General features: G+C 41.0%; 1 protein-coding gene across 1 annotated transcript; it reads right to left on the bottom strand.

Annotated features, from left to right (window-relative positions):
* Positions 1-12,650: 12,650 nt before the first annotated feature.
* On the bottom strand, positions 12,651-47,710 carry HABP4 (hyaluronan binding protein 4). The gene is made up of 8 exons (XM_052644977.1): positions 47,264-47,710; positions 42,652-42,814; positions 35,794-35,955; positions 35,513-35,581; positions 33,238-33,321; positions 18,645-18,816; positions 15,064-15,249; positions 12,651-12,825 (listed from the first exon to the last, which is right to left on the bottom strand). The coding sequence occupies exons 1-8, from the start codon at positions 47,625-47,627 to the stop codon at positions 12,769-12,771; spliced, it is 1,257 nt and encodes a 418-aa protein (XP_052500937.1). The 5' UTR covers positions 47,628-47,710; the 3' UTR covers positions 12,651-12,768.
* Positions 47,711-72,089: the final 24,379 nt, after the last annotated feature.

The following is a 72,089-nucleotide window of genomic DNA, read 5'->3' as shown; positions in this document are numbered from 1 at the left end:
CTGACAGGCTCACTGAAAGTAGTCATAGCAAACTAGTGATTTGTTAAGAAACATTCCTTGGAACACACAACTTGGGATAGTGCTTCAGATGGACTGTGTAGCACGTTGTTAAGGGGATATTGAGAATCTAGGAAGTTTCTGGGTCTGACTGATGGAAAGTTCTTCCTGCTATGAATAAAAGACTCTTCCTCCAGTCCCCAGCTGAAACTTCAGCACACCCAAGAATCTTCTCAGAATCTCATTTTTAATTTCTTGTATACGATCTTGGTATGGAATGTGAAATAGGGCATGTCAGATATGGAGAGATTTCTTTAACTTGAGAGCCTTAAACAGCTTTGAAAATACACCAAGAGAGTTTCCATTGGGATAAAAATTAGAAATGAGTATTTTTAGGTGCCCTTGAAGCTTTCTGGGGACTCAAATTGTCAACAGTCAGGGACAGTCCAAAAGAAGAATGTCTGCCAAACTGGGTACCTAGATGTGTGAGCAGACTTCCATTTTGTAATCCTAAAGAAAAACTAGAAATCCCTCTAACCTGCGAATGAAGAGGGGTGGATCCTGAGCAGTGCCTCAATAAATCAAGTAGCCTTACTTGTCAAAATGTAGCTGCATCTAAGTGGCACACTGCTCTTCTGGTCTCCAGAATTTTTCTGTTCTAAACTTGATTCTCTTAGCCTGTCCCCCACCCACTTGCTTCCCTACCCTCTTCCGCCTCTCACAGGGGTGATTTCTACCTCTTGGGCCCAGACAAAATCTAAAAGAGTTCCCAAGTGTTCTCATGAGGCGATGTGTCTGCCCTTGGGAGTGTGAGATGCTTCGGTGAGCTGTTCGGGCCATCAGGCATTCTGGGCTGCGTTATGCAAAGAGCTCTGGGAGCCTTTCCTTTGCTTGACAAATGAGCATTGCGCTCCTTTGATGTTTGTCAGAAAGTAGCATAGCTGCTTCTCTTCATACATTTTTTAAACTAGTAATTGCATTTTGGAAAGCAAAAAGCAACTTTAAAAGTCTGTTTTAATTCTGTAACAGTTTTCTCCCCTGGAAACTGTCCTGTGAGTCTAGCTGCTCTTCTCCCTTTTCGCTTAAATCTGAGTATTCTCCGTGTCCCTACAGGGAAATACTACAGATGTGTTTAATCGACTGGACAGTTCACCTATACTGTGTAGGAAATTACCTCCTTAATTGCCCAGTAGAATTAACTGTCAGCAGATATGTTCATCTGATTATATTACTGCAGTTTTATATCAATGATTTGCAGACTTTTATCTAACCTGCACTCATGTATAGATTATTAAAAGTTTTAAAATGTAACTGATTAATCAATATTTGATCAATCATTGTCTTGATTTTTTTAAGTAAAATGTATATTTCTAATCATATTTTATAAAGCTGAGAGAACTGGTTGAATGAATGTTTATTTTCCTGAAGGTATTTTTAAGATAAAGCTTCATAATGGCCTGTAAACTTTGCATATCTATGTAGTTTGATACATATTGTCACATTTGTGTATTGTAAACTGGTTTTTTATACAAAATGTTGAATAATGGAAGTTGTATAATTATAATCATATCATTAAAAGTATTAACCAAAGAGCCTTTTGAACTTTTTGCTCACTTATCATTCTGAATCATGGTAAGCTGTGGTTTAAGTGTAAAGTGGATATAACCCTCTGCAGTATTAGTTTGTTAGGATGTGGTCTGGGCGGCTTAACAGAAATTTACTTTGTTACAGTTCTAGAGGTTAGAAATCCCAGGGTCAGGGTGTTCGCTGGGTGGTTTCTCTTCCTCTCTTCTGATGCCTCTCTCTGAGCCCTGCAATCCCTGGTGCCCCGCTGCCTGTCCCCCATTTCTTATCATATGAATCAGGTTGGATTAGGGTCTGTCTTAATGGCCTCATTTTAACTTCATTACCTCTTTAAAGTCACTGTCCCCAGATATGGTTCCGTTCTGAGGTATTGGTGGAAGGACTTCAACTTAATAATTTGGGGGCATACTCTAATATCTTCCTCAGGATGGGACAGTAAGCAAGTGAGGGGGCTCCTGATACAAACTCACTCTACAGATGCCCACTAACCAGCTCAGCCATGTAAAGGTTTGACCATTCTGAAAACTTCTAAGGAAAAGACACATGTAAGTCAGACCCTTGGAGCCTCGTGGGTCACACACTGTAGCCCCTTCATTCTACCTGCCAAGGTCTGGATTAAAGTGCTGAGTAAAGGCAGGACCAGTGCTGGAGCACTTCATATCCCAGTGTATAACCAACGACGCCATCCACAGCTAATTACCTGCCTTCCCTCTTGGTCTCTTGCAGGGCAGAATCCTAAAAAACCTAATTGCCCACATCATCATGCAGAGGTTATGTGTAGGATGTAGGAACCTGTCCTGTTAAGGGGTGCTGTCCAGTTCCCCCAAGAACTTAGTTTTGATTTGTGCTAGGATATGAGTTTTCAAAGTACAAAGTCAAGGGACTGGTCTTCTCATCCAAACTCCTGCATACCACTGCCCTCAAAGAGCAGTTTGTAGGCTTTGCCATGTCTGCCTGCTCCTCCATGGTTTACCCTGAGTTGTGTGCCCTCCTGCTGACCCACTGGAGCTCAGGTGGCATTGGCCAAGCAGCTCGAGATATGTGAGCATGAAGGGGGCAGGCTTGGCAGTCAGGCTCTGAGGCTTGGCTCTGGATGAAACTAGAGGACGTGCCTGTTTCTCGTGGGAGCAGCCGTGTCTTCCAGGGCTGTGCAGTGTGAGCACCCAGCCTCTGAGACCCTAGCCCTGTAGATTCTTGCTTTCTTTCTCTGTTGTTGACCGCTGTCCAGTTTTCATTTACCACATGGACGATTCACTAAACAAACACCTCTACTTAAAAATAAAACGGGAATAAAAGAATTTTCACCTTAACAATTATAATGAGAATTGAGTTGGATAATGCATGGGACGTGCTTCAAATGGCATTTGGCACCTAGCTTTCAATAATTTAATTTTTACTGTTGGGAGTCAACTCTTCACATCAGGTGGCCAAAGTCTTGGAACTTCAGCTTCAGCATCAGTCCTTCCAATGAATATTCAGGATTGCTTTCCTTTAGGATTCAATAAATTCATTTTTATACACTTAAGATAATTTTCTCTTAATTGGGTAAAGACCAGTTTTTGATAGCAGATGATCATCTTTCAGTCTCTGCTATTTTTGGACCCTAGAGCATAATTCCATACAAGTATAATGGTGAATTTTTAAAGAGGCCAGACCATTTGACTTCTGAAGGGAGAAATTCACACACTGAGACTCTCTTGAGAGTGATCAAGGCAGAGTGCTGAAATGATTTCGTAGAGAAGGCCCCTTCATATTGAAATAGCAGGTTGGTATGGAAAGGGCAGTCAGCAATGTGCGTTCTGAAATGAGCTCTACCATTTATTCTGTGGATCCTTTATCTGCCTCCTGGCTCTCACTTTGTTCATCCATAAAACTGGACTAGTAAGTGCATGGTGTTTGGATTAAAAGAGACCAAAGTACGTGATTATGCCTTAGTATGGGGCCTGGTGCCAGTGTGGAGCATAATATCCACCATTGCTTTCTTTTCCTCCACTTTTGGGTCTTAAGTGCAGATGGGGGTACATTGAGAGGCAGTGTAGTGGGAGGAATTCTCCAAAAACTTCTCTGTAGAATGCCCTGACTTAAGTAACCATTCTCCCCACTGTTGGCATGTAGGTAGTTTCCAGCTTTTTACTGGTTTACCACTGCATGAATATTCTCATATATAAATTCTTCCTGGGTGGTGCTGCTTATTTCCTTAGGTTAAATTCTTTTAAAAGGCATTTCTAGGTCAGGGACATGCAAAATCTTAAAGCTTTTGATGTACATTGCAGCAAAAAGGAGCTTGGTTAATAATAGTTCGGAGCATGGATTCTGGACCCAGACGGGGTGTAAACCTTTGCTCTGCCGCTTATTAGCTGTGTGATTTGGGCCAGAATGACAATATCTAACACGGTTGTTTGAGAATTTAATATTTGTTCATTACTTAGAACAAGCACCTGGTACATACTAAGAGCCATATATGTTATGTTTAATTAAACAATTAAAATATATGGTTGTATGAGGATTTAACATTTGTTAATTACTTAGAACAAGCACCTGGTACATACTAAGAGCCATATATATTATGTTTACTTTAAAAATTAGAATATTGCCTTAGTGCTTTTCAGAAGAACTGTCACAGTCCTCTGTACTCCCTCTGCACCACATCGGCAGCTGCTGTTGTGACACTGCTGAGCTGGCGAACTAACTGGACAGCACTGACCCCATGGGTTCAGTCACCATCCCTCCCTGCTATGCATAGTCCAGTCTTTGAGCTGCCCCATTATTCAGATTTGGGGCATTTTGTCTTCTAAGTGGTTAGCATAATATACTCCTTTATCATATATAGTCTCACCATCTTCTTGCTTACTGGAGGAGCGTATGGGCTCCGAGAAACTCTTTCAGATTCCTCTCAACAGATGACCCCATCTCCCTCGATGGGGAACCTGGCCCCATCCACGTGGAACGGAAATCCCTCCACCCTGCCCCTGAAGCACATCTGGTCTCTGCCTTGTCTCAACTGTGTCTCATTTCTTTGCTAGCAAGTCTGCATGGCTTTGACATGCTTCTGGATGACGGGTGCTCTATCCACACTGAGATGCCCAGGTAAGGAGGCCTCCTGCAGGGTGGGACCCTGGCTATGGCCCCTCTGATTCTTATATCATCAGTTTAAATGAGAAGAGACTTTGGGTGGGAATAGGAAGAAAGGGGAAGGCAGTAGGGTTTGTGCATTTTTTCACTTTGAGAAAGACAGTGGTTCTCATGGTGGGTTTGCTTCTCCATGTAAAACAAAATGACTTTTCAGGCAGACAATTCTTCCTTGTGTAGAACTCCAGAGAATGCAGCCAGTCTGGCATTCCTTGCAAACCTCCCCCACCTGCTCCTCCTACTAAATGCCAGTAGTGTTCCCACCCATTGGGTAACCCAACCCACCCACCCACCCCCTGCCGCTCCCAATACGCATTTTCAGCCACTTTCAGGAGGCAGTGCCGCCCCCAGTTGCCAACTGCTGATTAGGTTCAAACACAGCTTCACTGGGCAATGTCACGGAAACAGCAGTGGACTGCGAAGTGAATATTGTGCTCTCACCTTGTTTTACTCTGGTCCAAGCCCCAGCTGGCAGAGGAAGGGCACGAAGGAAAGGTTTCATTAATATAGGAGGCAGCGGGGGCTAACCCTGAGAACAAGGCTTATCCTCATGAAAGTGGGGGACTCGGACTTCAGGCCAGCCTTCCTGCCTGGCCCTGGCTTATCAGTGTAGCAGCCACAGGGAGTTTGCCCATCCTGTGTTCTCCATCCCTAAGTCTAGGCAGACCAGTGATTGGCACATCCTCAAGTAGCAGTTGAGTATTCATTCAGCTTTGGCAGACAGGAGTGGGGACCGGAACATGATGACTAGCGGCCACCCTAGCTCACTCCTGCCTTTCAGAGTGTTTCTGTCCGGCCAACCCCATATTTGTCCACGTTTAAACAGCATGAAACTTGGGGTCTTTTCTCCAGCCAGCAAATTAAACCAGGCCCTGTAGTATCCAGTAACCCCCTAACACAGGTTCTGGTGTTGTAAATACAACTCCGTCTGTCTCCCCCCCTTTTCTAGTGATGGTTGGATGTCCCGGGCTCTGACCTTTCTAGACCGACTTTTAATCTGGCTCGGGATCCGCAGGGACTAGATCTCCAGAGGTCGCCCCTGGACAGCACAGCGCTTACCACCGGAAATTTTCTCAAGATGCAATTTAAACCTGTTTCCTCAGGCCCATGCCTCAGCCTCGTAGCATAGGAGTTTTTGCCTCATTCTTCCCGTGGGTATTGAGATCTCAGCCCAAAGTCAGAGCTGGGACTTCGTGTAGGCTACCTGGATGACTGGGTTGGGAGAAGGACCAAGCTGGCACCCCCTCTGTGGCAGTGGTGCAATTCCAAGTGGCTAGCATTCTTTAAGCTTTCTTACATTAGACACCTTGTGACTATCTGACGGGAGCAGATTCCTCTGTCTCCCTGAAACAAGATTTTGAAGACTTTGTAGACAAGCCCTCCCTGGCATCACTGGCTGAGCGTCCAGGGGTGCCGGTCACACAGATGCACTGGAGGGTGCCCCCTAGACGTGTGCTCTGAAGAAGCCTGTTCTCCAGTCATTCCAAGCCCTGTTCTGGGCCTTCGGGATCCTCGGTGAAATTCCCTGAAGGAGGTCTTTCCACACTAGTCATAGCACCCTAGGTCTCCACTTTCTTTGCTGGGCCACCTGGCCTCTGCATTTCTCCGGCTTCCTTTCTCCCAAGCATGCTACCCCTGCTCACTTTCACTCTCTTTCCCTTCTCACCAGAACATTCTCCTTCTGACCATTTTGCACTGCCAAGAATGTAGGACTTACCTCAGGCATGTTGTTTTCCTCTCTGACGCTCTAGTGCTGCTCTCCTATCTGAGCGGGTAGGTGGAGTGCTGACCAGAGCCACCGACACAGCTATGCAGGTGGTTCATCCAGGTGAGTGAGGTCCCCTGGGGCTGGGTTGTGTACACCCCGACTGGAGGTATTCTTGGTGCCTCTGGCAGGGTGGCTATTCTGGAGAAAATACTCTTCCTCTTTTTTGAGAACTCTCAGAAACCCCTGAGGGACTTATGTGTAAGTTCAGTTCAGTTCAGTTCATTTCAGTCACTCAGTCATGTCTGACTCTTTGTGACCCCATGGACAGCAGCATGCCAGGCCTCCCTGTCCTTCACCATCTCCGGGAGCCTGCTCAAACTCGTGTCCATCAAGTCGGTGATGCCATCCAACCATCTCATCCTCTGTCATCCCATTCTCCTTTTGCCGTCTATCTTTCCCACCATCAGGGTCTTTTCCAGTGAGTTAGTTCTTCATATCAGGTGGCCAAAGTATTGGAACTTCAGCTTCAGCACCAGTCCCTCCAATGAATATTCAAGACGGATTTCCTTTAGGATGGACTGGTTTGATCTCCTTGCAGTCCAAGGGATTCTCAAGAGTCTTCTCCAACACCATAGTTCAAAAGCATCAGTTCTTTGACACTCAGCCTTCTTTATGGTCCACCTCTCATATCCATACATAACTTCTGGAAAAAACCATAGCTTTGACTATATGGAGCTTTGTTGGCAAAGTAATGTCTCTGCTTTTTAATATGCTGTCTAAGTTTGTCATAGCTTTTCTTCCAAGGAGTCTTTTATTTTCGTGGCTGCAGTCACCATCTGCAGTGACTTTGGAGCCCAAGAAAATAAAGTCTGTCACTGTGTCTATTGTTTCCCCACCTATTTGCCATGAAGTGATGGGACCAGATGCCATGATCTTAGTTTTTTGAATGTTGAGTTTTAAGCTAGCTTTTTCACTCTTCTCTTTCACTTTCCTCAAGAGGCTCTGTAGTTCTTCTGCACTTTCTGCCATAAGGGTGGTGTCATCTGCATATCTGAGGTTACTGATATTTCTCCCTGCAATCTTAATTCCAGCTTGTGCTTCATCCAGCCCAGCATTTCTCATGATGTACTCTGCATAGAAGTTAAATAAGCAGGGTGACAATATACAGCCTTGCCATACTCCTTTTCCTATTTGGAACCAGCCTGTTGTTCCATGTCCGGTTCTAACTATTGCTTCTTGACCTGCGTACAGGTTTCTCAGGAGGCAGGTCAGGTGGTCTGGTATTCCCATCTCTAAGAATTTTCCACAGTTTGTTGTGACCCACACAGTCAAAGGCTTTAGTGTCTTCAACGAAGCAGATGTTCTTCTGGAATTCTCTTGCTTTTCCTATGATCCAGTGGATGTTGGCAGTTTGATCTCTGGTTTCCCTGCCTTCTCTAAATCCAGCTTTCGTGTACTGTTGAAGCCTGGCTTAGAGAATCTTGAGCAATACTTTGCTAGCATGTGAGATGAGTGCAATTGTGCGGTAGTTCCCTGGTGGTTCAGATGGTAAAGCGTCTGCCGACAATGTGGGATACTGGGGTTCGATCCCTGGGTCAGGAAGATCCCCTGGAGAAGGAAATGGCAACTCACTCCAGTACTCTTGCCTGGAAAATCCCATGGACGGAGGAGCCTGGTAGGCTACAGTCCATGGGGTCACACACAGAGTTGGACACAACTGAGCGACTTCACTTTCACTTTGAACGTTCTTTGGCATTGCCTTTCTTTGGGACTGGAATGGACGCTGACCTTTTCCTATGAGTAAGTTGATGCCACTCTATTCTCATGACAGGTGTTCCCCAACAATGCTCCCAAGTCAGCCTTCTGAAATGGGGCCACATTTTTGCAAAGAAACAAGGCAGTTGGTGCTTTCCCCACACTATGGGGCCAGTTTCCCCCGTAGTGAAGCTGTGATAGTTTAGAGAGCGTTTGTGGTTTGGTTGGGGAAAGCCCTACTGCCTTGGGTCCTGGGAAACCTATGGCCAAGGAAAAGGCTCTCCCAGAGCAACAGGAGGTGGGCAGAGGTAGCCTGGGCCAGCAGAGGCTCCTGGAGCACTTCGGACTTTAGGCGTCATGAGGCCCCTAGGAGAGCCAAGCTTCTGCCCCTGTCTCCACCAGCACCTTGCCAGCAGCCCTGAACCTAGCCTCGTGCCCTCCCAAGACTCGCCATCACCACCTGTGCAGGAGACCTATTAAAGCTTTCTACATGCGTGCTAAGTCGCTTCAGTCATGTCCAACCCTTTGCGACCCTAAGGACTGTAGCCCACCAGGCTCTTCTGCCCATGGGATTCTCCAGGCAAGAAAACTGGAGTGCGTTGCCATGCCCTCCTCCAGGGGATCTTCCCGACTCAGGGATCGAACCCACGTCTCTTATGTCTCCTGCGCTGGTAGACGGGTTCTTTACCCCTAGCACCACTTGGGAAGCCCCAAAGCTTTCTAAGAGTACTTCAAATGTTTTAGGAGAATGTGTCATAGTGTGGCATTGCCATGGGCACCACCTCACCCCAGGGAGTAGCTAAACACAGAGCACACCCCATGTGGTCCTTTGGCTCCAACAGGGCACATGTATCTTCTGGCCTTTCCTGACCTTCGCAGCTTTGCCCAAGGGACTAGTAACATGAACTGGAAATTTCAGGGGTGTGTAGAAAGAACACAGCTTGGGGACCGAATCTTCTTTCTCCTTCATCTTTTCATCCCATTCCGTCCAAATATTTTCACCCATCCCATCCCAAATACTAGCTAGGGAGCATGGAAGATGGATGTCTCTTCCTGTTCCCTGACAAGTGATGAGACAATTATAAGACAGCACAGCAGTTACTCAAGACATGCTCATTTCCTCAAGTTACCCAGGTTCTGCAACAAAGGTAGAGGGGGACCCTTCAGACTTAAAGGACGTTCAGGTAAAGGGCAAAGCCTTATCGCTAAGGTTTGCCTCCTTGGGCAGTGCTTCCTCTAAGTGAGGATAGTACTCCTTAGTAGAGGGAGTACTCCTTAGAAGGAGGGCAGGCTGTGATTGGCAGGATCACATGGACAGCCTCCTGGGGAAATAGGTTCCTTGACTTAGGTGGTGGTTACAATAAAGTTTTGCACTTTTGTGTTGTATTTAACAATAAAGATTTCTTTTCAATAACTTGCTTTCTTCCTTTCCCACTCACTTTACTACACAAATCCTAAGAGCGTCCACACCTGGGACACGTGGGCAGTGTCGCAGGCCGCCCGAGCACCTCACTTCAGGCCGGAGTCGGGAGGATGTAGAGGGGAGGCGGCAGGGCCCTGGAAGGTGTTCACAGAATGTGATCCGCACAGCCCTGTCTTCTCTGGGTGCTGAGGGCAACAGCAGCAGAGAGAGGAAAGTGGGCACAATTTTTCCTCAAAGTGAACCTCTGCTTGTCCTGCTGGGCTCATGCTCTGGTCTCCCCGCCCTCTGTTGGCAGTGTGTCTCTCTCCTGGATAAGTTAGTAGGTGGCAGTCCTGTTTTCCCTTCAAGGGCTGACCTTTCCCAGCTTCTGAGATCTGGATCCTGCTCTTCCCTAGGACTTGCCAACACCACACATGGCGTGGTTTCAAAGGAGAAGCAATGCCATCATCCCTGAAATGCCTATGCCCTGGGCTGGCATGGAGGAGCCAGGGAATCGGGGAGGACGGGGCCTCCACTAGAACCCAGCACTAGAAAACGGGGTGCCTGCTATGGCTTCTGTGAGGGGCCAGCCTTGCATGAGGTGAAAATGTCAACTGTTCATCAGTAACACTGGGCAAAAGACGTACTTTTTCAAAGTAGCCTGGCTAGATGTTCAGACCATCCAGCACCAGGTTCCCGGCCAGCAGCAGCTTCTGCGGTGACTCCGCTTCTTCCTAGATGGTCATGTTTCCATCTGGTCAAAGCAGGGACCAAACCCTCATCCTGTCTGGGCTCACACCTCTCTATTGATGAGGCTCTCCCCGCTGCAGGTCCTGGGACCAGCTCATCTCTAACTCCTCCTCTGGCAGCCTGAGCCCCTGCAGTGAGCTCTTGGGTCAGAAGGCGTGAATTCCCACACCTGCCTTGGGAATTCAAATATGCTTGACCTCCACTTTCTAAAAGGGTTTGTTAGACTCACAAGTTTTCTTAGATGGGGTTAATTTGCTTAGTATTAAAGTTATCAGCCAGAAACGTGTCCCACTTCATGACAACATGTCTATACCAAATCACCTCAAAGAAGTTATGCAGGGGAACTCCTGTGGAAGGCCTTGCCTTGTGTACAGGTCCAAACTCAATCCTGCCTTCTGAGCTTCCCTATATCACATTATGGATTCCTCCTGCCCTGTGCTGCTGCCCTGTCTTCTCTGGGGCTGGACTGTGGACAATCCTATGACAAAAGCCTGACATTCATCTGACCCCCCAAATTGGTGAGAGGTAGTCCTGGTGAGCAAATGAAGACCCCTGCAGGCCCAGAAGCCATTCCCTATCCCGTCACCAAACTTTCTGACCATGAGATCTGAGGCTGCTCCGTGGCACAGGAATTCTCAGTCTCTTTGGGAACGATGTAGTGTCTGCACATACAACATGAAACCTAGCACAATGGGCTTTGCAAGTGTTATTCATGACACTAAAGGGAATAAGGGAATTTTGAAAGGGATCTCTGTTTTGCCAATCTTCAAAGCCAAGGCAAGGCAGAATGACTTAATGTGACAGCTCAAGCCTGCTGAGCAGTGACACACTGCACCAGCTGACTATCACGGCTGAACCTGACATTTACTCTCACAAGCCTTCTTAACTCAGATTAGGGTACTCCCATTCACTGTCTTTTTCTGGGGAGGGGGAATAAAATGACCTTAATACTCAGATTAATAACAAGAATCCAAAAGTAGGCTGTCAACCACAGTGGCTTAATGTGACTAAGGGTTCAGCTCTGATTATTCAACAAAATGTGAAATGACTCCACTGTGGTCTTTCCACATGTTCTTCCCTCTTGACCTGGGTGTCACCAAAAGGATTCAACTCTCTATACACAAAGTTAGGAGGGAATACCAACCTTTATTTACACTTGGGTTCAAGTTCAGAACTGTCATCTTGGACAGTATAGCAAGGCAAAAAAAAGCACAAATCCTGAGACCAAGGTTCAGATTCCAACATGAACATATCAACTGTGTAACAAGTTTGTGACTGTTCCCCAGTTTCTTCAGTAAAATGGGAAGAGTGTCACCCCAGCTTCCGGGGCTGTTAACAGCTGCCTCTGCCCCAGCCACCATCGCAGCACTACCCACAAGCAGCTAGCTGAACCGCCATGGGCCTCCTGGTCTCAGCCCTGCTGATTAGTGGGGCTAGGGCTAACCCTAACATGCTCCAAAGGCAAGAAAGAGGAACTCGAACTGGTGCAGGGCCGAGTGAGAAAAACTGCATATGGGTATTCAGTGTTATTTACAAGTCTTGCCCAGGACAGGGACAGACAGCCTTTGTACACAGGTGTTGAATTCTGACACTAGCTTTGAGGGAGAAAATCTGCAACACTCTTTTCCCTGGACCCCTTTTCATTTGATTGGTGGGTTAAATAACATGATTAAAGATCGCATACTTAATACTCATCCTAAAAACCACCCAAACACTAAATATGCACATTTATACTAAGCATGTGTGTATGCGTGTGTTACATACACACAGAAACCACGAGGTAGTTTAAATCACCATGAGAAACCCCAATACTTGCCCTAATTCTCTGCCACAGAGTGGTAACCTTTGAGTGCACAATAGCTGTTTAAAATTATTGGTTAAATAAAAAACCAAAAAAATTCCAGGAGAATATAACATTTACAAGTAAATGGTAAATATAACTGTATTTTAATTTCTTGGTCTCTGAAAACTAGGCTGTGACTGCTTTAAATTAATAGCAGAGTTATATGTATTTCCTCTAATACTGAAGGACACAGCCTTCTGGTATCTATACAATTTACTAAGTAGTCTCAATAGATTCTATTTTACAACTTGCTTTACTCTCCATGCTTTTGTGGAGGATTCAATACAATCTCTATGTACAGGTTTTAAACATTATTTCTGAACTACATCTGGAATTCATTAAATAAAAAAATAATCACCATTATCTACCTTCCTGGGAAAGTGCCAGACTAACCCCCAGCCAGAACTGCTGCTCTTTAGGTGTCTGGAGAAATCCCTGTTCCCACAAACTACCCACACCAAAAAGAGTACAATGAGTTCAAATTACACGGGAAAAAGCAACATCTATTGTTCTTAGAGTCTGACTCTCTTCCCCACAGCAAGAATAGTCTCTTCATAGGTATGCCAGTGCTGTTTAAGTTGCCAGGGAAATTGGGCTGTCTCAAGCCAGAGCAGGGAAATCTTCAGGGTCATCCGGGTTTGGAGCAACATCTTGTATCTAAAAAAGAGAAGTTTTGAAACCAACTGTCAGTTCACCCATTCCCACTTGGGTGCAGAAGTGTGTGAAACACAGTACCTACTCTCTCACTTCAGGTCAGTTCAGTCGCTCAGTCGCGTCCGACTCTTTGCGACCCCAAGAATCGCAGCACGCCAGGCCTCCCTGTCCATCACCAACTCCCGGAGTTCACTCAGACTCACGTCCATCGAGTCCGTGATGCCATCCAGCCATCTCATCCTCTGTCATCCCCTTCTCCTCCTGCCCCCAATCCCTCCCAACATCATGAAGGAGCTAACTGAGTAGGGGTAAGCAGCCCAAACGTTGAGGGAGGGAGAGGCCCAGTGGGAAGAGAAGAGTGGCAGGGTCACTCCATGTGAGGCCCTGCTCTGAGCTGCAGCCAAGTTCTGCCCAGACCCTGCAGAGGGGGGGCACAGAAGCATGCTTCTCCCTCCTCTGACCCGCTCTGTCCCTGCTGCAGAATGGCTGGCAGTGCCTGCCACCCTGCCTCCCCCACGCCCTGCCCCAGCCCTCACTCCCACAAACCCTTACTGTGATCCTTTATTTGCACCTTGCATGCATGTGTGCGAAGTCACTTCAGTTGTGTCTGACTCTTTGCAGCCCTATGGACTATACCCCAACAGGCTCCTTTGTCCATGGGCTTCTCCAGGCAAGAATACTAGAGTGGACTGTCATGCCTTCCTCCAGGGAATCTTCCCGACTCAGGGATCAAACCCGTGTCTCATGTATCCTGCATTGGCAGGTGGGTTCTTTACCACTAGCACCACCTGGACCCTTTAGCTCCTCCTTCATCCGATAAACATGACAGAATGTTTGCTACATGGAGATACAAGGATGGCTAAAGACAGTCCTACCCTCAGGAGCTCACAGAGCTCCTGCAGGAGGAGCATACTGGTCACATCAGTAACACATGGCCTGGGACTAGAGGCCCACAGTCAGGGCATCCAGTGCAACTTGGTGGCCATGCACACATTACAGTTAAGTGACGTCTTCTAGAAGAGAAACTTATGGAGATAACCACAACAAATGAGCAAAAAGAACAGGATTCTGACACAATGCAACTGTGAAGGCGGGTGGGGCCTGAGGGTGGTGCAGAGCTGGAAGAGCCCAGGTGGGTGGCAGGGTCCCTTGCACCAGAGAGCCACACTGCACCACAGTGGCAGAGCTGCTATTGGAAAGGGGCAGGTGTGTATTTTCTATTTCCAGAATAGATCCTTTTTCCCAACTGGCCTCAAATTTACCCAGAAAAAACACTTGTTTTTGTTCTTGCTGAAGTATAACAAGTTAGACGCCTCCCACGGGTTGCTCCCTGGAATAAGGGAATCGGCAGCAAAAGGAGTATTTCCAAGATCAGCCACAAAGAAGGGGCTTCTCCATTCTCACAAGGACAGCATGGGTGCCTCTGCTGGCCGCTGAACCTTGTGCCCAATTCCCACTAAACAGGTATTGGTATATTTGTTCATAAAACACTGATGAAGCGTCTAGTACAGCTTATATTATGCTAGGCACTGGGGAAACCAGTCTGTCTTCTGGAGACAGCAGATGCTGACCGACAACTGTACCAGCAATAGTACAATTACAAATGCAGACGGTGCTTCACAGAAAGGAAGGACTCTGACCTGGTCTGGAAGCCTCCTCTGATGAAGGGAGGGTAGAGGATCTATCCTAGGTAAACAGGCAAAGGGGCAGGAGGAAGGCCAGCAGGCAGAAAGGCCCCATGGAGTAAGGAACAAGGTTGTCTGTCCCAGAAGTAGGGCAGTGTCGGCTGAAGAGTGGCAAAGAATGGTTTGACGTGAAAAGGTTGCCTTGAAGCTGTTGGAATGATTCTGTCTACACTGAAAGCATCAGGGCACAGGGTTGCTTACACCGTAGTAAGCAACTGTCAGTTGATCTAATTCAATACCAAGCCTGGGGACCTCATCTGATGCACATGTGTGAATTTTTCTCCAGCTCTGAGTGTACAATCATAGCAGACAGACTTCCCTGGAGACCCGGGAGGCCAGGGCTACACAATGGTCTGTATCCAACTAATGCCCATCATGCTGATGATCATTCCAAACACTCTTAACATGAGGCCCACACTAGACAGAGGAGAAAGAACGTCCTCTATCTAGATCAGGCAGAACTTCATGATCCTCCAAAATCAAACTACGTAGGCCCAGGGCATCTTCATCCTCTCACTTCAGAAAACCATCCAGGATTTAGAATATACACACTTACCACCACTTCTGCCCTGGGTCCATAGTTTTCTGCCCTTCTGATCCTTCCCCGGCCTCCCCGTGTGCCACCTCTGGCTCCACGCCCGGGACGAGGGAGGTTACCAAAATTAATCTCCAGCTGGGATGTGATGTCATTGGCTGCTTTCCGGAAAACGTGGGCATCATCTTCATAGTCATCCTTTACCATCTGAAACACAGTTACAGCATCAAACACAGAACGTACACACGGCCGTCTCCATGGACACTCGCTGGGCTGAGCAGGGGAAGATGCTGCTGCTGCTCTGCTTCCAGCTGCGTGGGTTTTGCACACTTTGCAGCCACACGTTCTCATACTGACAGGCCTTCTTTTTTCTATTTAATGGGAGTGGCTGATTTACAGTGCTGGGGTAGTTTCTGCTGTAACAACAAAGTCAGTCCGCTATTGCTGTTGTTCAGTCACTAACTCGTGTCTGACTCCAACCCAATGAACTGTAGCCCACCAGGCTCCCCTGTCCTTGGGATTCTCCAGGCAAGAATACTGGAGTGGGTTGCCATGTCCTTCTCCAGGGGATCTTCCCGACCCAGGGATCGAACTGTGTCTCCTGCACCGCAGCTGGATTCTTTACTGCTGAGCCACCAGGAAAGCCCCTGTTGGCTATATAAATGCATAAATCCACTCTTTTAAGATTCTATCACCATACAGATTATCCTAGAGTATTGAACAGAGTTCCCTAAACTATACAGTAGGTTCTCAATAGTCACCTACTTTATACACAGTAGTGTCATAGTCTTAATTCAAGCATTTTTGAACTTACTTCAAGTCAGACCAAATTTCTATCAGTTTAGTAGGTTAAGATGTAAGATTTAACATGACTAACAGAAATCCTATAAATGTTGCATATCTAAGTGTATTTTGCTGAGATTGAAAAGTTTTAGTTCCTGCCTTTTGTTTTGTTCACAAATGCTACTTTGATAAATAAGGAAAATTCACCTTCCTAGAAAAGAACTTGATGGAGAAACTGCTCTCAACATGGGTACTGACTGTACAAATACCATATGTCAAAAACAGGATGATTTACAGTAAATAATTTCGACTCAAAATATATGGAAAGAGTAACAACAGTATGATTATCTAAGGGTTGCTACCAAGGCTGAATAAAGAACTCTGCTTTTTAAAAACCGCCTTAGTTAAAATTCTTTGAGAATATACATTTTATTGTATGGGGCCTTCCCTTGTAGTAGCTCAGGTGGTAAAGAAACTGCCTGCAATTCAGGAGAGCTGGGTTCAATTTCTGGGTTGGGAAAATCCCCTGGAGAAGGAAATGGCAACCTTCTCCAGTATTCTTGCCGGGAGAATCCCATGGACAGGGGAACCTGGCAGGCTACAGGCCATGGGATCACAAGAGTCAGACGTGAATCAAGAGGTCAAATTAGTTTTGTCTCTTGATAAAACTGTATTAATAAACTTTCAAATTTGATTTGGTTTCAATTCCTAACAACGAATGAAACTTCTCACTTGTAAGTAAAATATAAACCTACAGAGAAATATAAACCTGCAGAAAATAGACCAATGATTACGGATGAGAATCTCCAAAGTGTTATATGGTTAAACAGCCATTTGTTTGTCCAGCAAATGGAATCAAATCTCCCAGAGCATGTATTTCCCTTTTGGCCATATGTTTACTCCAGGCTTCATGTTTAACATTTGTGTCCTTAGGCAGATGTACTCTTGAAGCTAAAAAGATGAAGGAAAGAACAATTCAGGAACACTTGCACTCTGACAACAAGATAAACACACAAAAAATGTAACAGGCAAAATAATAAACTACTGCCTAATTTAGAAAACAGTTGGCCGTCCAGGCACCTCAGCAGAGATGCAGCTTCCCAGTAAGAAGGCACAGCTTGCAGGGGAAGTTGAGTGAGCAAACTGCCAGGCCAAAGTGCTTTAAGGGCCCGCTCTACTCATAGACTACTGTTAGGTCTTAACTTTGGCAAGAACAGAGCTCCAAGGAAACAAGAGGTATTATTCTAGTGCTTTTGTTCTCTTTAGTGTATCCAGAACAAAGTAGTGACACCACGATTTGGCTTCTGTCTCTTTAAGAACAATTCCTGGCTGAAATCATCAATGCTGTAAGGTTAATAAGTACCAAAGATGTGTGCCTTACTGAGACCAAGCTCCATGACTCAGCTAACCCAGTTGCTTCAAAGATTCCAGGAGACCTCTCTCAGAAGCCAGCGAAGATGAATCTGGTGTGGATTAAGAAGAACAGCTTCTATTTTTACTTAACATGTCAGCTGCACATTTCAAATCCTGACAGCACAATTGTTTAGGCAAAACTTTATTTACAAAAGAAGTAAGTGGATAGGGAAAAAAAACCCAACCCAACTAGCTGATAGACTTGTAAAAAGACCTCACAGAGCTTTCTGAGAGAATAAGGCTCTGGCCTTGTATGTGTACAAAAAGCCTTTTCTAGAGGAACAGCTCAAAACACAGACTCCTGGAATTTGGACTGATGGAAAGAGGAGGTAGGAAGGAATCCAGTATCATAAATGATCCCCTAGAGAAACTATTCATAAAAAGAATATAACTAACCAAAATGTAAATGGGAACACAGACAAATCTACATAGTATAAAACTCCTGATTTTCAAATGGAAAATCAAGGAATAACATCAAGCAGAGAGGAAGAGTGCTCACCACCATCATTGACACAGAGACTGGTATCAAGATAAATAGCTGTGACTGAATGATACTAACTCTAAATTTTAAAATTCCAATGCGTCAGTGTACCCTCCCTTAAGTTTAGGAATGCAAATAGAATGTGGTTAAATAACTCTCTGACCATCCTTATCAATATATGCTGTAAGATATTTTCAAAGCTGAAGCCGCCAACAAATAGGTGAACACAAACCATGTAAAATCAGATCTTAAGAATGAGTTAGCAATCCCAAATGGATAGCTGGCCATGCTAGCAGTGCCTGTCCTGGGGGAGGGACTTCAGGGGTCCTCTGGTGAATTTCCGCAGAGGGAGCAAAGCTACTGCAATATCACAAGAAAGGATTCACCCAACTCTGACTGGTTTAAAGTGATCAACTAGCTTCAGTTAAACACGCTTATTAAGAATCAGAACTGTGAAAAATAACATTGAATCACTTTTCTGTACACCTGAAACTATAAAAATACTGTAAATCAACTATACTTGAATTTAAAAAAAAGAATCATAACTGAAGCTAATTTAATCACGAAAATGCCTAGTAGTTATCCTATGAAATGGCATCATTCAGGGAAACATTCTGGATCTCTCTTTTGACACAAAATTGAAATGCAACTAAAACACACAGTGTAAGCACAGTCTTCACACAGTTCTGGAGTGAGCAGAAAATGTGCTCACTATAACTGCTTTGGATCAAGTATTAATGGGTCAATTTTTTTTTTCATTTAATAAAAATATAGTAAAATTAGACATGCATGGTTACTCTTAGGTTGAAACAGACACATCTGATTACTATAATGTTGAAACTAGAATGTCAGCTACTAATGTTCCATTTCATTTTCAATAAGGTAACAATGAAGATTGCCTCTAGATATAAAACATCATGCTTACATCATCTCTATATTTAGACTTGTGTATCACCACTGCTTTGGAAGGGACAGTAGACTCAGGTTTCCGGATGTTAAATTCAGGCTTTGGTCTGGTCTGTTCTTGAAGATTTTTCCACTCATCTAGGGTCATCTCTTGAACTTGAGTTTCTTCTTCTATCTCCAACTCAGGAACTCTATAAAGAAGTATAATCATAAAGAATAATTTTTGATAGGTCTGAAATGTCTATTTTATGAAAGAGGAAGTCATACCCATTAGTTTAATGTACTTTCACAGAACTCCATCTCAGATTTAAATAAGGTAAGAAAATCTTTGAACCATAAGCTTCCTTATTTTCATAATTTTATGCCATCACTCCCAACTGAAGATACTCCCTGTCTGTGTTCAAAGCAGTCTTTGAAAAATGGGAATATAACCATCCCAGTGACATTAATATTATACTCACCACCAAGCATTCCCTTCCCATATGGCATTACATACAAAATGAGATAATTGTAGAAACAAATGGGAGAAGCTATTGAGACAAAACATATATAGAGAACCATGAACAGAGGTTATAAACAGTGAGTCACAAATGCATTCTTTTGTAAATGTCCTCCTTAAATTCATGAATTCTTAAAAAAGACAGACATACATAACAATGAAACAAAATTTAATGTCTAGAAATAAGCCCTCATATTTATGAACAATTAATTTTTTTGACCAGGGTGCCAAAGACCATTATTTCACACGTGGATATTAAGTTTTCCCAGCAACAGTTGTTGAAAAGTTATTTCTCCTTTGAATTAAGTTGAACTTCTACCTCATACCATAAGTATAGGAGCCAAAAGTATAAAACTCTTCGAAGAAAATATAGGCATAAACCTTGGATTAGGCAATGGCTTCCTAGACACAACACTGAAAGCATAAGCATCAAAAGAAAAAGCAGATAAACTGGACATCACCAAAACTGAAAACTTGCATGCTGTAAAAGGACACCATCAAGAAAGTGAAAGGATAACTCACAGAATGGGAGAAAATATTTGCAAACCATTTATCTGATAAGGGACTTAGATCTAGAATACAAAAAGGATGCTTACAACTCAATATAAATAAATGACACAACTAAAAAAAGTGCAAATGTCAAAACAATGAATGTACACTTATTTTTGCACATTTCACAATATGTAAATTCTATATCCGTTTAGGTGGTAGGAATAGGTGTGTTTGCAAATTTTCACACATGCAATGTTGGAAAAATACTAATATGAAAATATATCCCAGCAACTTCCCTGGTGGTCCAGAGGATAAGGCTCCATGCTCCCTATGCAAGTGGCCTGGGGTTCAATCCCTGGTCAGGGAACTAGAGCCCACATGCTGCAACTAAGAGTTCACATGCTGCAATGAAGATAAAAGATCTGGTGTACAGCAACTAAGACCCAGCACAGTCAAGTAAATAAATATTTAAAATGAAGACATATCCCAAATATACACTGGCAAAAATATAAAAAGATATCAAATTTTGTAATCTCAAATACTGGAAATGACCCAAAATCATCTGGAGAAAATCTTAGTGGAAAAATTATAGACATCAAACATGAATACTAAGAGCTAAAAAAGGATCAGAAATACATATATTTCTATGGGGCACCTCCTGGATATACTGATAAAACAGCAAGGTAGAATATATGTTTCCATTCACCTAAGGAATACAACATACAAATATATATATACAGATTTTTAAAATAAAATCATAATATACACCAGGGAAAGAAAAGGGATATATGCTAACTGGAAAATATCATGTCTTAACAGATTATACTTTGGAAACATGTAAATATTTTGTATAATCATAAAACAGATTTAAATTCAATATCTAAAATTTGGGAACAAGATTAATCAAATTAACCTAATTGTTTACCACATTGGCGAAAAAAGCATCAGAAAAAAGCTATTTAAAGTGCCTTGAAATATAAATTTGATTTTTCATCTCTATATATAACTTTTTAATAATCATGTTACTGAAGATAGTGTTGGTAATGTTATGAATATTTGTCGTGTGTGTAGCAAATGATAGTACAATGTTACTGACAACTGGGATTTTCAGCATGGCAGAAAAAGAAAAACAAATGTAAGAAAGTTTAGCTAAAATCTTATACTCCTAAATTTCAAATGAAAATAATGAATAAACTCATAATATATTTTATCATAAAAATGTTTGTGTATATGTGTACCTTCTCAGCTCATCCACTTAAATGTACTAGAAACAGTTGAGAATCTAGTAGTAGGAAGTAACCCCAGTGCCTAGATTATGGTTTCTAAATACCATAATCTATCTTTTAAGTTTATTTTATGGAAGTACAGTTAATTTACAACAAACAGTAAAGTGATTCAGTTATATATAGTTATACACTCTTCTTCATATTCTTTTCCATTATGGTTTATCACAGGATATTGAATTCCGTGCTATATAGTAGAACCTTGTTATTTATCCATTCTATGTAAAATAGTTTATATCTACTAATTCCAAACTCCATCCGATCTACTCTTCCCCAACACCCACTCCCCCTTGGCAACCACAAGTCTGTTCTCTATGTCTGTGAGTCTGCTTCTGTTTCATAGATAAGTTCACTGGTATCATATTTTAGATTCCACGTGTAAGTGTTACCATACAATTCTAAATACCATATTCTATTAAAGGACTCTGGCTCCCTGGAAAAATGACTCAGTATAAGGCGTGAACTACAGATGATGAGTCATAAACATGTCTTGCCAGAGAGCAAGCAAGCTATCCAAGATTACTGAATGTGTGTCAAAAGCATCAAGGATCAACTTGAAGAGGCTCCCTTCAGTCAAAACATGGATCAGTTTAAGTACCAATAAGCATAAAATCTCAGTGGACTAAAACACATCAGATATGTTTAAATCTCTAAGTTCATAACAACACTTAAAAAAAGTCACTGGCACCTTAGAAAGATATGAGGGAGCCAACTCATTCTGAAAATGAGTAAAAGTGAAATATTTTTTATTATCCTTCATTTCCTTAACAAACTTACACCTCACTGTAATCAACTAGTTCTAGGTAAGTTTTCCCTTATAGATCATCCCAGCTACTTAAAATAAAGAAAGAATGATAGAATTAGACTATCACTAATTTGCAGGCCTAATAAATCAATGGATAAAGGAAATGATAAGCAGTAGCCTTTCATAAACTTTGCAACAATCTTACCAAAAAGTTGAGCCTGAATTTGATCAAACCTCTGCCTCTCACTATTAGTATTAAGAAAAAATTTTAAAAATATGAATAACAGAGAAACATGTTCTACTACTCTATAATGCCATGCTGGATTTGGCTTGCACTAAATGTGTATGCAGGTCAGGAAGCAACAGTTAGCACTGGACATGGAACAACACACTGGTTCCAAATAGGAAAAGGAGTACGTCAAGGCTGTATATTGTCACCCTGCTTATTTAATTTATATGCAGAGTACATCATGAGAAACGCTGGGCTGGAAGAAGCACAAACTGGAATCAAGATTGCCGGGAGAAATATCAATAACCTCAGATATGCAGATGACACCACCCTTATGGCAGAAAGTAAAGAAGAACTAACGAGCTTCTTAATGAAAGTGAAAGAGGAGAGTGGAAAAAGTTGGCTTAAAGCTCAACATTCAGAAAAGATCATGGCATCCAGTCCCATCACTTCATGGGAAATAGATGGGGAAACAGTGGAAACAGTGTCAGACTTTATTTTTGGGGGCTCCAAAATCACTGCAGATGGTGACTGCAGCCATGAAATTCAAAGACGCTTACTCCTTGGAAGAAAAGTGATGACCAACCTAGATAGCATATTCAAAAGCAGAGATATTACTTTGCCAACAAAGGTCCATCTAGTCAAGGCTATGGTTTTTCCAGTGGTCATGTATGGATGTGAGAGTTGGACTATGAAGAAACCTGAGTGCCGAAGAATTGATGCTTTTGAACTGTGGTGTTGGAGAAGACTCTTGAGAGTCCCTTGGACTGCAAGGAGATCCAACCAATCCATTCTGAAGGAGATCAACCCTGGGATTTCTTTGGAAGGAATGATGCAAAAGCTGAAACTCCAGTACTTTGGCCACCTCATACGAAGAGTTGACTCATTGGAAAAGACTCTGATGCTGGGAGGGATTGGGGGCAGGAGGAGAAGAGGACGACAGAGGATGAGATGGCTGGATGGCATCACTAACTCAATGGACATGAGTCTGAGTGAACTCCAGGAGTTAGTGATGGACAGGGAGGCCTGGCGTGCTGCGATTCATGGGGTTGCAAAGAGTTGGACACGACTGAGCAACTGAACTGAACTGAACTGAAGTAATAACAGCCAATATTTTTTTCAGGAATTTTGTGACTTGGCAGTTAAATACAGTTGTTAAAAATTAACTTATAGAGAGAAGAACTATAATTCTGCAGCCTTCAAAATGAAAACCACAGTCACAGAAAGTTAAACAAAAATTAAAAGGCAGAGGGTTATGTCCCAGATGAAGGAACAAGATAAAACCTCAGGAAAAAAAAAAAAGCTACAGAAAGGTGAAGATAGGCAACCTTCCAGAAAAAGGATTCAGAATAATGATACTGAAGATGATCCAGGATCTTGCGGGCAGGGGGCTGGGAAATGGAGAAGATGCAAGAAATATTTAACAAACACCCAGAAGAACTAAACAACATATGAACAGAGATGAATAGTACACTGGAAGGAATCAGTAACAGGATAACTGAGACAGAAAAATGGATAAGTGACCTGTAAGACAGAATGGTGAAAATCACTGCTGTGGAACAAAATGTAGATAAAAAAATGAGAAGAAATGAAGACAGTCCAAGAGACCTCTGGGATAACATTAAATGCACCAACACTTGCATTATAGGGGTCCCAGGAGGAAAAGAGAGAAAGGGCCCAAGTAAACACTGGAAGAAATAATAGTTAAAAACTTACCCAACATGGAAAAGGAAATAGTCAACCATGTCCAGGAAGCACAGAGAGTCCCGGGAAGGATAAACCCAAGGAGGAACACACTGGGACACACAGTAATCAAACTGACAAAAATTAGAGACAAAATACTAAAAGCAACAAGGGAAAACCGACAAATAACGTAACATACAAGGGAACTCCCAGAAGGTTATTGGCTGATTTCTGAACACAAACTCTGCAAGCGAGAAGGGAATGGCACGAAATATTTAAAGTGATGAAAGAGAACCTACAAACAAGAATACTCTCCACAGTGAGGCTCTCATTCAGATTTGACAGAGAAATAAAAAGACTGTTCAACAAGCAAAAGTTAAGACAATTCAGCACCACCAAACCAGCTTTATAACAAATGCTAAAGGAACTTCTCTATGTAGGAAACAACAAAAGGAAAAGACCTAAAGAAACATACTCAAAGCAATTTTAAAAATGGTAATAGGAACACCCATACTGATAACTAATGCAATTATTGATTAATCAAAATAATGAAATGCACCAACCAAAAGACATAGACTAGTTGGGTAGATTCAAAAACAAGACCCATATATATGCTGTCTATAGGAGATCCACCTCAGACCTGGGGACACGTATGGACTTAAAGTAAGAGGATGGGAGAAGGTATTCCACACAAACAGAAATCAAAAGAAAGCTGGAGTAGCAATACTCATATCAGACAAAATGGATTTTAAAACAAAGACTTGTTACAAGAGACAAAGGAGGAGGACTACTACATAATGATCAAAGGAACAATCCAAGAAAATATAATAATTCTAATTATATATGCACCCAAAAACAAAGGAACACCTTAATATGTAAGGCAAATACTAACAACCATAAAAGGAGAAATTGACATAATACAATAATTTTTTAAAAACTACAGTAATAGTGGGGGACTTTAACACCCCACTTCCATCAATGGACAGATCATCCAGACAGAAAATTAATAAGGAAACACAGGCCTTAAATGACACATTAGACCAGATGGACTTAATTGATATTTATAAAGCATTCTATCCCAAATAGCAGATTACACAAGTGCACATGGAACATTCTACAGGATGGACCATATGCTGGGGAACAAGATGGCCTTGATAAATTTAAGAAAATTGAAACCATATCAACCAATTTTTCTGATCATGATGCTATGAGATTAGAAATAAACTACAAGAAAAAACTATAAAAAACAGAAACATATGGCAGCTAAACAATATGCTACTAAACAACCAATGGATTACTGAAGAAATCAAAGAGAAAATTAAAAAAAAATACAGACAAATGAAAATGAAAGTTCAATGGTCCAAACAAGAAGAATGGTCAAGAAACAAGAAAAATCTCAACTAAACAACTTAACCGTACACCTAAAACAACTAGAGAAAGAAGAACCAAACAAAACCTAAAGTCAGTAGAAGAAACTATAAATATCAAAGCAGAAATAAATGAAACCGAGACAAAGAAAACAACTGAAAAGATCAATGAAACTAAAAGCCAGTTCTTCACTTTAGATAAGTTTGACTTAATTGATATTTATAGAGCATCCCATCCAAAAGCAGCAGACTACACATTCTTCTCAAGTGCACGTGGAACCTTCTCCAGGACTGACCACATGCTGGGCCACAAGGTGAGCCTTGGTAAATTTAAGAAAATAGAAACCATATTAAGCATCTTTTCTGATCACAATGAAAGGAGATTAGAAATAAACTACAAGAAAAAGACTCTAAAAAACACAAACACGTGGCAGCTAAACAATATGCTACCAAACCATCACTGGATCATTGATGAAATCAAAGAGATATACATGAAAATGTATATCCACAGAAATGTTTACAGAAGCTTTATTTATAATAGCAAAAACTGTAAGTCATCTAAATGATCCATCATCAGGTAGATAGTTAAGCAAATATTGGTCTATCTGTAAAGTGGATAAATAGGAGGAAACTGTTGACACATTTGACAACCTGGATGCATCTTAAAATATGCATGCTTAGTAAATAATATAGACAAAAAAGAATACAAAAAGAATACACGCTGTATGATTCCATTCATATAAAATTATAGCAATTGCAAACTAATGACAAAAATGTAGGTCACTGGTTGCCTAAGGGGAAGGGGCAGGAGGGAGGGATTACAAAGGGATACAAAGAAACTTTCTGGACTGACAGATGTGCTCATTACTTTGTTTGAAACCTGTAAAACTGTATATACTAGATACGTGCTGTTTATCGAATTCAGATTATACCTCAATAATGTTGTTTTACTAATAAAAATATAGTAAAAACATACCCATTAAAATGTATATTTCAATATTAATTCAAACAAATAAGTTGTTTTAAGAAAAGATTTTAAGATAATCAGGGAAACTCAGAAACTGACTAGATATTTAATGAGATTAAGGGATTGCTTAAAAATTTTAGATGAGATAATGATATTCCAGTTATTTTCTTTATTATGAAACATTTTTGGATGATATGTAATATATCCTGGGAGTAGAAGAAGTGGGTAGAGAAATCTATGAAACAAGAACGACCATGATTTGGTAACAATTCAATTTCAATTACTTACTTGCAGTTTCAATATACATTTTTTTCTATAACTTTTAACAAAAAGAGCTAAAAACAAAGAAATATTAAGGAGTCATGAGGGGTTTTGTAGCCTATTTGTGACAGAATTAAGAAATTTGTGGGGCTGGTGTACAGGGATGACTCAAACAGATGTTATGGGGAGGGAGGTGGGAGGGGGGTTCATATTTGGGAACGCATGTACACCTGTGGTGGATTCATGTCAATGTGTGGCAAAACCAATACAGTATTGTAAAGTAAAATAAAGTAAAAATAAAAATTTAAAAAAATAATTTAAAAAAATTAAAAAAAAAAGAAATTTGTGGAACTGGATGCTACAAATTTGAGGATTCTTTCGTAACTAAGATAATCTAATAGAAGTTAATAAATTCCAAAAAATTCAGTGAGAATGGATTCTGTCATTTTAGCAAAGACTATGTTTGGGAACGCATGTACACCCGTGGTGGATTCATGTCAATGTATGGCAAAACCAATACAGTATTGTAAAGTAAAATAAAGTAAAAAAAATAAAAAATAAAAAAATAAATAAAAATGTGGAGTCCACATTTGGCTCAGAGGGTAAAGCGTCTGCCTACAATGTGGGAGACTAGGATTCAATCCCAGGGTCAGGAAGATACCCTGGAGAAGGAAATGGCACCCCACTCCAGTACTCTTGCCTAGAAAATCCCAGAGACGGAGGAGCCTGGTAGGCTACAGTCCATGGGGTTGCAAAGAGTCGGACACAACTGAGCGACTTCACTGCACTTCACCTCACTTTAGCAAAGACTGGATATTCAACAAGAGATACAGCTAATTCTAAGTTTCAGGAAGGACTAATGCAAGTATATTTCTAAGTTACAAAAGCATCATAACTGCTATCAGTCTAAAGTCAACAACCCTTTTTTTGAATAATTCAAATATATTATAATAAATACATTTTTGAATAATTCAAATGTATTTATAATAAATATTTATATTTATTTTATATTTTATATTTTGGCTTATGACAGAAAAATTTTGGAGAGAATTTTCCATCAAAAGTGCTTATAAACATAAGGTGTCAAATGTATGACTTGAGAACAATGCTATATGTAAAATTGATAATAATACATTTTATTTCTAAATGAGTGAAATTACAAAAGAAATAGAAAGCTGTTTTACCAACAGTTACTTTTATGTAGAAATAAATGGGTAATAATGCTAACATTCACTGCATGTTTACTAGGTGCCAGATGCTCTTCAAAGTGCTTTACATTAATTTGCCTGTGATAATTAATCCCACAAGTTCGATAAAATTAATAGCTCCATTTTACAGGTAAGAAAATCAAGAAGGGAGATCATACAGCTAACAAATAGCTAACAAGTTTCACATGCAATCATTCTATCTCCAAAGCCCACATTCAGCCTCTATGCTATGTAGGGAATAAGAGGGCAGAAAAAATGCTTAGATGGAAGACAGTTGAGATATGGACAGAGAAAGCATACAAATCTTCAATTCAAATGTCGAAACCTCCATTCAGGCAGTTATCTTTTCACCTGAATATGTCAATCAAGGAAAAGTGGGTTTTAGACATAAAACTTTACTCAGTGAATACCTGACTGGAATACATGGATCTAACCTAGCATGTAAATAATACCACCTACTTCCTTCCAAAGCATTGAAAGGGAAGAGAATTTCATGATAACCTTTGAGTTCCTTATAAATTTGCTATAAAAATTTTTAAAGAGACATAGTCCTGCATTAAGAAAACTCAGTACATAATAATATTCATTGTCTAAGCAAATATGCTTGGAAACAAAGTACAAAATAATTCATTGCAGATATTTTTTAATAATGCTTCCTCACCATTCTCTTCTCATGGTTAATAATTTTTAAGGAAGGAAGGCAGTTGTTGATCCATATTACTGAACAGGGAAATCCTCAGTGATCCTGGTAGCTCTTTCCCTGCTTACAGAACCACCTTCTCCCATTTGCAGTTCTTAATAGCAAGTTAATCTAAATGGCATTCTTAACCTTTCCTACCACTCAGTATAGGGCTTCTCAGGTGGTTCAGTGGTAAAGAATCCACCTGTCAATGCAAGAGACACAAGTTTGATCTCTGGGTCGGGAAGATCCCCTGGAGAAGGAAATTACAACCCACACTAGTATTCTTGCCTGGAAAATTCCATGGACAGAGGGGCCTGGCAGGCTACCCACAGAGTCTCAACGAGTCGGACACAACAGAGCACGCCCGTGCCACTCAGTACAGTTAAGAACATGAATGTTTATGCTACAAGAGCTGGTTCAAATTCTGGCTCTGCTGCCTACAAAAAATAAGTTGTCTAACCTATATGTCTCAGCATTAGAATAATTAACAGTACCTTCTCCTCCACAAGCAGCAAAAGATTAAGTGAGTTAAACCATAGAAGCACTTAGAGCAGTTGCTAGCATACAAAAAATGCTCGGTAAATGTTCAATTTATTCTTAAAGCAAAACACAGTTAGTTGTCACAGGTATCCTTGGACATTAGCACACCACAATACAAGAGACATAATACTTCTGTAATGAATCAAGGAAGGAAGGAAGGTCATAACACATATAATTGTCAACAAAATGTGTCCAATTTGAGGAAAATCTATGCATTCTGGGTCATAGGTTTGAGCATATGTGAGGGTACATTAAATTTACCAACTAAGTGGCACAGTAGTAAAGAATCTGCCTGCTAATGCAGGAGACCCCAAGAGATGCAGGTTTGATTCCTGGGTCGGGAAGATCCCCTGGAATAGGAAATGGCACTACACTCCAGTATCCTTGCCTGTAAAATTCCAAGGGCAGAGAAGCAGAAGCAGAAATCTACAGTCCACGGGGTGCAAAGATTCAGACGCAACTGAGCACAGTGCTAAGTATGAAACCAAGAGTCTCACTGAATATACATTCTGGCTTGACCAATATCCAGACAAAGCTGAGACCAGAGCGCATCTCCATCCTAAGATGTATTTACAAGCCTCATTTTGAAACTATAAAAAACTGTAATTGTATTATTAGAAATGTTAGTAGTAATAATTTTAAAATTTGACAAGGCAGTGCAGAAACATGAATTTCTCAGTGTGCTCAGCAACTAGAGCACAGCTGCTGTGCACTGCAGCTCCTGCAAATCTAAATGGATGCTCACTGTCCACCATGGTCAGCAGAGAGAGAGAGATTTGCTGACTAGCTCCACCAGGATATCGCAGACAAAGAGACTGCCACCAGAATCATTAAGTATTTATTTTGTCTTTCAGAATAACTGATTTAATTGAAAGATTTTGTCTAACACTATGAATGCTAAAATACCTCAATTAATTCTAAAGGTTATAATTATGCTATAATTTACTATCATTCTGCCTTATATTATCTGAATTTGTATAAATGGTTTACTGGCTCAAAAAGGATCCAATTTTTCTGAGGGTATCTAGTTAACTCACTTCTTAACATTCATATACACTGTTGATCTATTTCTTTAGTTAACTCGCTGTCTAAATATTCATATTAACTATTAATCTATTTCTTTAATTAAATATACTTCTTAGTTGTTTTGAATAGTAAATTAACAGCTTTCACAATCATCAATCATTGCAGCACTTTACTCTTGTAACAAGTAACAATAATAATAGTAGATACTTATATAGCTGGCCCCACGCTACTTGAAACTCATGCACACCTAATCAACCCTTCTGACAGCCTTCAGATGTAGGTGCTATTATTATTCTCATTTTACAGATGGAAAGAACTGAGGCACAGAAAGATGAAATAACTTGCCCAAACTAGTAAATGGCAGGCTAGGATTTGAACCCAGAACACGGGCTCAGAGTCTCTGCTCTTAACCACTGGACACCCTGCCTCTTCACAGCGTAAGGATGAGTAAGAAGAGTTAAATAAATAGGTGAAGGGGCTGTAGAGGAGAAATACAGAAAAACAAGAAAACAGCATTTGTGAAAGCTTTTTGGCAGGTTGTCTTAGGAGCTAGAGAAAGGTGCTTGCAAACAAGAAAAAGGGCCATGTGGTAAACATGTGGAAAAGGCATAGGCGTGTTGAACTGGAGGGCTCTTTGGGGGTCAGACCACACAGGACTGCGCAGGTCAGGGCAAGGGACAGAAAAAGGACAGGAAGCCACTGGGGGTAGGGTCTTAGTGGGAGCATGCCGATCAGAATGGCAGTGTGAAAGCCACTTTGGGGTGGAACAGGTTGATAGAAGCTGAGAATACAGGGAGCTCCCTTGGGAGCTCTGGTGAGAGAACAGACAGCAGTAGCTGAGACTAAGGTGGTGAGTGGAGATGGTAGATATAAAAAGGTACAAATCCTCAGGGTAGAGGGACAGATTGGATTCTGGAGAGACAGCAGGTCAAGAGGAAGGAAATCTCAAGAATGACTCCTAGGTTTCTGGTTTATGCAACTGGATAAGTGCTGATGCTGTTCTGAAAGACAGAAACACCTAATGAGAATGGGGGCTTCCCTGGTGGCACAGACGGTAAAAAATCTGCCTGCAATGCGGGAGAGCTGGGTTCAATCCCTGGGTTGGGAAGATGCCCTGCAGGAGGGCATGGCAACCCACTCCAGTATTCTTGCCTGGAGAATCCCCATGGACAGAGCAGCCGGGCAGGCTACAGTCCATGGGGTTGCAAAGAGTCGAACACGACTGAGTGATTAAGCACACACTGAAGATGGGGCCTGTGGACCTCAGTTCTGGCCACAGTGGGCATGAGGAGCATTTGGGATGTCGATGGGGAGGTGTCCAGGAGACAGATGGACACACGGGCCTAGAATCCATATTGAAGGTTGGAGCCAGAGGTATATGTTCCGGAGTCAGGAGATAAATGACAATTCAAGCTGCAGGAGTGCATGAGACCTTATAAACAGACATCAGACACATAGAAGAGGATCTAAGGCAGAGCCCTGAAGAACTCAACATTCTAAAAGAGCAGAAAGACAAGGCTGAGCCTGCAAGGGAAGAACTGATGGTTGTGGTTAAGTGGAAATCAACACAGGCATACCTTGTTTTATTGTGCTTCATAGAGTCTGCCTTTTTTGTTTGTTTTTCACAAAATTTTCTTTTTTTAAAAAACCTTCTATTTTTTTAATTGGAGGATAATTGCTTTACAATATTGTGTTGGCCTCTGCCATACATCAACATGAATCAGCCACAGGTATATATATGTTCCCTCCCTCCTGAATCCCCCTCCCATCTCCCATGCCATCTCACCCCTCTAAGTCGTCACAGAGTACTGGGTTGAGCTCCCAGATTCTGCCTTTTTAACATATTAAATATCTGTGGCAGCCCAGGCTAGCAGCACTATTTTCTCAATAGTATTTGCTCACTTGATGTCTCTGCGTCTTTGGTAATTCTCGAAATATTTCAAACTTTTCATTACTATTATATTTGTCATGATAATCTGTGATCTAAGGTCCACAGACATTACTAATGTAGTTGTTTTGGAATCCACCAATTGCACCCACACAAGACAATGAACATAGTGAGTAACTGCTATACGTGATTCTGACTGCTCCACTAACTGGTCTTTCCATCTCTCTCCTGGTGCCTCCCTATTCCCTGAGACACAATAATATTGAAATTAAGCCAACTAATAAACCTATAATGGCCTCAAAGTGTTCAAATGAAAGAGTCAATCAATATGGCAAGCTTCATTGTTGTCTTATTTTAAGAAACTGCGTAGTCACCCCAACCTTCAACAACCACCACCTCCATCAGTCACCAGCAACAACATCAAGGCAAGACCCTCCACCAGCAAAAAGATTATAACTCACTGAAGACACCAATGATGGCATCTTTTAGCAATAAAGTATTTTTAACTTAAGGTATGCACATTGGTTTTTTTTAGACACAATGCTATTGTACACTTAATAGACTATGCTATAGTGTAAACATGATTTTTACATGCACTGGGAAACCAAAAACCATTGTGTGACTCGCTTTATTGTGATATGAGGTTTAATGAGGTGGTTTGGAATCAAACTCACAATATCTCTGAGGTATGCTTGTTAAGTCAAACGTTCTGAGAGATCAAGAAAGTTGTAGGCTGAAATATGTTAGGTCTGGAGACATGTGGTGACTGTTTCAAAAGAAGTGAGGATGAAATGAAGGGGAATTAAAGGGGAAGAAATGAGGAAAGAGTGCACACAACCCCGAAAAGGAAGGTGAATGAGAATGTAGGGGCAACGAGAGGCTTAAAACAAGAGAGACTTAGCACACATAAAATGCTGATTGGAAGACCAGATTTGGGGGGAAGAAGGTGAGTATGTCTAAAAAGGAAAAAGCTAACTGAGATTTCAGTGAAGTCAGAAGGAAATACGAACCAAAGCCTGAAGAGGTTGGTGGAGAGATGGCACCTCTATTTTACCATGAGGAAAGAAGCCCAGGAGACTGTGAAGTTCCCATCTGCTGGCTTCTGATTTCTCTGTGACATAGGAAGCAAAGTTGTACTCAGAAAATAAAACAGGAGGTGTGAGTGTGGGAAGAAGGAGAAAGTGGGAAGCAATGTCAGGGCTTTGAGGGGACAAGAAGAACTGAATTGGTCATTGTAGTGGGTGAGGGGGAAGAGTGAATCCAAGAAATGGGCATTGCTGGGCAGTATTGAGGGCTCATTTCAAAATGTGATGATCAGGAATTTACAGGAGTTCCCACCAGCCTGCTGAGGGACTTGCAGTACTCAGCCTGTGGGTGCAAGTAGAGAGATGGCAGATGGCTATCAGTGGTCTAGGAGGTGGATTCTGCTAGCAAGGTACTCATAGATCCCAAGGGCAAGGGTGCTAGAGATGGACTAAGGAACTAAGCTCCATGAAGAAAAGAGGGAAGGAGGGACCAGAAGAAAATAAAAGGACAAAACATGGGGGTACTGATGAGAGAGAGACCAGTTACAGTTCAGGCTGCTGATGATTGGAATTAAGTAGTTTGATTATTCATTAACACATTAAGATCAGTCCTCTGTGATATGACAAAAGGCTGAGCTTCCTGTTCTATGAAGACTTCTTATAAATCTTTAAGAAAAAGACCAACAACCCAATGGGGAAAATGAATGAAATACCCACTTAGCTGGAGATTCATCCTCCAGGGGGCCCAGGGACTCCTCCACCACTGTGGTCTCTTCCATGGGGGCAGCCGGGTCCGTGTCACTGCAAAGTGTTAAGAACCAGTCTAGTCAAACAAATCTGTTTACATCAATGCCCTTCTATATTCAAGACAGAAAAAAACACACTTCAATGCCCTTTCTCCCTCAAGGAATTAGTATGTACATACAAGTAGCCCACATCAAAATAAAAAGAGAAAAAAATGCTCTTAATTGCTAATCCATATAAATAATTTTCAAAAATGTAAAAAGTATTTGATAAATACAAGTTTTTATTGATGGACTAAAATTAAAACCATATTGGAAAGGACCAGAACAACTATTCAAATCTGTTATTATCCTGCTGCTGCTGCTGCTAGGTCACTTCAGTCGTGTCCGACTCTGTGCAACTCCAGAGATGGCAGCCCACCAGGCTCCCCCATCCCTGGGATTCTCCAGGCAAGAACACAGGAGTGGGTTGCCATTTCCTTCTCTAATGCATGAAAGTGAAAAGTGAAAGTGAAGTCATTCAGTCATGTCTGACTCTTAGTGACCCCATGGACTGCAGCCCACCAGGCTCCTCCATCCATGGGATTTTCCAGGCAAGAGTACTGGAGTGGGGTGCCATAGCCTTCTCCAATACAACCTTATTATCCTAGGAAATTCCAAATATTAACAGGGACCATAAAAATTCTCAACATGTAAATCCTAAATGACTTATAATAGATAAGAATATGCCATATCAAACTTTAAAAAATGGCAAGAAAGTAGAAACATTCCCTATAAAAGAATGTGTAGGATTACCAAAAGCTGGTGATACCAGAAAAATAAGGCTTTGAAACATTAATTTATATACCATCACATCTAAATATACAATCTACAGATTAGAAATTAGAGCACAATGAAAAACAATTTGAATTTTAATTGCATAAGCTTAATTTTTATGTTGATATTAATCCTATATGAATATTGCTTTTTAAAAAAGTATTAGCAAAAGAAATTTCATTCTCATGAAACTCAGAGGGGCCTGGCAGGTTACAGTCCATGGGGTCGCAAAGAACTGAACATGACTGAGTGACTAGGCACATGACTGGACTATATCATGGTGGCAAATCAAAATCTCAATGTATTAAATAAGAATTTAAAGTCTTATGCTACAAAAACCCATTCAATTACAGATTATTATCACCTAAGAGCTTTGACTTTGTCCAATCCAAAATAAGTGCCATGGGGTATGTGTCATTTTAACACTGGGACAGACCAGCTACTAGGAGCACATTTTGGTCTCTTCCAAGGCCAATACTTACCTCTTAGAGTAAGTAATCATTTAGAGCCAAAATGATTTTAAATTGAAATGCAAACTGAAATGAGGTGGTATTAAGTAAGGTGGTAAATCAGATGATTCAGAAGGTACTTGCATATTTTGAGAAATGTATTATCACAGTAAAACAAAACAAAATGAAAAGATGTGTAAACATTTAACAAGTTTCTTTTCAAGGACAACACAAATATGCAGTGGCAGTGAATCTGACTTTACATTTGCTGTTATCATATACATTTATTTTTAAGGATAAAAATTTAAGAAAAATAAGTGTATGTAAAAAACTTAAATTCTTCAAAAGAAGAAATGTGGAAGTCTTGATCTCCTCAAGCCTTCAAATTTGTGTAAAGCCTGCCCTATAACACATCCTGGAGCAATTCATTCCTCATATTTCCCTGCAGCCCTGAAATGACAGAAACAGCAGAACCAAGGACCTCCCCTAAACAGCAAAACTGGTTCAAATCTGAGATACCATAAAACCTCAGAGAAATGCCAGATTTGAACCTCAGGTGAAACCTGTCATTGAGCTTGGATCTGCAAATAATTTTATAAGATCAAGATGCAATACACATAAAAATTTGCAAAGTCACAGAGAAATAAAGTATAGAATATCCAGGAATTTTAAAAAAGCAATCTGACACATAGGTAAATATACAGCACCATGTGCTTGGGATATCAACAAATATACAAATTTGCTTGGCTAAAATAAGACAAAAGAATTTTGAAAGTGGTTTCAAATCTAACTACAACATAGCAAACCTGTTTTAAAAAGTTATCTCATGAAACAAAAGCTTAAATTCAATTTCTACATAAAGCACACAGATATAAAGACACCACAAGCATACCACAGAGGACATAATCTTCAAGACAGGCGAATAAAGGTCCAGATATTTCCACTTAATTTCAGGTTCACAGAAGATACATATTTGCACCATACCTGGTATCTCTACCTGATCCCCAGGTGCGAACTCCATATCCACCCATGTTGTCTTCAGTTCTGATTGCTCTAGAAAAAGAAAGAATATTCCCTTAAACTAGAAACTAGTCTCCAGTCAATCTCCAAATTAGTAAAGTTGATCAGAAAAGCTGCCCCAGGATCAGCTCCCTCAGGAATAGCTGCATACTAATATAAAGTCAACTAAATATTAAGACATACAGATTCACACCATATATTACATCGAGATCTTAAAGAGAAAATAGCATTACAAAGAAACTTACGTTTTATCATTCCCACCGTATCTCTCAAATTCTCGTTTCCCTCTCTGGTCAAAACCGTCAAAAGCTCTGTTCCCAGGGCCACCTCTGCCTCTGCTTCGCATGCCCCCTCTTGGGCCTCCACGTCCTCTCAGTGGTCTGTCTCGATCAAACCTGTCAATTGGTCTAGGAAGAAATGAGTACCATAAAAAGTGGTGAACTGAATTAAAGAGCTAAGGCTTTTTTTTTTTTTTGAGGAAAAAAAATTTTAGAAGTTCATTATGGCTATAGTATGTTGGAAAGAACTTGTGGCTTGAATAATAAATTAATGGTTAAATTTTACTGAAAACATACCACCTTTGACACTGTTGTGTGCTCTTGGCATGCAGTTTATTAATTATAACTAGTGTCCACAGATGAGGAAAATAGCTGAAGATGATGTCCTTGTTGTTAAATCCAGTAGCCACTTCTGTCTCTAGGTCATTTGACCCCTATGCATCATTTGATACTGCCAACCACTAGTTTTCCTCTGCTCTTTCTGGTTTCCCTTTCCCTGTTTGTCCTTTAAAAGTTCTTTTTGCAATAGGTAACATCCAAACATACACAAGGTACTCATCCTGCTTCTTGGGCACCCAATTCGACTTCTCAGAGCCAGGCACTGCAGTCACATATAAAGAAAGGTTCCACACTTTGTCTTTTTAAGGAACATGTCTTGGATACCCTTCTTCTGGATACCCCCCCATTTGTCTTTAAGAATATCAGCATTCCAGCCTCCCCACTGCTGCATGCACCATCCTCATCTCTATGCTATTGATATGTGACCCCTTCATGTGCCCCTGTGTCTCTCATTTGGGGATCTCTCTGATTCTCGGTCATAAAGACAGTTACTTCTTGCACATTTCTCCGTGTCACCTCATGTCCCTGAAGATACATGACCAACACTAACCAAGGGCTTAGTGTTGTGCTCCCCCTGTGGTCCCTAACTCACATCACAGAAGTATCCAAGCAAAGAATCTGCCTTTTCTCTTCCCCTGCCACATCCCCTGGATCCAGGGCCTGACTGTGCACTTCTCACTGTTCTCTGCTACCATCTGGTCACAGTCACTCTTTATGGGGACTTGTTTCTCCTCCACCAGACCCAAAGCTAATGCAGGAAGAATCTCATCTTTTTCACTGTTAAACCTTAGTTTAATAAGATAAATTATATATTTTTTAATTTGTCGAGACTTTGAAAAACATTGAAAGCAACAAATTACTTATTGAAATCTAGTGACATTAATGGCTCAAACGCCGGAACTGGAGATGTATTTCAGGGCTGAAAATGTTACATTAAAAAGCAACTATAGATCGTGGATAAAAACACACAAAATTCACAATTCTCCTTACTCAAAAAGATGAAAAAATACAGAAGCACTGATCATTAACTTTATGCCAGTCTCTTCCAAGAAACATCACCCTAAATCAGTTTCCCAAGTTGGCTTTTTCTGTCTCCCACCTCCTCTGACCAAAACCAAAATTTTAAATGGAGACTGTTGTAGAAGATGATTCCACATTACAGTAAACATCTAACGCAGAGTTCTAAAACAATAATAAATGAAAAGTAACAGTAAGTTCTTAACCAGGAAGCTGGACAGGGCCATAAAAGTCATCTACCTAAAAACTGAGAGGAAATGAAGCACAAAACCATATGTGGAAAATAATGCCAGTAGTCAAAATTAGGTTTAAATGTACATGAAATCTAGATGAGATACTGATAAAATAACAAATTCATTAAAAATATGATAGTAACTGAAACTGGTCCCCAAAACAGCTTTGTGGTCTGGTTTATTTTAATCCCTTAAATGATTTTTCTTTATCCCACAGGTTTACCCCACTTCTATCCCACCTCCCAATTAAAAATATTCTCAAGTGCTTCCTTATAATTCCCTTCTTATAAAAGATATCCTCTATTTCTTTATAGGTTGGTAAGCATTGAGGAATCCTCGACTCCACTTAGGAAGCTTTATTGTGACATACAAGCAAAAAGAAAACAATATTGCACTGAGCCAACCATCCCATCCCACTTTTCAGTTCCATTCAGTTCAATCACTCAGTCGTGTCCGACTCTTTGTGACCCCATAGACCGCAGCATGCCAGGCCTCCCTGTCCATCACCAACTGCTGAAGTTTACCCAAATTCATGTCAATTGAGTAAGTGATGCCATCCAACCATCTCATCCTCTGTCGTCCCCTTCTCCTCCTGCCCTCAATCTTTCCCAGCATCAGGGAAAGCATCTTTTCAAATGAGTCAGCTCTTCTCATCAGGTGGCCAAAGTATTGGAGTTTCAGCTTCAACATCAGTCCTTCCAAAGAACACTCAGGACTGATCTCCTTTAGGATGGACTAGATAGATCTCCTCGCAGTCCAAGGGATTCTCAAGCGTATTTTCCAACACCACAGTTCGAAAGCACCACTTCTTCAACGCTCAGCTTTCTTTATAGTCCAACTCTCACACCCATACATGACTACTGGAAAAACCATAGCCTTCACTAGACGGACCTTTGTCAGCAAAGTAATGTCTCTGCTTTTTAATATGCTGTCTAGGTTGGTCATAACTTTCCTTCTAAGGAGTAAGTGTCTTTTAATTTCATGGCTGCAGTCACCATCTGCAGTGACTTTGGAGCCAAAAAACATAAAGGCTCCCACTGTTTCCAGTTTCCCCATCTATTACATCCCTGTAATCTACTCTCTTACTGTAGTCCTAATAAGTAGACATGGGTACAGGTTTTACAGGTAAAGGGAATGAAGTTCATGGAGGGAGGAATTGGGAGTTAATGTTTAATGGGTATAACTTGGGAAGATGAAAAGTTTTCTGGAGATGGCTAGTGGTGATGGTTGCACAACAATCAGAATGTATTTAATGCCACTGCACTGTACACTTAAACATGCGATGCATCATCATGTGTGCCTGTTCAGTCGTGTCCAACTCTTTGTGACCCCATGGACTGTAGCCTACCAGGCTCCTCTGTCCATGCGATTTTCCAGGCAAGAATACTGGAGTGGGTTGCCATTTCCTACTCCAAGGGATCTTTCTGACCCAGGGATTGAACCTGCATCTCTTGCATCTCCCCCATTGGCAGGCAGATTCTTTATCATTTTACTATAAGTTTTAAGGCTCCAGGAGTTGGTGATGGACAGGGAAGCCTGGCATGCTGTAGTCCATGGGGTCGCAAAGAGTCGGACATGAATGAGCAACTGAACTGAACTAAACAAGTTTTAAAAATTCTTTCGAGTGAGGAAGAAAAAAAAATTTAGACTTCTGAGTAAGTGATTCTTTTAGAACTGGAGCTGACCTTAAATGACCAGAAGTAAACTGCAGAAAGAGCCAAAGAAAGAATCAAACTGTATGGAGTCAGAATAATTATCCAGACTAATTTCCTAACAGTCTGATCTAAGAGTTTACTTAAGAGTTCCTCATTTGGAGAATAAAGAAAAATCTTACTGCATTAAAAACAGTAGCTGCATTCCCAGAATATATACACGTGACATGGTTGATCTCTGTACCTAAGCCACATGACAGTTACTTGCAGCACCATCCATGGCTATTGCTTCTATGTGAAAACTATGTTCTGCTCTAAGGGAATAAAAATCCATGCCACTAAAACTCTGGGTATATCCTTATCCATAACTTGAGAAGACTGAATTAAGTAGCCTGTTAAGATTATCGAAATCCTATATACAATAAACATGCCCAATAAACATGTATAGATATCAAATAAACAAAGATCAAATTTTATCATACTGAAGTCTACAGAAAGTGCTACGAGAAATGCTCTTATAGATTACTATTAACAGCAACAGAATAAGCTGACACGTTACTAGCATGGTGATTTGTCACTATGTATTAATAGTCCCCTCCAATTTTTGTTTGTTTCACACTACAGGTACCAATCCAACCTCACACTGAAGTACCAGCTGGGTCCCAGATTTGGATATATGGTACTCAGTGGAGAACCACTGCTTTAAGACCCTAATTGGGATTCCTACTTTAAGAACTACATCTAGGAAAGGCCTTGTATGTGTAAAACGCTGCTCACTGAGTATTATTCATGAAGCAAAAAGCTGAAAGCTGAGAAAAGATCCAATGCTAATGGAATAATTACATTGTAATACTCCTAACAAAAGATCATAACAGAACCATTAGAAATGCTTACCAACACTGTCCATGACATCATCATTAATGACTTCTACTTGTCAAGTGGAAAAGAAAGAATATATAGTACTCAGTGTATATGAACTGGTGAAGAGTTAAACAGTAGTCATCTTAAATGGTAAAAGAGTGGTTTAAATTTTTTTTAATTTTATTCATTTTCTGAATTTTCTAAAGTGACTATAAAATTACTTTTACTAAAGATCTTATGGCTGCTTATCAAATGAAAAGTATTTTTTAAGAAAAGAGGAAAATTATCTTTTCTGATAGTGTAAGACTTCACAAAAAATATTTTCAAATTTCCTTGAAAGTAAACATTTCCTACATATTCCTAATATGATACACTGGGAAGGACACAGATATCACACTTCTAATGTATCCCTGCCAAAATGCAGAACCTTGTCTCATGAGGAAACAGCAGGCAAACTCAATTCTGGACTGTTCTACAGAATAACTGGTTGATGTTCTTCAAAAATGTCAACTCCATAAATAAATGAAAAACTAAAGAGCTGTCTTAAGACTAAATGCAATACACGGAACCTCACTGGCGATCCAGTGGTTAAGAATTTGCGTTCTAATGCAGGGGATGTGGGTTCAATCCCTGGTCAGGGGGAACTAAGCCATGGGGCAACTAAGCCCAACTGGAGAGCCGGTGCATTCTAGAGCCCATGCTCTGCAAGAGAAGCCCATGTGCCCTAATGAGAGAAGCCCCCATGCACCACAACAAAGACCCAAAGCAGCCTAAATAAATACATAAGTAAATGTAATGCACATTCCTGGACTCTGAACTGATTTTTTTTTCTTTTGCTAGCATATTAAAAAACAGAGATATTACTTTGCCAACAAAGGTCCATCTAGTCAAGGCTATGGTTTTTCCAGGAGTCATGTATCGATGTGAGAGTTGGACTGTGAAGAAAGCCAAGCACTGAAGAATTGATGCTTTTGAACTGTGGTGCTGGAGAAGACTCTTGTGAGTCCCTTGGACTGCAAGGAGATCCAACCAGTCCATCCTAAAGGAGACCAGTCCTGGGTGTTCATTGGAAGGATTGATGCTGAAGCTGAAACTCCAATGCTTTGGCCACCTCATGCGAAGAGTTGACTCATTGGAAAAGATTCTGATGCTGGGAGGGATTTGGGGCAGGAAGAGAAGGGGACAACAGAGGATGAGATGGCTGGATGGCATCACTGACTCGATGGACATGAATTTGGGTGAACTCCAGGAGTTGGTGATGGACAGGGAGGACTGGCATGCTGCGATTCATGGGGTCGCAAAGATCAGACACGACTGAGCGACTGAACTGAACTGAAAGGCATATTAATAGGACAATTGGTATAGTTTCAGTAGTCTATAGATTACATGATTCAGATAATTAGATAATAAGTATTGCACCAATGTTAATGAGTTTGATAACTGAACCATGTTTTTAGGAAACATTTCTGCATCTTATTCTCAAAAGCCAAAGAAAAAAGATGTGTGTGTGTGTGTGTGTGTGTGTGTGTGTGTGTGTGTAACAGAGAGAGAAAAGGAGAAAGAGGAGGGGAGAGAAAGGGAGGAGTATGATAAAGAAAAGGTGGTAAAAAGTTTTTGGAGAATCTGGATGGATTTTGGGGGATTTCTTATACAATTCTTGCAACTTTCTGTAAATCATCCCTGAATAAGGCATTTTTTTCATGTTAATATATAAAGACTTATCCTTTAAAAACAACTCATAATTTTGCTACTAAAAAAGCTGGAAACCTGAGTTATAATTTCTTTATTTGTACAGAATAAATCCCTGAAGAGGGGGAAAATACACAAATGCTTCCCCTTGCAGCTCTGATCTAGAAGGCTTTCTGTAAGCAAGCAGACTATAGTCGTTGCATAGCTAAGTTGAACTAATCACCCCAAAAAAGCAGAATTAAACCTTTCTCTTGCCTTCATCCTCTAACATGGTGGCAGATATACCATCTCCATTTTGAATGTGTAACGAAATATGTAGTCAAGAAGTTAAAAGACTTTGGGAACAACACAGCCCTTGACATTAAACTGTACACTATTCTAGTCTCTTTTAGCTTTTTAAACTTTCTATTCCTTTAAATGTGATTCACAAGCAGTTTTGCTTTAACCTAAAATCTGGTGCTATGTAGGTTTAATAATTAAAAACTTGAGGCAGCAAGTATCCATCCTGTTAATACTAAGCATAAGACATTAAGAACTGCTTCCTGTGTTCAGGTGGGTATGATAGCCTACATACTGCCATATTACTCAGACTGTATCAGCCTGAGACCATCTTCCAGGTCAGAGCACTCTCTAGAGAAGGCATGGAAGCCTTAAACTGGCATCACACATTCTATCAGTTTTTTGGTCAAATTTCATCATAAATTTGTTTAAATTCATTAGTGGCCCAAATTAGTTCTACTAAATCAAGAACATAATTATACCTCTGGCCTAAACTTCAAAAGAAAATTTAGCATACTTCTGTAGTTTGTTATAAGAACGTCTTTCAAAGTTATCAATAAATTATCCACTTTTTATTTTGTAATCATTTCCTGAACCAACGGAAGATCCTTCATGTGTTACCTAAAGCAGTGTGATTTGTTAGTTAGATTGGCAAACTATTCCCAGGACTAGCACCACCAAAAGTTTGCAAAGGCTCATATCCTCTGAAAATCCTGGTTCCTCCAACCCTCTAAGCTGAGGTCTGCAGTACCTACTTTTCATCTGTAAACTTCTCAGGTGTAAAATCCGCCTGCCTCTCGGTGTCATAGGGTCGATATTCCCTGTAGGATCTCCGCTCTGCTCTATCAAGCGTCACCTCTGTCCCTCGGTTATCACTCCATCCTTGCTGCTCCCCTCTTCTGGGAGTTCGCTTCTGGCCTGAGAGGGAGAAATCAAAGGGGAGAACTAGAACCCAAAGTCTGCAGCAGCACGTTATTACAAGTACTTTTAAATTTCACTTTTCTAGAAATCAATGCCATAGGAAAATTTGGGAAGTTTGAAAAACTTCAGAGAAGAAAAAAAGTTGCTGATACTACTACTGCTCAGAGTCGCCTTTTAATAAAACTTTGACATTACCATTGAAGCATATGCTTTCCCTTATGTCCTATAAACTATGATAAGATAAACTACACCAACTAACCTACAATTAAGTGTCTCACAATGACTTTGTGATAGCTATTGAAGATATATATCAACTACATTTCACAAGAGCAGCTTTATCAAAACATGATAGTTAAGGTCTTTCCAGAAAAGTAAAAGACAAATACCCTGTATTTGGAATCCCACCTATAGTTTATCATTCATTACCTATTAAAGTTTTCATTTTTAAATAGTTTGTATCATTATAATTTTTCTCATTTGAAAACAGATTTTCCTGTTCTTTGATGGGATTTATACATTTATAATCACACTTCTCAAATATGAGGCCAAGTTGGTATTTGCCAACTCATGGAAGGGCCGGCCAGCATTTGAAGGGGTATCTCCTGTCCATGGAGAGGCTGGCACTGAGGAGGCTGGGGCTGGGGCCACTCCAGTGTTCCCTGTTCTCCCTTCACCCTTCTCAGTTTTGACACTTTAAAAATTTTCAGCAGATTCTACGTCTTAAGGCATCTATTATTTGATAAATATCAATGTATTATGAAGAACATTGTTACTTCTTAAATAATCTTCCAAAAATATGTTTATTCTTTCCTTGTATACATTTAGTAGGTCTCCATCTCCAATATTATGTATAATTTTTATTTTAGTAGCTTTGATTTTTCTTGGTATAAGTCACCCTTCACATTCATTGTATGGTTATAAATATATATTAAATGTATTTGAATTAATGGGTATTATTTAAACTATTGGGTTCCTTTCTTACTTAGGAGATACTCATGACTCTTAAGGAATATATGTTTACCTGTATTCTATTTTCCCATTTAACATTTTCTATCAAAAGTTTATAAAGAAGGCACATGTAAATATTAACCCAGTTTCAATAGCTTACTGACCTCATTTTACAGCAAAAATCATGTTTGCAACATCACTAACACAAAACTGCTCAATTTATTACTTGTTAGTTAATTACTTGAAATGTGAAATGTTACACAATAGATCTAAGTTCAATCTTAAGTTAATGTCCCATAACCTAGGAAACGCTCAAATCTGATTTGAATCCTGAAGCCACAATCTAAACTTGTGACATGTTTAGGATACAGGAAAGCTGTTATCATGAATAAAGCATTATGCTTTTATTTCAGAAATAAAACAGAGACCAACACTCATACCCAGCTGTCCAGGAGTATGCAAAGCCATATCCAAGGGCACACATGTTACTAAGAGAGATCAAATTTGGAAGAGGCATTTAAAATGTAAGGCAAAAATGTTATTATGAAAGTTAACTAACAAGTTGAAACTGTAACAGACTATGACATAATAGCCATCAGCAAGTACCTCAACAGTAATACTTTTCCCTCAATGTAAAAAGTTATTTTAATACAGTTTCAAATTTCCTATCAATAACCTATAACTTATACTAAATATCTCCACTTAATCATACTTAAGAGCTTATTTCCACCTTCCAGTTTTCAAAATTATGTTTAAAACTGTATCAATTAAATTTGGAATTCATCATTCAAAACTTAAAATGACATTTGCTACATACTTTATACTACAGCATCTTCCAGAGCTTCTGTGTATAAGCTGAAAAGCATTAAATATGACCTGGCAATTTATTAGAATAATTATCAATACCCTGCAAACATTTCATTTTCCTTCCAAAATCCAAAAAACAAAGATAATAGAGGTCCAGTTTTTCCCACAACTTACTACTAAGAGATCAGGACTGCAACTGAAGCTAGTCATTCTGTGCTGGATCAGCAGCTCCAAGTGGATAATGCAAACACTGAATTTTACTAGCCCTTTTGAAATAAAAGGCTGGCATATGCAGTCTGATCACTGATCTAACCCCAGCCCACATAAAGAGACAGAATACTGTAAAATTTAGTGTGATTTCCCTGAAATAAAGTTGAGCTTTGACTTGGAGAAGTTCTGAAAAGCCAGGGATAGCAAAGCTGAAACAGCCTCTGAAGACTTAAAGAACAAAGTTTTTGAGTAAGGGTCTATATTGTTAAATAGCGATGGATATTAAAAATCTATTTCTATGGGAAAATCTTATGATTTTCACATCCTTTTGTGACTAATGTTTGTTAATATGTCAAACTTGTTTTGACTTTGACTCTTGTCTACACTAAGCATTCACTTTTAATAGCCAAATAAACTTAAAAAATTTTAGTGTTAGAGAAGTACAGTCCATATCAATTAGGGTTACAAAACCTTAAGAGGGTAGCTCTCTAACACCCATTACAGATAAATTCAGTACAGTAACTGCACAAATGAAAATTAATGAGCTGTTTGCTCCTAAAATAACACACTTGAAAAAGAACTAGAACTACAAAACTTCCATTCTAACTACAAAATTAACTAAAGTTCTTTAATACAGATCTCAAAAACCAGATCACCTGGATTATAAACAATTGACAGAAAAAGTTATTAGCATACTACATTATAATGCTAAGTTTATTTATTATGCTAAATGCAGGCTGCAACTGAGTTTATAACATCTGAAATTTAGGGGAAAAAAAGAAGTAGCTCTGTGCATTTATATGTGTAAATACAAAGTGTTAACAGTAAGAAAAGTATGAATTTTCAGTTTACTTCATACACTTCTGAATTGTTTAAAATACAACAAAAATGCATGACAATTTTACTAGTAAAAAGGTTAAAAAGCAATATATTAACAGAGAAAACTAAATTCTGTTTCTCATGAAAAGATAATACATATTTTCACTTGTTAAAAAATAAAGCTTAGCCTGTCCAATTATTTTATTACTATATTTATCTAAATAGATTTAAGAGAAAAATAGAACATATACAAAATGTACAATATATCTCGTCTCACTCATTGTTTAAATAGGCTTATATATGTACTTGCCTATCAAGAAATCTTGGGATATCTCAACGGCACTTAAAATAATTGTCAATATTATAATGACTTAATTTTCTGATTCTCAAGAGATATTGCTGGATTGAACTCTGCACAGATAGAGGTAAACATTACCTAGCTGCTGAAGTCAGGGCACCAACACTCAAGTCAGGAATTATTCTCTCAGGACTGGGCTGACAATTTTTTATCAAGCAAGCAAGGAACAAGCCAGTAAAGCCGAGTTGAATACACTCCCAAACACTGGCTGGAGTGGTCGAATCATGCATCTTAAAACTTTTTTCGGAAACCTTAGGACCACTATTTTATTTTTGGAAAACAGAGGAAACACAGGTGGAATCTTGGAGGCTTTACCACTGAAGCAGTTCAGGTGAGAAACGACTCTTAAGCACCATCCATGCCTAGTTGCAGTCAGTAGTACACCAAGCTTTGCACTGGCCATTCTGGCTAAGCAGGGAGTGGGGAACTTTGCATATTCTTGTTGAAAAGGTTAAAAACGCTTTTCTTAAAGCAGCCTGAGTTAATGACAAGTTACACAAGCCATCAACACTACTTGCTGTATTGAAAACCCATGCGGGATGACTGCTGTAAGCCACCGCAAGGGAGGTGGATGGGTGAAGGCACAGAGCTTGGAAGGCGCTGGGGACCCCGCGTCAACCCCCGCCGCATTCTGCTCGCGGCCCTGACGTCACAGCCCACCCCCGCGGTCACCCAGGCCTTCCCTCCATCACAGAGGCCCTAGCTCCTCACCCCGGCGATCCTTTCACACACCCCGAGTTCTCGCCGCCACCCCCAGGGGCCGGGTGCGCCCTCCTCCATTCTCCCTAAGAGGCACTTCCCTCCCTCCTTCCCAAGACGCTTCTTTTCGCCTCCCGACGCGAATCTTGCAGAGGTTCGGCTGGAGGATGGGGAAGGTCCCTGCTCGTTTTAGATCTGAGAGCCCTCGGGCAACGACCCCAGTGTTCACCCTCATACACCACCCAAGAAATATCCCTCAACTTTGCCCAACTTGTAAAGGCTCAGTCCCACCGTTCAGAAACCCCCTACTCCAAGCCTACACTCTCCTTCGCTCCCAGAAGGGACTGGGAAAGGCCGGAAGGGGCGTGACACTCCCCCTACCCTGTCCTTTTTCCCACCTTCCTCAGCCACTGGGACCCTCAACTTCGGTCAACTCTTCCCAGCGCCCCCTTCCCTTTCTGGAACAGGTTCCTGCGACCCCAGTCTCGCAGTAGCAGGTCCTGGGGCAGCTGAGGAGGAGTGACCTCCATGACCCCATTCTCCTTCCCCTCCCCGCCCACCGCGCCCACCCTGGGACACCCAGGTGCTGGGCTGGGCGCGCGTACCGGGCGGCTGCGGGCCGCCCCCTGGGCTATCTGGCTGTTGCGAGCTGGGGGCCGGGAGGCTCTTGCGCTCCTTCTGGGACTCCCTCCGGCCGCCGCCCGCGCCGGGTCTGTGGCCCGAGGCCCCAGCCGGGCTCCTGCCGCCGCGGTTGCCAGCCCCGGCCGCCGCCGCCGCCGCCGCCTCGTCGCGCCTCTTGCGCTGCAGCTGCTGCTGGCGCCGGCGTTCGGCCTCGCGCAGGATGTCGAACGGGTCAGACTCATCGTCTAGCAGCTGGTGGAAGCGGTTGGCCACGACGCAGCCGAAACTCTCCTGCATCGCGGCGCCTGCGGCAGCCGCAGCCACAGGACTTCCCAGAGCGCCCTTCATGCCGCCGCGGCCACTGCGGGCCCGCCGCGGGCAGCCCACGCGAGCGAGTCTTAGCGAAGCCGGCGATGAGGACCCATCCTACCCGCAGCTACTGCCCTCCCAGCCCTGCCCTGCCCAGTCCCGTCCCTCCCAGCGCCCGCCCCCGCACAGCCGCCGCCGCCGCCCGCCTAGCTTCTTCCCACCAGCCAATCAGCGCACGAGGGCACGCCCCCTTTCCTAGCCGGCACGCCTGGAAGCCCAATCAGAGGCCGGCTGCTGTCACGTCAGGCGACCTCTATGCCCCGCCCCACGACTCAGCAGGGAGGGGCTGGACCCAAGGGGCGGAGCTGCTGGGAGGAGCAACGAATCTTGTGGTCCAGGCTGCTGGGCCATGCTGGTGGGTCACGGCCGTCATTTGTGTTTTCTCTGAGACTGGGTCCACATTTATCATCGGCCACTCTTCTTTGAAGTGTATATATTGATTCGACAACTATATAATGTACACTTACTATGTGCCAGGTGTTATGTTGTAGGAGATACTAGCTCCCTGTTTCGGAAGATCTTAGTCTTAAGGCAGAAAAGTGCCCTGAAGGAAAGGCACAGACTTCTCTATGACCTACTTAAGAAGCTTGGAGAGGCTTTCCCGCGGGAATGACGGTTAAGCTGAGATATGAAGGATAGCAAGGGCCAGGAGTAATGGCAAGTGCACAAGTCTGGGGTGGGGTGGAAAGCTCAAAGAAAACCAGTTAAATGAATTGCTAAGAGTTGGGGAGTTGGCATCACTGATGCGATGGACATGAGTTTGAGTTGGCTCCAGGAGTTGGTGATATATAGGGAAGCCTGGTGTACTGAAGTCCGTGGGGTCTCAAAGAATCGGACACGACTGAGCGACTGAACTGACTGAAGAGTTGCTGCTGCTGCTGCTGCTGCTGCTGCTGCTGCTGCTGCTGCTGGTGGTAAGTATCTTCAGTCGTGTCCGACTCTGTGCGACCCCATAGACAGCAGCCCACCAGGCTCCTCTGTCCCCGGGATTCTCCAGGCAAAAACACTGGAGTGGGCTGCCGTTTCCTTCTCTAATGCATGTATGCATGCTAAGTCGCTTCAGTCGTGTACGACTCTGTGCGACCCCGTGTAGATCAGCCCACCAGGCTCCCCTGTCCACGGGATTATCTAGGCAGGAATACTGGAGTGGGTTGCCATTTCCTTCTCCAGACTGAAGAGTTGGAGAAGAGCCTTATTTTGGTCTTTATTCCAGGAGCAGCAGGAAGCAAAATTTAAGCATGAGCATGTGTTTAAAAAGGCCACCTTAGCTGTAATGTGAAGAACTATGTTGGTGGGAGGTCAAATTAGATGCAGGGAAATCAAGCTGAAGATTCCTACAGAGCTACATGGAAAAGGTGATGATAGTGACTTGGAGTAGGATACTGTCAGTGGAGGTGAAAAGAGTAGTAGATCCAAGAGCTATTTTGGAGGTTATATCAACAGGACTCCATGATGGACTAGATACAGCTGGTGAGGAAAAAGAATATGATGACTCCTGTTTTTCTGGCTCTTACAACTGAAATGGTGATGCTATTCACAAAGAAATCATTAGAAGAGACCACTTTGATGAGACTCACAAGTTCAGTCTTGGACATGTTGAGATTTAAGGGTTTTGTTTTTGTTTTGTTTGTTTGGTTGGTTGTTTTATTCAGTTGAGGCCTTGAAGTTCAGAGGAGAACATGAATTAGACTTTCTCCAGGAATTCTTGCTTAGGCACTCATGGAGACACTTTTCTACACTGCCTATATTACAACTCTTCCTTTCCCTCTTACACTTTCCCAGAACTGTGTTTTGTTGGTGCATCAGGTAGCTGTTTGCCCCATTTGGGAACTTGGCCCTTTTCCAGCCTCAAACTTGATTAATCTTAAATCACCCTTTGTACAGCCATTTCCCTACCATGATTGCTGTAGGAATAGGCTTTTGGTGCAAATCTGGCCGAACAGACCTGAGGGGAAGTATTCTGGAGAATTTCTTAGAGGGAAATTTTTTTTTTTTTGGTGGGATCTGCCATCTTTCCACTTCTGTACTTTGGTCCTTGTTATGTAGGAGGACATGATCCCTCGAGTTGCTTATCCTTATTGTGACTATGAAGATGATGAAGATAGCAGAGCAGAAGAATAGAGAAAACCTAGTTCCTTGATGCTGTGGAGCTGCTGACATCACAATCAGGAAACTTCCTACCTCAGACTTATGTAAGGCAGTAAATGGGCTTCCCTGGTGGCTCAGATGGTAAAGAATCTACCTGCAATGCAGGAGACCTGGGTTCAATCCCTGGATTGGAAAGATCCCTGGGAGGTGGGCATGGCAGCCCACTCCAGTATTCTTGCCTGGAGAATCCCCATGGACCGAGGACCCTGGCAGGCTACAGTCCATGGGATCACAAAGAGTCAGACATGACTGAGCGACTAAGCACACACACACAAGGCAATAAATGGTCTTTATTCTAAGAACTGCTGCTGCTGCTGCTGCTAAGTCGCTTCAGTCGTGTCTGACTCTGTGCGATCCCAGAGATGGCAGCCCACCAGTCTCCCCCATCCTTGGGATTCTCCAGGCAAGAACACTGGAGTGGGTTGCCATTTCCTTCTCCAATGCATGAAAGTGAAAAGTGAAAGTGAAGTCCCTCAGTCGTGTCCGACTCCTAGTGACCCCATAGACTGCAGCCTACCAGGCTCCTCCATCCATGGGATTTGCCAGGCAAGAGTACTGGAGGTAACCCACTCCAGTGTTCTTGCCTGGAGAATCCCAGGGACAGTGGAGCCTGGTGGGCTGCCGTCTATGAGGTCACAGAGTCGGACATGACTGAAGCGACTTGGCCGCAGCAGCAGCAGTACTGGAATGGATGGGTTCCCATTGCCTTCTCCGATTCTAAGAGCAATGGGAAGCAAATTTTAAGCATAAGCATGTGTTTAAAAAGGCCACCTTAGCTGTAACGTGGAGAACAGCTGGTGGGAGAACTATGTTGATGGGAGGTCAAATTAGATGCAGGGAAACCAAGCTGAAGATTCCTGCAGAGCTACAGGGAAAAGGTGATGATAGTGACTTTGACTAGGATACTTTCAGTGGAGGTGTAGAGAATAGTCTTCACCTTTAAACTAGTCTTAGTTGTACTAGTTTCTAGCATCCAAAAGCATTCCATTATAGCATCTTGCTCATTACCAGGTTTGACTTTCCTTTAATAGCAAATGGAAAAGGAACCTTTAATCATATCTGCTGCCAGGTCTGTGTTTTACTAACTTACTCAGTTTTCTGTCATTCCTGAGGAGGGCAGGGATGATGTCTGTCTTACTCATTGCAACTTACATTCCCAGTGCTTAGCATTCTAGGTAGCTGAATAGTAGATTCTCAGTAAATATTTGTTGAATGAAGATTTTAAGATATCTGGTCTTTTCCTTCTTGGAGTCAATAGAGGTTTATGATCAAAAGCCTATAATTTTTATCCAAAAGAATTGAAAGCAGGTGTTCAAACAAAACCTTCTACCTGAATGTTCATATTAGAGCTTCACAATAGACAAAAAGTGGAAACAACCAAATGTACATCAACTGATTAGTGGATAAACTAAAGGGGGTGCAATGGATTAATATTTGGTCAAAAAAGGAAATGAAGTACTAATACCTGCTACAACATGAATGAATCATGAAAAGATTATGAAAAGTGGAAGAAAACAGACACAAAAGATCCCATATTATATAATTCCATTTATGAAATGTCCAGAATAGGCAAATCCTTAAGAGACAGAAAACAGATAAGGGGTTGGGGTGGGGCGGGGAATGAGGAGTGACTGCTTGATGGGCATGAGGTTGCCTTTTAGAGTGACAAAAATTTTCTAGAACTAAATAGTGGTGATGGTTGCAAAAAAATGTGAGTGTATTAAATACCACTGAATTGTAAAATGGCTAAAATAATAAGTTTTATGTTTAGTTTGCCAAAATTTTTAAAGCTTATATTTTGGAGTTAAATCATGGTTTGAATCCTAGCAATGCCACTGATTGACTTTGTAACCCTAGATATATTCCTTATTCTTGTGCCTCAGTTTTCTCATCTGTAAAAAGGAGGCAATAATGGTACCTACTTCTGAGGTTTATTGAGAGAACTGGGTCCAATAATACATATGAAGTGTTCATCACCATACTTGGCACAGATTACATCCTCAGTAAAAGTCATTTGATAGTAATTATGATAACAAAAAGAAAAAACCAAAAATGCATGAAATCATATAACTTAGAAAATAAGGCATACAAAAAAAGCAGTGAAGTGTGGCCTTCTCATAGCAGTTATTTATTAGCACCAGTGGAAATGCAGTGAAGTTTAACTACATACAAAATGTAAACTGTTGTTTTTCAGTAGTTGAGTCATGTCTGACTATTTGAAACCCCATGGACTGGAGCAAACCAGGCTTCCCTGTCCTTCACTCTTCCAGAGTTTGCTCAAACTCATGTCCATTGAGTCAATGGTGCTATCCAACCATCTCATTCTCTGCTATAGCCTTCTCCTGCCTTCAATCCGTCCCACATCAGGGTCTTTTCCAATGAGTCAGTCAGCTCTTCACATCGGGAGGCCAAAGAATTAGTGCTTCAGCATCAGTCCTTCCAGTGAATATTCAGAGTTCATTTCCTTTATGAGTGACTGGTTTGATCATCTTGCTGTCCAAGGAACTCTCAAGAGTCTTCTCCAGCACCACAGTTTGAAAGCTTCAATTTTTTGGTGCTCAGCCTTCTTTATGGTCCGACTCTCACATTTGTATCTGACTACTGGAGAAACCATAGCTTTGACTAGATGGACCTTTGTTGGCAAAGTGATGTCTCTGTATTTTAATATGCTGTCTAGGTTTGTCATAGCTTTTCTTCCAAGGAGCAAGCATTTTTTAATGTCATGGCTGTAGTCACCATCCTCAGTGACTCTGGAGCCCAAGAAAACTGTCACTCTTTCCATTTTTTTCCCCCATCTATTTGCCATGAGGTGATGGACTGGATGCCATGATCTTAGTTTTCTAAATGTTGAGTTTTAAGCTATCTGTTTCACTCCCCTCTTTCACCTTCATTAAGAGGCTGTTTAGTTCCTCTTCGCTTTGTTCAGTTAGGGTGGTGTCATCTGCTTATCTGAGGTTATTGATATTTCTCTCAGCAGTCTTGATTCCAGCTTGAGCGTCATCCAGCCTGGGCGTTTTGCATTATGTATTCTGGCTTCCCTGGTGGCTTAGACGGTAAAGCGTCTGCTCCCAATGCGGGAGACCCGGGTTCGATCCCTAGGTTGGGAAGATCCCCTGGAGAAGGAAATGGCAACCCACTCCAGTACTCTTGCCTAGAAAATTTCATGGATGGAGGAGCCTGGTGGGCTTCAGTCCATGGGGTCACAAAGAGTCGGACACGACTGAGTGACTTCACTTCTTCTTCTGTATTCTGTATATAAATTAAATATGAAGGGTGACAGTATACAGCCTTGATGTTCTCCTTTCCCAATTTGGAACCAGTCTGTTGTTCCATGTCTGGTTCTAACTGTTGCTTCTTGACCTGCACACAGGTTTCTCAGGAGGCAGGTAAGGTGGTCTGGTATTCCCAATATTTAAGAATTTTCCACAGTTTGTTGTGATCCACACAGGCAAAAGCTATAGCATAGTCAATGAAGCAGATGTCTTTCTGGAATTTGCTTGCTTTTTCTATGATCCAATGGATGTTGGCAATTTGATTTCTGGTTCCCCTTTTGGTTCCTTTTCTAAATCCAGCTTTACATCGGGAAGTTCTCAGTTCACATACTGCTGAAGCCTAGCTTGAAGGATTTTGAGCATTACCTTGCTAGCATGTGAAATGAGCACAATTATGCAGTAGTTTGAACATTCTTTGGCATTGCCCTTCTTTGGGATTGGAATGAAGACTGACCTTTTCCAGTCCTGTGGCCACTACTAAGTTTTCCAAACTAGCTGGCATATTGAGTGCAGCAACACTTCAATAGCATCATCTTTTAGGATTTGAGATAGCTCAGCCAGAATTCCATCACCTCCACTAACTTTGTTCATAGTAATGCTTCCTAAGGTGCACTTAACTTCACATTCCAGGATGTCTGACTCTAGGTGAGTAATCATATCAATGTGGCTATCCAGGTCATTAAGACCTTTTCTGTACAGTTCTTGTGTGTATTCTTGCCACCTCTTCTTAATCTCTTCTGCTTGTTAAGTCCTTACTGTTTCTATCCTTTATCATGCCCATTTGCATGAAATGTTCCCTTGTTATCCCCAGTTTTTTTTAAGAGATCTTTAGTCTTTCCCATTCTATTGTTTTTCTCTATTTCTTTGCATTGTTTGTTCACTTAAGAAGGCTTTCTTTTCTTTCCTTGCTATTCTCTAGAACTCTGCACTCAGTTGGGTGTTATCTTTCCCTTTCTCCCTTGTTTTTTGCTTCTCTCCTTTCTTCAGGTATCTGTGAAGCCTCCTCAGATGACCACTTTTCCTTCTTGCATTTCTTTTTCTTTGGGATGGTTTTGGTCAGGGCCTCCTGTACAATGTTATGAACCTCTGTCCATAGTTCTCAGGCACTCTGTCTATCAGATCCAATCCCTTGAATTTATTTGTCACTTCCATTGTATAATCATAAGGGATTTGACTTAGATCATACCTGAATGACCTAGTGGTTTTCTCTACTTTCTTCAATTTAAGTCTGAATTTTGCAATAAGGAGTTCATGATCTGAGCCACAGTTGGCTGCCAGTCTTGTTCTTGCTGACTGTATAGAGCTTCTCCATCATTGGCTGCAAAGCATATAATCAGTCTGATTTTGGTATTGATCATCTGGTGATGTCCATGTGTAGAATCATCTCTAGTGTTCTTGGAAGAGGGTGTTTGCTATGACCAAATAAAATGTAAATTACCTTGAGTTAATTAATAGACAAATTCCATTAGGAATAATAAATAAAATACACTAAAATCTTCCAGATTGACTTAAGATGCACAGAAAGATCAGAGAGTTTAAAAGCATGTAGCTTTATTACCTTTGACTATATGGCTGAGAGGTTAAAGCATCTGCCTGCGATGCTGGAGACCTGGATTCGATCCCTGTGTCAGGAAGATCCCCTGGAGAAAGAAATGGCAACCCACTCCAGTATTCTTGCCTGGAGAATCCCATGGAGGGAGGAGCCTGGTAGGCTACTGTCCATGGGGTAGCAAAGAGTCAGACAGGACTGAGTGACTTCACTTTCTTTTCACTTTTCACATGTGGGCCAAGGAGGAGGGACCAGTGATGCTGTAAAGGGTGTGAGTTTTTGTGAATCATTGAAGAGTTTCACTCCACACGCTCTGTTTTGCCACTGGATTGTTGCTCCCTCTTTGCTTACTTTTCTCCTCTGTAAAATTAGGATAATTAAATTGATACTGTGTTCCTCATATGGTTTATGGGAGGATAAAACCAAAGAAGTAAATTTTAAAAGGTTGAAAAATTACATTATTTTATAATGGTTTCTACTTGAATAATATATGCAAGAACAAAAATATGTTTCCTGACTCTAAGAGTATCTCATCTATCTTTTGGGTCAGTTGAGTTAATTGTGGTAATATCAGTGAAATCATAGTTTCTGGCTTAGTTGTTACCAAATATGCCGATGATGCTGATAAGTCGCTTCAGTCGTGTCCAACTCTTAGCGACCCAATGGGCTGCAGCCCACCAGGCTCCTCCGTCCATGGGATTTTCCAGGCAAGAGTACTGGAGTGGGTTGCCATTGCCTTCTCCAGTTACCAAATATAAGTGGATTCAAATTCAGTTTGCCACAGGAAATGAATAAAGCAAGTACACAGTTTCAAAGTTAGGGATTGAAAGTGAAAAGTGAAAGTGAAAGTCACTCGGTCATGTCCAACTCTTTGCAACCCCACAGACTATACAGTCCATGGAATTCTCCAGGCCAGAATACTGGAGTGGGTAGCCTTTCCCTTCTTCAGGGGATCTTCCCAATCCAGGAATCGAACTGGGGTCTCCTGCATTGCAGGCTTTGCCAACTGAGCTATTAGGGAAGCCCAAGTTAGGGGTTATAGAATCATAAATCATTAAGAGTCAGGATGCTGAGGTTAGCATGTTGAAGTTTGACAGAAAACAACAAAATTCTGTAAAGCAATTATCCTTCAATTAAAAAATAAAAAGAATCAGGATGCTGCAGGAGAACGCCAAGCTAACTGATGACCAGAAACAGAATACCAACAAATATTTGTATTCTTAGTGTCACTGAGGTTCTTTCCAGTTTTCTTATGTCAATATGTTACTGGCTACCACAGTGCTTTCTATTCTCAGGCACTCATGTCAAAAGAACAGTTTTTTATTCTCTGTCCTACTATTAAAACGTTGGTCTTGGTTGTAATTTTAATCAGGTCTGAATAAAATAATTTGGAATTTAGAACTTCTAGGTTCCACATTTATTCAGGATCCTTACAGTTGTGAGCAACAGAAATCTTATAATTAAAACAAAGGAATCTGTTGGCTCAAGAAAAAAGTCCAAGAGTCTATCAGGCATAGCTGGGTCACTGACAAACCACACCAGGACTTGACCTCTCATTCCGCCACTTGCCATCTCTTTGCTGTATTTTCTTCTATATTTACCTCCCTTTGATCTGTTTCAATGTGTAGATAGTCCCAGTAGTGACATTTTAAAACCCTTATAGTTATAAGCCAAGCTAGAAAGGAAAGGGCCTAGTTCACCAGGACAAGCTGGAGTCAGCCCCCTCAACTGAAGCTGAGTGAACGAGGTGGATCCCCAAGGAAAATGTTTCCAATTCCAGCAGATAGGAGTGGAGGGCTGGGCAGGCAACAAATGGAATTCCCCACAAGTGACGATTAGCATGAACATGTCACTGGCACCCCTCTTGCGGTACTGGATTCTTTTACTTTGTATTATAATTCTTATTCTTATTTCTCCTCCCTAAGGCGAGGAATCTTAACTAATTCATTTTTTTGTCCTCTCCTTCCCTTCTTTATGGCCTCATCCTCAGTGCTTGCAAAAGTGCTTTTCAGGAAATATTTGTTGTGTGAGTTTCTTCTTTGCATGTATGTGTTCCTGACAATTTTGCATGTGTTAAAAGTAAAATAAAAATGCAACAAACTAATTAATATGTGGAAGTTAATTAATACATTTACATGATTAAATGGATGTGACAATGCTTCTTTTATCTGTAAGATTCATTATTCCATACAATTGCTAATAATCATAGTTGAATTTTATATAGGGCTTCAGTCAGTCAGTCAGTGCAGTTGCTCAGTCATGTCCATCTCTTTGAGACCCCATGAATCGCAGCACGCCAGGCCTCCCTCTCCATCACCAACTCCTGGAGTTTACCCAAACTCATGTCCATCAGGTCGGTGATGCCATCCAGCCATCTCATCCTCTGTCGTCCCCTTCTCCTCCTGCCCCCAATCCCTCCCAGCATCAAAGTCTTTTCCAATGAGTCAGCTCTTTTCATGAGGTGGCCAAAGTACTGGAGTTTCAGCTTTAGCATCATTCCTTCCAAAGAACACCCAGGGCTAATCTTCTTCAGAATGGACTGGTTGGATTTCCTTGCAGTCCAAGGGACTCTCAAGAGTCTTCTCCAACACCACAGTTCAAAAGCATCAATTCTTTGGTGCTCAGGTTTCTTCACAGTCCAACTATCACATCCATACATGACCAAAGGAAAAACCATAGCCTTCACTAGACGGACCTTTGTTGGCAAAGTAGTGTCTCTGCTTTTGAATATGCTATCTAGGTTGGTCATAACTTTTCTTCCAAGGAGTGAGTGTCTTTTAATTTCATGGCTGCAAGCACCATCTGCAGTGATTTTGGAGCCCCCATAAATGAAGTCTGACATTTTTTCCACTGTTTCCCTATCTATTTCCCATGAAGTGATGGGACCAGATGCCATGATCTTAGTTTTCTGAATGTTGAGCTTTAGGCCAACTTTTTCACTTTCTTCTTTCACTTTCATCAAGAGGCTTACTAAATGTTTCCAAATATTTTCTGTTTAATCCTTACAACAATCAGAAAAGGTGAATACTTCTTCCATCTCCAGGTTGCAATGCCATATATGTATGGCATGTACATTAATTAATGTATGTATTAATTATTATTAATTAATGTGCTAATTAATTCCATGAGATTAATGCTTCAGTAAGTGGTAGTTCTGGGATCAGGAATGTGAGTCTATACTCCTAACCATAATGCTTTTTGCTAAACACTGAGCTAACAGTTTAGGTGTGAGTAGGACACGGTTTCACTCCTTCAAGAGCTATTTAGGCTGGGAACAGACATTGTGCATTTAAGGCACAGTTCTCAGAAGAGCCCTAAGAGGAAGCTGAGCGGGGGTCTGTAATTATATCACCAATAGAACTTTGTGAGGGAGTGCTTACTGAGACATAAGTAGGGGAAATGGTATACTTCAGTTCAACTTAGACCCCTAAAACACATAATTTTGTGAACTGAAAGCTATACTGTGTCCAAGCTAAGTTTGCATTGACTAAGATGGTGAAATAATGCTGCTCTTCTGCTTAGATTATATTTTAGAAATATATTAAAAATAAGCTGTCATCTCACTCTCTAAGGACAATCTGTGAACCAGCAGCTGCAAATCACCGAGGAGCTTTCTAGAAAGGCACCATCTCAGGCCCACCACAGAGCCACTGAATCTGAATCTGCACTTTACAAGGTCCTGAAGAAATGTCTGTACACAGTAGAATCTGGGAAGCGCTGAGCTAAAGTGAAAATACTTTTGTTCCCCAAACACCCCTGACTTCTTCATGCAACAGCGACCACACCGGTGCTGTTTTGTCTATCTAATCTGCCCAGGGAGACTATTCATCACTCAAGATTTAGCTTTAAATTCTCCTTTCTTTCAAGGTTATTATTTTCCCTACCAGAAAGTATTGGCCATTCATTCCCTTTTCTGTGATTGTATAACACTTTGTACTGGTATGTCTTATAAGTTTTCTATCAGATGATCTAACAAAAGTAAACACACGGAATGATAATGCAGGATGAGGTTTTATGACTGATCTCCAAAGATGGCTTTCGATGAATGACACTTTTCAGTTTCATGTACTTGTGCAGTCACCTCCCTCACTGAATCTGGATTGGCTGTGACTATTAAGAGACAGAGTAAAGTAGAAATGATACTGTGCCAATTCTGGGCTTAGCCTTTAAGAAAAGCTTCAGTTTTCTTCTTGAACCTAACTTCCATGGTTTGAGGTAGCCCTAGCAGCCATGTGGAAATGCCACATGAAGAGGAGAAGCCCTAAAATCACATGGGTAAGCTAAATAGCTTCAGTCATGTCTGACTCTTTGCAACCCTATGAACTGTAACCCAACCAGTCCATGGGATTCTCCAGGCAGGAATACTGGAGTGGGTGGCCACTTCCTCCTTCAGGGGATCTTTCTGACCTAGGGATTGGACCCATGTCTCTTACATCTCCTGTATTAGCAGGCGGGTTCTTTACCCCTAGTGCCACCTGGGAAGCCCCACAAAACCACATGGGAAAGGAAGGAAACTTAGCCATTTCTGCATACCAGAAGCTTCCAGATGACTTTAACCCCACCAGCTGCCTGAGATACATCCAGAAAGACCAGCAAGAACTGCCCAGTTGAGTTCAGTCAATCCACAGAATCATAAGATAATAACATGGTTGTTATTTTAGGTCACTGGGTTTTAAGTTTGGAGATCATCAGACTGGGAGTTCAATAACACAAAGATACTAAATATCCTAGATGTTTCCTTAGCACAGAGCAACTATAAGAGACAGCGTAATAGAGCAAGCAGTGTGCAGCTCTTAGCACATAGTCATTTTTTGCCATTACCCGCAACTCCATTACCAGGTAACAGTTACCTCGAAACCATTAACAGTCTCTCAGCCATTGGTCAGCACCATGGTGGGTCCCTTCTCCAAGCAAGCAACTGTTGGTGGGCCACTCACCCAGCTGGTAGAGTGGTGGTTGTCAGGCACAGTGAGGCAAGAGGCGAATCCTGCGCTTCTCCCCTGGGACCTCCAGCTCATCCAGCCTTGGGCCAGCAGGTGAGCTGGGGGCCCCAGCAAACAATCTGGGGACTATGTTTTGCTAGGCTCCAGAGCCCTGGCCAAGGCTGCCCACTGGCCGGGCCCAGGCCTTGAGGCATCAGTGAACCTCCCCCATCCCTGCCTCTGCGACCTAATAGCAGTGTAAGTCTGCCTGGGTCACAAGTCTGAAGGACATAGCTCCCATGGTTTGAGCGGCCTGAGGAGCCTGAGGGTCAGTTGAGTTGGGCACCTGGCTCCTTCAGTGATGAAAGCTGGGCAGAGTTTGCGGACCTGTCCCGGAGGTGGCTGCCAACTGAGATCTGCTTCCTCTTAGCCAGGACCTGGACCTTGGAGGGTGAAAGCTGAGCCTTGGGACCTTGCCTTTTCTTGTTAGAACACAGAATAACATTTGTTTGGTAGAGAGTTACAAGAAGATCATTACCTGACTGTGACCTGACTTCTAGAAGAAAGGCTCTGACACCAAGAAGTTTGCAACAACTAACCATGCTCCACCACTGCCTTTCCTGGCAAAGGGCTTTGTTGAAAGTTTTCGGGGAGTGTGGGGTTTTTAAGTCATGAGTCACCTATCTCCTTGCAAGGCCTCACAATAAACCTTTCTCTGTTCCGAACTCCAACATTACAGTATTGTTTCACCTTACTGTGCATTGGACACATGGACTTGTGTTTCAGTAACAAAAGTACATAAGCATCTTGAGCAAGAAGTAACACAAAGGGCAATTCAGCACAACAAAGGTCTACATAAAAAGGCATCTCTTCTGGTTGTTTCACTGGTCAACTAAATTTCAAGAGCTTCATGATGTGTAGCTTACATAAACTCTTCAGGTAAAATGCAATATTTTAAAAAAACAAGGACTAAAGATAGTGTCTATGTGGTGAAGACATAAAGATAAAAATAGATTAATAAAAAACTTAGTTTTTTCTTTTTTAAAATAATTGACATTGTTTAAGCAACAGAAGCATAGTAGTTTCTACTATTAACATTTTATTTTAAATATTAATATAAGACACTGTTCTCACTGAGTCTCCAATCATGGAGAAAACATTGAGTTCTGGAGGCCCTTTTTGGATCATTTGGGTATGAGAGAATTAGTGCTCTCTTCTACACAGTTAAGAATGTTAGAGAAACTCACACCTGTCAGAATGGCTATCATAAAAAAGAACACAACAAATACTGGTGAAGATGTGGAGGAAAGGGAGCCCTTGTACACTGTTGGTGGGAATGTAAATTGGTGTAGCTACTATGGAAAACAGTATGGAAGTTTCTCAAAAAACTGAAAATAGAATTACATGATCCATCAAATTCCACTCCTGGGTGTACATATAGATAAAGAAAACACACTAATTCAAAAAGATATGTATATCCTAATATTCATAACAGCAATGTTTATGATTGACAAGATATGAAAGCAGCCTAAGTGTCCATCAACAGAAGAATGAATAAGGAAGATATAGTATATACATATACACAATGGAATAATCAGTTCAGTTCAGTTGTTCAGTCACGTCTGACTCTTTGTGACCCCATGGACTGCAGCACGCCTGGCTTGCCTGTCCATCACCAACTCCTGGAGCTTATTCAAACTCATGTCCATCAAGTCAGTGATGCCATCCAACCATCTCATCTCCTGTTGTCCCCTTCTCCTCCCACCTTCAATCTTTCCCAGCATCATGGTCTTTTCCAATGAGTCAGTTCTTTGCATCAGGTGGCTAAAGTATTGGAGTTTCAGCTTCAGCATCAGTCCTTCCAATGAATATTCAGGACTGATTTCCTTTAGGATGGACAGGTTGGATCTCCTTGCTGTCCAAGGGACTCTCAAGAGTCTTTTCCACCATCACAGTTCAAAAGCATCAGTTCTTTGGTGCCCTGCTTTCTTTATAGTCCAACTCTCACATCCATACATGACTACTGGAAAAACCACTGCTTAGACTATCTGGACCTTTGTTGGCAAAGTAATGTCTCTGTTTTTAAATATGCTGACTAGGTTGGTCATGGCTTTTCTTCCAAGGAGCAAGTGTCTTTTAATTTCATGGCTGCAGTCACCATCTGCAGTGATTTGGAACCCCCAAATATAAAGTCTGCCACTGTTTCCATTGCTTCCCCATCTATTTGCCATGAAGTGATGGGACCGGATGCCATGATCTTAGTTTTCTGAATGCTGAGTTTTAAGCCAACTTTTTCACTCTCCTCTTTCACCTTGATCAAGAGGCTCTTTAGTTCTTCTTTGCTTTCTACCATAAGGATAGTGTCACTGCATATCTGAGGTTATTGATATTTCCCCCAGCAATCCAGCTTGTGCTTCATCCAGCCCAGCATTTCACATGATGTACTCTGCATATAAGTTAAATAAGTAGAATGGCAATATACAGCCTTGACGTACTCCTTTCCCATTGGAACCAGTCTGTTGTTCAATGTCCAGTTCTAATTAATGGAATAATATTCAGCCATAAAATTTTGCTGTTTGCAACAACATGGATGGGCTTGGAGGGTGTATTATGCTAACTGAAATGTCAGAGAAATATAAATACTGTATGGTATCACTTACATGTGTGATCTAAAAAATAAACTAGGAAATGTAACAATAAGGCAATAGACTCATAAACATAGAGAACAAACTAGTCATTACTAGTGGAGAGAGAAAAAAGGTGAGGGGCAAGATATGGGTAGAGGATTAAGACATACAATTGTGTATAAAATAAATAAACCACAAGGATGTATTGTGCAACACAGGGAATATAGCCAGTATTTAATAGTAACTATAAATAAAATAGAACCTCTAAAAATTGGCTTAAAACTCGACATTCAGAAAACTAAGATCATGGCATCCAGTCCCATCACTTCATGGCAAATAGATGGGGAAACAATGGAAACAGTGATAGACTTTATATTTTGGGGCTCCAAAATCACCGTAGATGGTGACTACAGCCATAAAGTTAAAACATGCTTGCTCCTTGGAAGAAAAGTTATGACCAACCTAGACAGCATATTAAAAAGCTGTCCCTCTAGACAAAACTATGATTTTTCCAGTATTCATGTATGGATGTGAAAGTTGGATTATAAACAAAGCTGAACACTGAAGAACTGATGCTTTTGAACTGTGGTGTTGGAGAAGACTTTTGAGAGTCCCTTGGACAGCAAGGAGATCCACCATCCTAAAGGAAATCAGTCCTGAATAGTCATTGGAAGGACTGATGCTGAAGCTGAAACTCCAATAGTTTGGCCACCTGATGCAAAGAACTGACTCATTGGAAAAGACCTTGATGTTGGGAAAGATTGAAGGTGGGAGGAGAAGGGAATAACAGAGGTTGAGATGGTTGGATGGCATCACTGACTTGATAGACATGAGTTTGAATAAGCTCCAGGAGTTGGTGATGGACAGGGAGACTTGACATGCTGCAGTCCATGGGGTCACAAAAGCCAGACAAGACTGAGCGAGTGAACTGAACTGATGTTGCACACCTGTAAGTTATGAAATAGTGCATCTTAACTATATCTCAATTAAAAATTTAAAAAGAAAAAAATGGCAGAATTTTCTCCTGCTCTAGGGTCTTGCTGTTTGGAGCTGTTTCGTCAATAAGACTCATTCTCTAAATTCTTTTTCCATCCTTGCTCAGATGTCTTCTTATCAGCGATACCTTCCCTAGACAGTCCATTTTAAGCCCCATTTCCCAATTTATCTTCCTCCATAGCATTTTTCGTGATGTATATTCATTTATTTGTTGTCTGTCTCCTTCCACTAGAATGTGAGCTCTGAGAACAGAGACATTGCTTTGTCCACTGCTGTATCCTCACTGCTGAGAACAGGGATTGGCACATAAGTGGCACTCAATAAATATTTGTTGAATGAATGGAGGTAGAATGTCTAAAACTGTATTTTCAGCTAAACAAAAATGCTAAGCAATACAATGTACTTTATTCCTTTGCTTAGCATCAGAGATTGTTTTCGCCATTGTAGAAAGTCTTTTTTAAATGGCTGGGTTTCCTAAGTCATTATATAATTACCCTCTTAAGTCTGAGTGAGCACTTAAAAGCGCAGTTTCTAAATTGTTTTGCCTATATAACATTGCTGTTACTGACATTATCAATTTAGCAAGCATTGTGATGGGGCATACTAATAAAACACAGCCTGGGAGAAGTCAGCTTGTGATGAGCACTGCAGCATAAAATAGCAGACTTGGAGCCAGGACTCCCCTTGCCCCATGCCAGCCAGATGGCCTTAGCAAAGCCATGTAATCTCTTTGGGATGTTTCCTTCAACTGTAAAATGAAGATAACCTGCCAAATCTACCTAATAGAGATATTGTGAGAGTCAAATAAGAAAATCTGTAAAATCTGTAAAAGTGCTTTGAATGCCTGAAAAGCGTCATGAGAAGGGAAGGTATTATCATTATGTCAAAGTAATGATCAGTCATCAATTTTGGGGCACCTGATATAGCCTCTACTATGGGAGAAATCTATACCTATGCTCATGGAGAGGCTTTCTGTTGAGATGGATAAATGGGGGGCAGTATGTACATTGAAAATGTGCTCTAACTAATAAGGCAATCATTTTCAAAATGTGCCTTAGATACAAATATAATTTTTAAAAGAACTGGCTGATTCAAATGGACCTTGGCACATTAATTTTTATCAAGGAGGGTGACTGAGCCATACACAGGTCTCATAGAGTAGACGCTTAGCAGTTAGATACCACCCCTCTGTGTGCATGCATGTGTCTATATCCCTTTTGGGCGTCACTCTTTTGTTCATATTGCTTTTTAAAAAATTATATAAGGAAATATTTTTCCTTATATAAAAATTATGTAAGGAATGGGGGGCTTCCCTGGTAGCTCAGAGGGTAAAGCATCTGCCTGCAATGCCAGATACCTGGGTTCGATCCCTGGGTGGGGAAGATCCCCTGGAGAAGGAAATGGCAACCCTCTCCAGTACTCTTGCCTGGAAAACCCCATGGATGGAGAAGCTTGGTAGGCTACAGCCCATGGGGTCGCAAAGAGTCGGACGCGACTGAGAGACTTCACTTTCACTTTCATATAAGGAATACATGAACATTTCCACTGAAAAAGAAAAGGAATATAAAAACATACCAAGAATAACAAGAAAGTCTCCTTTCATTCCTTCACCCATCACATTAGATTTCTCTTAAGTCACATTTTAAATTAATATCAACAAGGGACAAGAAACCTTTAAAAATCATATAGGACTACTTTGCAGTGTTAATGTTGGTTGCCCAGCCATGTCCGACTCTTTGTGACCCCATGAACTTGTAGCTCACCAGGCTCCTCTGTCCATGGAATTCTCTAGGCAAGAATACTGGAGTGGGTTGCTATTCCCTTCTCCAGGGGATCTACCCCTCCCAGTGACTAAACCTGGGTCTCCTGCGCTGCAGGCAGATTCTTTACTGTCTGAGCTACCAGGGAAGCCCACTTTGCAGACTTCCATGCAAATAAATTTGAGCACCTAAAGGAAATGGATAATTTCCTAAGGAAACTCAGATTAGCAAAATAGAACCCATTAGAATTAGAATTAGAAAGCTTAAAGAAAACAGTTTCCATAGAAGAAACAAAAAAATTATCAAATAACTACCCTAAGAAAAAGCACAAGGCCTGGATAATTTCCTAGGGGAATACTACCAAACCATCATATCCAAGAGCATTAAAAAGGAAGGAAATCTTACTTGTTTTTTCCATGAAGCAAGTATAACACTGCTATCTAAACAAAATAGGGTACAAAGAAAAAAGACTATTTGGCCAACATCATTCATGAATATTGACACAAAATTCTAAGCAAAGTATCAGAAAAAATAATTAGCAAAAATAATTCAATGCCATGTTAAGAAAATAATGCATGATGACCAAGTGGGTTATGTTCCAGAAATGAAAATTTGGCTTAATATTTAGAAATCAGTTAGTGTCATGCATAATATTAATAAAGCCAAGAAAAAGAATCAAAGAAGCTGAGCAAGGCTTTGAATAAATCAATAACTATTCATTATAAAAACACACAGAAATTAAAGAATTCTTTCTTAACACGATTATATATCCATATGTTAACGTGCAAGTCGCTCAGTTGTGTTTGACTCTTTGTGACTCCATAGATTATACAGCTCCTCTGTCCATGGAATTCTCTAGGGCAGAATATTGGAGTGGGTAGCCTTTCCCTTTTCCAGGGGATCTTCCCAACCCAGCGATCAAACCCAGGTTTCCTGCATTGTACATGGTTTATTTACCAGCTGAGCCACAAGAGAAGCATATAATATATACCTTACTCTTAAAACTAGTTTCTTATTTAATCAGCAAACATTACAGGCAATTAATTCTTCTAAGACTGGAAATAAGAAAACTATGTAGATTATCCTTTACTATTCAAGACTGTACTAGAGGTATTCAGTTCAGTTCAGTTCAGTCCAGTCGCTTAGTTGTGTCTGACTCTTTGCAACCCTGTGAATTGCAGCACGCCAGGCCTCCCATCCATCACCAACTCCCAGAATTTACCCAAACTCATGTCCATCGAGTCAGTGATGCCATCCAGCCATCTCATCCTCTTGTCGTCCCCTTCTCCTTCTGCCCCCAATCCCTCCTAGCATCAGGGTCTTTTCGCATGAGGTGGCCAAAGTATTGGAGCTTCAGCATCAGTCCTTCCAATGAACACCCAGGACTGATCTCCTTTAGGATGGACTGGTTGGATCTCCTTGCTGTCCAAGGGACTCTCAAGAGTGTTCTCCAAAACCACAGTTCAAAAGCATCAATTCTTCGGTGCTCAGCTTTTTCACAGTCCAACTCTCACATCCATACATGACCACAGGAAAAACCATAGCCTTGACTAGATGGACCTTTGTTGGCAAGGTAATGTCTCTGCTTTTTAATATGCTATCTAGGTTGGTCATAACTTTCCTTCCAAGGAGTAAGCGTCTTTGAATTTCATGGCTGCAGTCACCATCTGCAGTGATTTTGGAGCCCCCAAAAATAAAGTCTGACACTGTTTCCATTGTTTCCCGTCTATTTCCCATGAAGTGATGGGGTCAGATGCCACGATCTTAGGTTTCTGAATGTTGAGCTTTAAGCCAGCTTTTTCACTCTCCTCTTTCACTTTCATCAAGAGGCTTTTTTGTTCTTCTTTACTTTCTGCCATAAGGGTGGTATCATCTGCAAATCCGAGGTTATTGATATTTCTCTCCCAGAAATCTTGATTCCAGCATGTGCTTCTTCCAGTCCAGCATTTCTCATGATGTACTCTGCATAGAAGTTAAATAAGCAGGGTGACATTATACAGCCTTGATGTACTCCTTTTCCTATTTGGAACCAGTCTGTTGTTTCATGTCCAGTTCTAACCGTTGCTTCCTGACCTGCATATAGGTTTCTCAAGAGGCAGGTCAGGTGGTCTGGTATTCCCATCCCTTTCAGAATTTTCCACACTTTATTGTGATCCACACAGTCAAAGGCTTTGGCATAGTCAATAAAGCAGAAATAGATGTTTTTCTAGAACTTTTTTGATTTTTTAGTGATCCAGTCGTATTAACCAATAAAATTAGACAAGAGAAATCAATTAGAGGCATCAGAATGGGTAAAGAAGTAAAAATAATTTTGTTTGTAGGTGATATGATAGTATACCTGTCAGTTCAGTTCAGTTCAGTTGCTCAGTCATGTACGACTCTGCGACCCCATGAATCACAGCACACCAGGCCTCCCTGTCCATCTCCATCTCCCGGAAACTCTCGTCCATCGAGTTGGTGATGCCATCCAGCCATCTCATCCTTTGTCTTCCCCTTTTCCTTCTGCCCTCAATCCCTCCCAGTATCAGAGTGTTTTCCAATGAGTCAACTCTTTGCATGAGGTGGTCAAAGTACTGGAGTTTCAGCTTTAGCATCATTCCTTCCAAAGGACACCCAGGACTGATCTCCTTTAGAATAGACTGGTTGGATCTCCTTGCAGTCCAAGTATACCTGCAAATCTCTCAAAAATCAATAATAAAGTTAATTTAAATATTAGAAGAATTCAATGAAGTAGCAGAATGTAAAATTAAAATTTTAAAAATCATTAACTTTTACAATAGAAGCAAAAGCAAAAATAAACAAATGGAATCTAATTAAACTTATAAGCTTTTGCAAGGAGAGGAAACCATAAACAAAATGAAAAGACATCCTATGAGCTGGGAGAAAATATTTGCAAATGAGGCAACTAACAAGAGCTTAATTTACAAATAACTCATATAACTCAATAACAAAAGAAACAAACAACCCAGTCCAAAACTGGGCAGAAGACTCAAATACACATTTCTCCAAAAGAAGACATACATATGGCCAATAAGCACATTAAAAGATGCTCAATATCGATAATCATTAGAGAAATAAAAATCAAAACTACAAAAAGGTGCCATCACACACTGGTCAGAATGGCCATCATTCAAAAGTCTAGGAATAATAAATGCTGGAGAGGGTGTGAAGAAGAGGGAACCTTCCTACATTGTTGGTGGGAATGTAAATTGATACAACCACTGTTGAAAACAGTATAGAGGTTCCTTAAAAAACTAAAAATAGATTGCCATATGATCCCACTCCTGGGTGTATATCCAGAGAAAACTAATTCAAACATGCATGCACCATGGTGTTCACACAGCACTATTTACAATAGCCAAGACATGGAAGTAACCTAAATGTTCACTGACAGAGAAACAGATAAGGAAGATGTGGTACATGTATACAATGGAATATTACTCAGCCATGAAAAGAATGAAATAATGCCACCTGCAGCAAAATGGATGGACCTAGAGATTGTTATACTCACTGAAGGAAGTCAGAAACAGAGAAAGACAAATATCATTTATCATTTATATTTGAAATCTAAAAGAAATGGTACAAATGAATTTATTTACAAAACAGAAATAGAATCACAGATGTAGGAAACAAACTTATGGTTATAGGAGGAAAAGTGAGGGAAGGAATAAATTGGGAGATTGGGATTGACACATACATGCTATTATATACAAAATAGGTAACTAATAAGGACCTACTGTATAGCACAAGGAACTCTACCCAATACTCTATAATGGCCTATATGGGAAAAGAATCTAAAGAAGAGTGGAAATATATATATATATATATATATATATATATATATATATATGGCAACCCACTCCAGTACTTTTGCCTGGAAAATCCCATGGATGGAGGAGCCTGGAAGACTGCAGTCCATGGTGTCGCTGAGGGTCGGACACGACTGAGCAACTTCACTTTCACTTTTCACTTTCATCCATTGGAGAAGGAAATGGCAACACACTCCAGTGTTCTTGCCTGGAGAATCCCAGGGACAGGGGAGCCTGGTGGGCTGCCATCTATGGGGTCGCACAGAGTTGGACATGACTGACGTGACTTAGCAGCATATATATATATACATACACACACACATATACATACAACTTTTTCACTTTGCTGTACACCTGAAACTAACACAACATGGTAAATGAACTATACTTCAGTAAAAATTAAAATGAATAAAAAATAAATGATTTTTGCCCAACAACCTAGCAATAATAAAAAAGATGACATTTAGTATTACTGGGAATGTGAAAAAAATAGTTACTCTTTTATGCTACTGGTAAGAATGTAACTTATTGCATTTTAGAAGGGCAATTTGGATACATCAACCAGTTAAAATTTTCTATAGTTTTCAACCCAATAGTTTTAAACCCAGCAACATTTTTTTGCACATGACCTTCACATGGAGTTTTTGGCCCTCTGATGTTAAAAGGACACCTGGTGCATTGGACACCTGATCAGGCCGTTTTAGAGTTGGTGGTCCAGTCTTAGCTGGCTTGACCTGGACAAGTGCTGGCTACAAGTGCCTAGGCTGTGTGAAGCTTAGACAGTATGAAAGTGAAGTCTCTCAGTCGTGTCCGACTCTTTGCAACCCCATGGACTGTAGCTTACCAGGCTCCTCTGTCCATGGGATTTTCCAGGCAATAGTACTGCAGTGGATTGCCATTTCCTTCTCCATTAGAGAGTATGGGATAATCAAATAAGTAAATAAAGGCAAGCTTGCTCAGTGAAGGCAAGTTGTAAGTGAAGGGGTTTTTTTTATGTGTATTTGAAAAAACAAGTTGTTCCCTTATCTACTGTTCTATAAGACAAGGTCAAGGATTTCTGTTAGTCATCATTTCTGTTAACCCTGTGAGGCACTGTTTCAAAAAGAGGGGACTACCATATGTGCTGGGCACAATATTGAATGCTGAGAACACGAAGATGTACATCCTTAGCTCTTAGCTTTGTATCCAGTTGAGGTGAGAAAAGATAACCTGGAAGCTGACTTCTAAGAAATGAGAAAGCACTGAAGTAGAGAGAAACTTGAGGGAGAGAGACTGGAGGGGAGGGTCTTAAAGGGTATGAGAAGAAGCAAATAGAGAAGTGGTGGCAAGGAAAGGATTAATTCAGGAGCATGCTGGAGATAGTATCTGTAGGATTTGTAAATCCATTGAGTTTTGAGGAAAGAGAAGTCAAAGGTGGCCTTCCCTGGTGGCTCAGATGGTAAATAATCCACCTGCAATGTGGGAGACCTGGGTTCAATACCTGTGTTGGGAAGATCCCCTGGAGAAAGGCATGGCAACCCACTCCAGTATTCTTGCCTGGAGAATCCACAGACAGAGGAGCCTGGCGGGTTACAGTCCATGGGGTCACAAAGAGTCGGACACGACTGAGCAATTAAGCACAGAGTAGAAGGTGAAGACATTGGTTATTTTGTTTTCTCAGGGTAAAAGCAAATGGAAGATTGATTCCACTAACATGAAGTACCTAGAATGGACAAATTCATAGAGCCAGAAAGTTGATTAGGGGTTAACAGAGCCTGAGGGAGGGAAGAATAACAGGGCTTAAGGGAGGGAAGAATGGAATTCAGAGTTTCAGTCTGGGATGATGCAAATAATGTTGATGGTTGCACAAAATGTGAGTGTATTTAATGCCCTTGAACTATACAGTTAAAAATGATTAAAATGGTAAATTTCATGTTATATATCTTTAATCACAATAAAAAAGAAAAAGAAATACATTTTAGATAGATAATTAGCATTTTTTCTACACAGCAGAATCATTCTTTTTTTTAAAAAACTGAAGTATATCTTGGCTATTGTGTCAATCTGCTGAACAGCAAGTTTATACATATATGTATATTCTTTTATATATTCTTTTCCATTATGGTTTATCACAAAATATTGTATATAGTTCCCTGGGCTATACTGTAAGACCATATTGTTTATTCATTCTATATATAATAGTTTGCAAGCAGAATCATTCTTAATTGCAGAATGCATTATCATAAAGAATTTCAATTGCATGACACACTGTATATTATTTCGTAATTTTCTGACACACTTCATACAATTAACTCACATGTGTTCTTTGAGGAATATTATATTCAGTGCTGTGTAGACTGTAGGAAAATGACTTGCAAAGAGGGTTACCTTCATTTTTAAAAGCAATTAATTGAGTACCAAATTTCACACATCTTATCTCATTGATCATCATGCAATCATGAGACAGACACTAGATCCACTTTTGAATGTTTTTTTAGTATGGCTTGATTGCTTCAAACAAATCAGCATTTTCAGATTTGTCATTAAAATTGAAATGGATACCTACTGACTTTTATTTTGGCCATAACTTGGGCTTATGATATCTTAGTTCTCTGACCAGGAATTGAACCCAAGTATTCAGCAGTGAAAATATAATGTCCTAACCACTGGATTTACTCTTGCCTAGAAAATCCCTATGGGGTCGCTAAGAGTCAGACACGACTGAGCGACTTCACTTTCACTTTTCACTTTCATGCATTGGAGAAGGAAATGGCAAACCAATCCAGTGTTCTTGCCTGGAGAATCCCAAGGATGGGGGAGCCTGGTGGGCTGCTGTCTATGGGGTTGCACAGAGTCGGACACGACTGAATCGACTTAGCTGCAGCAGCGGCAGCAACCACTGGATTGACAGGCAATTCTCACATTGACTCTTTTTAAAAATTAGTGATTTTCTACTGCATCTTTATATAGTCAAAGATGCAGAGTTTTTAGAGTTTCTAACATGAAGACTATATTCCAAAGTTAAATTGGTGGTAGAGTCTATTCATATCATAAATTCTCTTTCCAAGGAGAAGAATTAGTATTATCTAATGTCTTGAACATTGATATGTCTATTTGTGGAATTTTTAGTTTTTATTGTAAAGATTTTTTTAAGCAAATGGTTTCCTCTTTTGCCTATTATTGTGAATTTTGTAAAATAATTCTATTTTTCCCTCAAGCTTACTTAGTGCCCATATATCCCTTTTAATCAATCTACTAAACCTGAAGAAAATTCATAGAGCCACTAATTAATAATAAAACTTTTGCTATATAATTTTAAACTCCAGATACAGAAAAAAGACAATAGCATTAGTCCTGTTAAACATCAAGCTTCCACGCT

This window comes from Budorcas taxicolor, chromosome 8 (assembly GCF_023091745.1).
Source record: "Budorcas taxicolor isolate Tak-1 chromosome 8, Takin1.1, whole genome shotgun sequence".
In the NCBI taxonomy this organism is placed as follows: domain Eukaryota; kingdom Metazoa; phylum Chordata; class Mammalia; order Artiodactyla; family Bovidae; genus Budorcas; species Budorcas taxicolor.
Note: the sequence above shows the minus strand (reverse complement) of the source record. Positions and strands in the feature narration are given on the sequence as shown.

Excerpts from the sequence above, each read along its gene's own strand:
- HABP4 (XM_052644977.1), bottom strand. The coding sequence starts at position 47,627 with ATGAAGGGCGCTCTGGGAAGTCCTGTGGCTGCGGCTGCCGCAGGCGCC. Across the intron at positions 35,582-35,793 it reads TACGGTGGGAATGATAAAAC|AGCAATCAGAACTGAAGACA; the intron begins GTAAGTTTCTTT and ends TTCTTTTTCTAG. Across the intron at positions 33,322-35,512 it reads GGATCAGGTAGAGATACCAG|TGACACGGACCCGGCTGCCC; the intron begins GTATGGTGCAAA and ends AACACTTTGCAG.